This window comes from Balaenoptera physalus (genome assembly GCF_965194825.1).
Source record: "Balaenoptera physalus genome assembly, chromosome: 7".
Lineage (NCBI taxonomy): Eukaryota > Metazoa > Chordata > Mammalia > Artiodactyla > Balaenopteridae > Balaenoptera > Balaenoptera physalus.
The window spans coordinates 60,613,386-60,685,474 of NC_138886.1; the positions used below are offsets into that span (position 1 = coordinate 60,613,386).

Here is a 72,089-nt window from a genome sequence, read left to right on the forward strand (position 1 = left end):
ATGTTTCTCCGTGCAGACCAAGAAGAGGAGAGGTAGGATCTGGTATCAGTGGAATCTAAAAGGAATAAATCAGAATAAGGCAAGAAAGAAAAATCATCATCAATATGTAGATAATTCACTCTGTATCTGTGTGTGTGTGTGTGTGTGTGTGTATGTTTAGTTAAAGCATTCTATACTTTCACTTCATTTTATCTCAGATTTTTAGCAGTCTCTTCTCCCACACCCAGGAGACTGTGTGTTAGATTTAGTATGATTGTTTTAAATAAGGCTGCTACCACGGTACCTGTCATTTAACTGTTAATAAAAGTACAGTTATACAACTTTTCTCTTGGGCCTTTCGCCTCTCTTCATACTATACTGTCTTTCAAGTATGACAACAGTGGCCAGTATGAACAGGAAAAGTACTTTGAATGTCAGCTTCCTACTCATGGTGGTTTTATTGAGTTTACCAATTTTCATGGCATTTTACAGGTTTTGGAGAGATAGATGACCATTAAAGGTAATCAGAAAACAGTATCATGATTTTGTAAAATATGATATAAATGTAGAAACATCTATTAAGTGCAATAAGAGTAATTTTCATTTTATCTATAGAATATTGGTAATTGAACATCTTTACCAGATAGATGAAAATCAATAAATACAGAATAAGATAGAATGATATATATTTACTTCACATGTATTTGTTACATATAGCACTTGTAATAACAGGAACAATATATTTTAAAAGATGAGCAAAAATAGAAATAACCAACCATAACCATTTTATTAGATATAACTAGGATGATCACTTTCAGATATATTCTTCAAGACTTGTTTTCCACTAAACCCATACAAACAAAAATAATTTTAAAAACTTTAAGAAGAAATTAGGTGAATTTAGGGTCAATAAGGAAATACTCATTTTTATCAGGTGCTTTTCTTATTTTTATCACTTCCATACATCACTCATGTTGTGTTTATGTTAACATGCAAAAGTTCAAATGCTGGATAGCTCTGAAGTCAATCATGCCCACATAAGTTGCATTCAACAATTGTCTATTATCTCTTGGTCAATTATGATAAAACTCAAAGAGACCCCATGATTACCATCATTATTGATTTTACAATCAAAATTAAATCGAACAGATTTCTCTTATCAAAATGAATTAACAAAGATATATGAAACACAGGAAGAAAAACACTGACAGTCATATCCCATGTATTTCAATCTAACTTGAGAAGTATGTTAATACTATGACATTCTTTTATTTACTTTACAGAATGCAGTGGATTTTGTTGCTAAGGAGCTCAAAATGACAGTTGCCTTTCTAATCCATTAGCAAAATGTAAAATGCAATGCTGAATGTCACTATTGCCCTCTTAAACTGTACTAAGTATGGTTTTAATATTGATTCTTGCACATGTCATACATTCCCCAGCATTCAGTACTTTTGAAGGCAGGTTGTACTACAAATCACTCATATCTTTCATCCTGATCTTTAGATATACATTTTTATTATACTGCCGGTCTTCCTTTAGTCAGGATTATGAATGCATTTTACATGTTGGAAAAGATAGCTTTATTGGAGTAATGTGCCAGGAGAAATAAGAAGAATGAAAAGAGAAAAGGTTAGGAATAATGGCTATTTTATGGCCTATAGTGCAAGTATTTAAAAAAAAAAAAAAAAGATAATAATAGGAAGAGGAAATAGCCTAACCTGAAATATAATCCATTAAAACGATTTTAGAAACAATAATAATACCTTAAAGTTGTATAGCAATTTAGTTTCAAATTACTTTTTTGTAATTAATTAATTAATTTATTTATTTTTGGTTGCATTGGTCTTCGTTGCTGCGCACAGGCTTTCTCTAGTTGCAGCGAGTGGGGGCTACTCTTCGTTATGGTGTGCGGGCTTCTCATTGAGGTGGCTTCTCTTGATCGGAGCACGGGCTTCTCTTGTTTCGTGCGGGCTTCAGTAGTTGTGGCACGCAGGCTCTAGAGCGCAGGCTAAGTAGTTGTGGCACATGGGCTTAGTTGCTCTGCGGCATGTGAGATCTTCCCGGACCAGGGCTTGAACCTGTGTCCCCTGCATTGGCAGGCAGATTCTTAACCACTGCACCACCAGGGAAGTCCCACTTTCAAACTATTTTTACATACATTGTTTCATTTGATCTTCAGAACCACTCTGTGATATAGAAAGAGTAGTTATTATTTTCTCTATTACCCAAAACTAGTCACTGACCAATAATTATGAGAGATTATGTGGCTTGCCCAAGGTTGTAGGGCTAGTAAATAATAGGGGCAAGATATGGAAGAATGTTCTGATTCCTGGTCCAGTGATTTTACCTTACACTCCACGAAGGATATCTTCTGTCAGAATAAATACAAAAGTAAAATATATATATATATACACACACACACACACACACACACACACACATATATATATATATATATGAGCCAGGAAATTTATCCTGCCCCTCTTCTCTCATTTTTTTCTTCTCTGGTATTCTGTTGGAAATGTCCCAATATAAACTTGTGCCTGGAACAGTGCTTAGCATTCATGGGAACACATTCAATGTTTTCAAATAAATGGAAAAATAAAGGAATAAATAAATCTACACTTTTGAATATAGTACCTGAAAAACTTCTGATTCCTGGTCGTTCCCATGAATACTGTGAAACGAGTTTATTTTCACTTGTCACTCTAATTGTAGTGTTTTGTTTACATGTAAAGAGTGATTGGATCAATTACCACTTGACCTTGCATATTAACTGTTTACAATAAATAGTGAATAATGAATATTCAACCAAAATATAGTTACATCAAACTGATGGCTAGAACATTTTATTTTTCTTCTTGATTTTAATTTCTTCTACTATCTCAGAAATAATAGCCATAGGAGATTATACTTACTTAAGTTTAGATTAAAGGAGAATTTGATCAATTGTTCTTATAGTTCTGATTTGGAGACTACTAACGCCCATTAGAATGACCCATGAATCATATACTTTATATTAAATGTGACTACTTCTAGCCTCATTAAGATGTTTCAAAATTCAAATAACAGAGTTATATAGGTTATATAAGTGATCCACCTAATTTGTGTAAAAACTGGATTTATTGGGTATTTGCTAATATGTCTCAAATTATCAATTAATATGAAGTCATAAAAAGCCATATAAAATTGTTTGAATGTGTGCATTGTTTTACACTATATATTGATCATTTTTTGATCCTCGTGTTAGGCTCAAATCATGCTTTATCAGGGTTTTGAAGGGGTGTATGTGGGGGGGCAAAACTGGCAAGATGCTCAACAAACTCATTTCATCTTTCTGCATCTATAAAAAGACTACAATTCCCATCTTCACCTACAGTTATTTTGTTATGTAGGGCCATATAACTGGGTTCTGTCTAATGCAATGTGGGTAGAAGGGTGTCCTATGCCTAGAAGTGTGTCCTATGCTTAGGCATAAGGCTTGCTCTGTGAGCCTCCACAATCTCTTCTACTTCAATGATGATTAGGGCAATTATATTGAAAGTAGTGACATTATATGTAGAAATAGCCTAGTTTTTCATTCATTTTTAGAATAAAGCCTCCAAGAGAATCTCTGACACCAAATGGAATTTGAATGAAGGAGAAAAAATTTTGTTGAGTTACGCCATTAAGTTGTATGATGTACTTGTTAATACATCATAGCCTAGACTTCACTAACTAATAAGGATATGGGTAATGTGAATTGCTGCTATGAAGCTACAAAAAAAGGACATTTGTAGGTTTAGAAGTCAGAGAGAAGACAAAGAAGAAACTGAAATTGGAAGCTAGAAAGCTGATGAATTGTGTCACACGGTGGCAAAATACTTGATTACCAGGGATAACTGTGAAAGCAGACCATGGGCCTATAAAGCTTGTGGGTGTAGAGAAAGAGCTGAAAATCACGAGTTCAGCACAGTTTGTTGTTTATTATTGATTTAAATAGATAAGGAATTATAAGAAATAATGAGCTTAAGGAAGAATTGAAAAGATTATGAGCAAAACTGAATAGAAAAACTGTAGAGTTTGGGGACTTTGCATTTGTAGAAAAGCCAACTACTTCTAAATCCCAAACAGTAAGATATTAAGAAATAAAATTTTCAGCAAAACCCAAGAAAAAATTTTCATTTGAATAAAGTGACCCAAGGAAAATATCAGATTAAGTTATAGCCTTCCCATTCAAGTCTGAAAGGTTCCAGATAGGCACCATTAAATTGAATGACGCAGACATGGGAGTGAGAAAGTAAAAAAAAAAAAAAAAAGTGGATTTGAGAACTATGTCTATTAAAGAACTTTAAGTGTGGAACAGACAATAAGCAAGGGGATCTGAAGCCTACTAAGTTTTGAAGAAAACTAGGACCATAAAAAAGTTAAGACTTCTTAAGATTTAAAACAACTCTTAAGACTTCAATCTGCATGAGCAATAGACACATTTCAAAAGCTCTACAGGTCTGCAAGAGTAATTTCCTCCAAAACTATTTTATATATAATAAATAAACAATGAACTAGGAAGAACCTCCAGAGTGTGGAGCCAGGGGCCAGGGAAAACTATGGATAACACTGTTCCTCCCATAGAGCAGCTTCAGAAATAATAAAAAATCAAAGAACTCCTGGCACTTCTGGGGTTGAGGGATTACATGCAATCAGCTCAATGGTGTTTAGAATTGCCAGAGACTGATGCCTACAAGTTCTCCTTTTATTTGCTTTTTCAAATGGGAGTATTTATTCTGATTATCTGGTCTCTACACATAGTGCGTGAGTACATGGTCTGCTATCAGGTAACTTTGTGGTCAAGGCACATGACCACTGAGATTTGTAGGAGATCATACAGGTCATCAAGACCCCATGGATATGACTGTGTATGATTTAAAAATCATGGACTTTGAACTGGATACAATAACTGGGTGGGTCTCTGTCTTGTCCCTTTTAGGGAGAAAGAAAGTATGTTCTAAGTGTAGAAAGAAAAGTGACCCATTTGGTGAATAAAAAAGAGGATTATGTCATAGATTGCCTAGATGTTCAATAACTCCAACAGTTCTTTCTGGGTACTCATGTTTTCCAAACACTTGTAGTTAGTTTGGACCTTCTGACTAGATAATGGCCATGTGACCAGCTTCTTCAGTGTGGGAACAAGTGATGTGTGCAATTCCCAGGCCTGGACGTGAAACTCCTTGCACACACTTTCACTTTGTCTTTTGCTTTTGTTACAACCAGGAAGGCCACCTAAGAGATGGTGGCATAAGAGGCTGGTAGCCTGGTTCAGTTGATTACTGCTTGAGAGACAGTCACTAAGAAAATCTCCAACCTAAAACATACCCTGTGTATCTTAGAAGCAAAATTTTATTGTATGATTCTACTAACATTTGGGGGCCTATTTATTACCTGAGCTTAGCATAGCCTGCCCTACCTAATCAAATATGTCTCATTCAGCTAACAAATTTGGCAGTGTTTCATACATTTTTGAGTGTTGAGCACTTAGTAGAGTTCTTGGCATTTACAATAAGTATTTGTGTTCAATGGGTGTTTGCTTATGAAATGAATCATCAGTTCTATGAAGAAATAAGTTCTAGGGCAGATAATATTGTTTTACAGAGAAAACAAAGATCACATACATATGCGGTAAACTGAATTATTGCTCCCAATTCTTTACTTCCCTGTATAGCAGGATCACACATGGACAACCTCTGGCCTGTTATTTTTTAGTGTAGTGTCTCTTTGAGGTCAAAATATACTTGCCTACCCCACTGATACTGGGCTTTACCATATGACTTGCTTTAGCCAGTGGCATGCATGTGTAAGTCACAATATGTCATTTTCCAGCTGGGGAGTTAAGACGCATCCAGGTTTCCACTTGCCTCTTGGGCTTCTTTCAGGCCTTGAAGATAGTGCTGCCAGGGTGCTGCTTGTCTCAGAAGGAGACATGTAGGAGGATATGAACCCACCTTCAGTCTGGAGCCCAGCCCAGTTGAATCCTTGAAATCTAGCTAAGATTTATTAAATCTTAAGAAATCAAAGATCTGTGAGTTATTAGGAAAAAAAAGTTCTTGTAGGACAAAGAGATTCTGAGGTTGTTTTCTACATGGCAAAAACTGACATTATGGACTTCCCTGGTGGCGCAGTGGTTAAGAATCCACCTGCCTATGCAGGGGACATGGTTCGATCCCTCGTCCGGGAAGATCCCACATTCAGTGGAGCAACTAAGCCCGTGTGCCACAACTACTGAGCTTGCGCTCTAGAGCCACAACTACTGAGCCCATGTGCCACAACTATTGAAGCCTGCACACCTAGAGCCCGTGCTCCGCAGCAAGAGAAGTCATGGCAATGAGAAGCCCGTGCACCGCCACAAAGAGTAGCCCTTGTTCGCTGCAACTAGAGAAAGCCCGCGCACAGCAACGAAGACCCAACACGGCCAAAATAAATAAATAAATAAATAAAATTTTAAAAACCAACAACAAAAAACCCTGATGTTATAGTAAATTCCATAGGTGGAAATTGAATTCAGTCTTCAAACTTCAAATTCAATGCTCTACCTACTACACAGTGGGAAAGATTTATTTTGAACTTAAGCACAAATTCTTCCATTCAACCCCTACTAAATTTTTAACTTGGAATGCATCTGTAGCTTTTAAACTCTTATTTTTATGTGTTGATATTTATTTTGCTCTGTGTAATTTATTTTTAAAAAATAAAAAACTTTTATCTTTCTAATCTTCACTCAAAAGCAATTTGTTTCTGTAATTATAAAAACTGACAAGATAGAAAAATAATTACAAAAGGGTCATTTTCAAGGATGCTGTTTTTCTTCTCTTATGAAAATATGCAACTCTAATGAATTTTGTTAATGCCTCTCAGTTCCTCTATGGCATTTAAGAAATAATATTCACTGGAATTTATATGCTATAACTATGCAATTATTTTTACGTCTTTGATGTGTAGCATGAGGGAATGCTAATCTTTGTTTACATTTTTTTAGGTTTGCTTTTTATATTTAGAAACAAACTATTTAATAGCAAGGCCAATAAGAGTCCTAATTACTTGTATTTATTATTAGCACTTTCTTCATTAAATTAGACATTAGAAAAAAGACTTTTATAACTTAATCTCATTGAATATCATTATTAATGTGCTGTTGTCCCTTCAGTAACCCTCCTGTTTTGTGTGCCTCATTGTTTATTTTACTGTTAATCTTTTAAAATAGAAATCTCATTTCCTCTTCTACTCTGAGCTAGATTTAAGACCTCTTCCTTGAAGTGACCGTTAATTTCTTTTAATTCAGTCAAAAAATGATAAAAAACTCTTGGCAGGAGGAATGAATTGACTACTCAATTATAGTTACTAGAAAATTCAGGCAAAATAACTATACTGACTGTACATTTAGACACAACCTTTGTAGTGTTAAACTTTATTACTTCATACACTTCAGCTAAGATTAGGAGAGACTACACTCTAAATTACATATACAGCACATTTTGGTGTAGTATATATGATATATTGGTATAGAATAAGATACTATGATACAATAGCTAGTGGGAAGCAGCCGCATAGCACAGGGAGATCAGCTCAGTGCTTTGTGACCACCTACAGGGGTGGGATAGGGAGGGAGACGGAAGAGGGAAGAGATATGGGGATATATGTATATGTATAGCTGATTCACTTTGTTATAAAGCAGAAACTAACACACCATTGTAAAGCAATTATACTCTAATAAAGATGTTTAAAAAAAAAAAGATATCATGGTTGGAAGTTTTGGATACATTTTAAATATCTGCAAAATCACTTATCAAATTTTTTACCAGATGCATTTCTTACTATGTACTTATTAATTACTTAATAATAATTAAGAAAATAGGAAAATATTACGGAAGCAAATCATATACATTCAATAGTAGGATTTTGATATTTGTAAAGACATTTTTGATTATTGTTCCTGTGTTTTCCCAATTAGGTGTTTTTCCCTAGCAAACACAGGTGCAAATTGGTATTGACAACACATACAACATTTAAAAGAGAATATATGTCTTATGAGAAAAAATTTTTTTAATCTGTCTATCCTTGCCTTCATAATCCTATATAACTTATCTTAAAATTTGTCAGAGGAGAGTTTCATTGTTTGGAGTTGTGAAAATGAATGTCAGACAATGATTTTCAAGTTTATTCAGTAAGGGAAAGTTCTCTCATTTTGTAAGTTTCCCATTTAAAAACCCTCCTTTTCTTTTTCTTTTGAACTTGCACTAGTGAGGTAGCATGACAGATTTTATTCATTCTGAAATGGTAGAGGAAACTCTGATGTTATCTCCTGGAATATTGGAGGCTTCTCCCAAATTACTATATTTTAAGTTCAAGTTGAAATGAATAGTGTCAAAGCAGTTCAAACACAAGGGAAGGAACATTAAATAGAATAACATGATTCTGAATTTTTTACCCTGACCTGATTTTACCAATACCTGTTAGCCTATGCAACAAAGTTCTTGTGTCCTGGGACCTTGTATCACTTTTGTATCTTTAGTATAGGTTTCTCAATCTTGGCATTGTTGACATTTGGGGCTGAATAATTCTTTGTTTTAGAGTTTGTCCTGTCCATTATAGGATGTTTAACAGCATAACTGGCCTCCACCCGTATAAATGTCTCTGATTCAATGCACATAAAGCATGCTGGAGGATGGCACCTCATTCTTGCAGGATATTGCCTCAAAGCTGGTGCTTTAGATTTTCCTTCAGCAGGCTATTCTAACACTATCAGGGCAGCAGCATCTGGGTGATGCATTATGTATTACAACCAGTGAATTCTGTGGTCAGAAGCTGTCTGGGGATTACATGCCTGTGGACCAGGCATTCTGTAAGCACCTGGATAGCGGTACTGGCTGAGACCCAGCAGCAAGAAAAGGCAACCTTCAACTCAGACTAGGTATCTATTCCTGTGAAAACAAACCACACAGCCTTACCTGATAGAAGGACCCAATATAGTCAACTCGGAATCAAGTGGCCATTTAGTCTGCTCCAGGAATAATGCCGTATTGGTCTTTGCTGTAGGAATTTTGGAGGTTTGGAGGTAGTGGTAACAGTAGTTGGACAAGCCTAGGTAAGTAGGAATCCATGCTTTTGGGCACATGCATAGCTTGTGTCTTTGCCGTAATAGCCTTGTTTTTCATTTACCCGTTATGATAATACTATGGTAGCAGCTGATAGTTCTGCATCAGCTAACGTCAACTGGATGAACATTGCTTCCATCTGGAAGTTTACTGCCTTTATTCTAGTGCATCTTTTCTGGTAGGCATTCACTTGTTACCATTCTCATATATCCATCCATATGCCTTTATCCCAGACCTCCTTGTGGCCAATATTCCAATCCTTTTCCTCCCAGATCTCTGACCAGCTGACCCAGTAGTTTGTTACTGCCCATTAGTCTATTTATATTATGACCACAAGTTAATTCTCCTTCCACACAAAGTAAATATCCAAGTACTTATGTATTATGACTGTCTTTCAAGCTTAACCATGAGTCAGGCTCTAACAAAGCCACCATTCCTCTTCAGCTGGTTTCCATATAATCTAGCTCATATGTAAAACAAGCTTGGGAATTTGACTTCTTTTGGAGCTGTTTGGACATGATTTTTCCAATGGTCATAAGTATGAGCTGGAAGAGGGAAACTAATGCAACTGTAGTAGGAGAATAAGGGGCCTGGGCTACTTTCTCACACAGATTCCTTGTGCTCTCTGACCCTGCTCCTGACTGCTCCCCAATACACTCCTTCTATTTTAAAAATTATTTCTTCTGATTCCACTGAACCTTACGATTTGGTGCACCTGACAGTACCAAGTTCATGATGGACAGTTACAGATAATTAAGACCTTTTTTCTACCAGTGCTCAATAGCACTCCAGGAGCTATTATTTTTTTTAATGGCTTCCAATTTTTTTATTGCAGATAGCATACTCTTGCTCCAGAGCCTCATGATCCACTGGGGCTTGTCATACACGCCACACTGCATCTTTTACAACATCCAAACTTCAATTCCATATAGTCTATTGAATCAATTGGGTCACAGTGCAGCTGATCGCACTGCAGACTGGAACTGATGCAGATCTGTGCCCTACTCAAAGCTGGCAGCCTTCATCACGGTCTACACCTTAAATATATATCATTTCTATTTGTCAATTATACCTCAATAAAACTGGAAGAAAAAATAAAACAGATGTAAAAAAAACAAAAAATGGTGTGGCATCCTCATCTTCCGATATGTGGTCAGAGCTCTATTCATAGATGAAATACGTTTCCTCCAGAAAACACAGGAGACCTAGTAGGAGTTCAATTTCCTTCTTTCTAGGTGGGTATGCAAGATGAAGCAATTTATCTTTTACTTAGGAAGGGATGTCCTGGAATGTCTCTAACAATTCGACTCTTAAAAACTTTACTATAGTGACAGGGCCTTGAATCATTGTAGAGTTTATCTTCTAGCCTCTAGACTATGTGTATCCTACCGAGGCCTTCAGGGTAGGAGCCACTTCTTGCTTATCCTTCCTAATTAAAAGAATTCCATCAATGTAATGGATCAATGTGATATTCTGCAGGATGTCCAAACAGTCTAGCTCTTTTTTTTTCCTACATTATGACAGACTTAACATAGTCCTAGGGCAAACTATAAATGAATACTTTTGTTTAATCCATGGGAATGAGGACTGTTCCTGATCCTCTGTATTAACTGAATAGCAAAGAACATATTTACTAAGTCAGTGGATGCATACCATATACCTGAGATCTATTAATGTACTTCACCAAAGATACCATATCTGGCCTAGCGGCTGCCATTGAAAATGCTGCTTAATTAAGTCCACCCTGGGCTATAGGCATTTGCTGGGATTCAGGATCCATCTGGTGTCTGCAGGGGGCAGACTGGTGAATTAGTGGGAGATATGATAAAGACCACTATTTCTGTACCCTTTAAATTCTTCAGTGTGGTACTTATCTCTGTTCTCTCTGGTATGTGATACATATTTTCTTTGTTTGTTTTACTGTCCTAGCTGGAGGGGCAGTGGTATTTTCTGAGACTTCACAGACATCCCCACTATTATTGCCCTTATCTCCGCAGGTGAAAGACACAAATTCAACAATTATTCCAATGGCCAAATATGTCAATGCCAAATACACAGTCAGATGTCAGGGCGATTACAAGTGGGTGGGTCTGTGGTCTCAGTGGGCCATTTTAAGTTGGACTTTAGTCAGGAATTGATTACCTGAACCCATGTGACCCCACTTTATCAGAGGAGCCATAAGGCTACTTCAGCTCTGTAGGTATTAGTGTCAACGTAAACTCCGTGCCCAACTATCCTCAAAATGTCTGTGTAATCCCCTTTTTCCAGTGTATAGTAAATGACCAACAGGTAATGGCTCAAGTAAATGGCCAAAGGTCTCTGGGAAAGGCCTGGAGAAAACAATTCAGTGTATCTTTGCTAACAGTGCAGCATCTTTCACTACGGGGACCCAGTGGCCCCTTCAGATAATAGTTTCTATATCTGAAACAGCGTCACATAATACCTACTTCCCTGAGTCTTTTCATTCCATATTCTACCATTTGTCATGACAATTCAGGCATATCAACACCTAGATGAATGATGCTGTGACTTAATTTTGATTATAGCTCTGGAGGCCAGGAGAGGAGGTGGCTCTCTTGAGTTCTGAGTTGGCAACTGTTGTTTCGTGGGGTAAATCCCTTTTTATTATTTTCTGATACTGGAGGAGTGCTACATTTTAATGTGACAAGGTGAGCCACTTATGAAGGCTCAGAAGGTTAAGAGAAGTCTAGGAGTCAAAATCTTCCAAGCATCCTCTCAGATGTCCCAGTCCTGGGTCAGAGTACCAGGGTTTCCCAACTAGTGCCCCAACTTTTGTATAACAGATCTGTTATGGTTGAGCACTCAATGATCTTCAAATTTTAGCACCCTGTTTTTCAAACCCTGGGCTTAATGTTATCTTTATCTGTTTGCTCAGAGCAAGACAAGAGGGTTTATTTGTGAGCTGCCAAAGAGACTCTCTGGCTCCAAGTTTTAAAATGATTGTTAACAGCCCTCTGCTTTTCATTACTAGTCTGCTTCATTGCAATAGCCGTACAATTCTGTTCTCCTTATATTTGCACTCCTTCTTCCACTGATACTTTTCAAATGCCTAGATCATGATACTGTATTCACCTCTACCACACACCCATCCCATCTCATCATGGGTAATAATTACCTATGCCCAAGCACAGGGTCCATCATCAATCATCTAGCTAACTTCTTGGCTTCCTAAGAGGATGAGATCTCAGCTTGAATCCTGAGGGACCCTGAAGGTGCTAAAAACTAAACTCTGTTGGCTAACCATACTCATTATAATGGGGAAGCTAATCTTTCCTTGAGGGGGAATCTGAGTGGTACATCTCTATGTCTGCCAAACCATCAAAACATGAATCTTTAGACTGTCTAAATTAGTTGTCAAGTTGATTATGTGGAAGAGATAGGAATGAAGATGAACTGTTCTGTGTAATAAACTGGAAAACTTTTTCATTTAGTTTCTTGTGAATAGAAAGTGAGAGGAGATAAAGAAAAAAGAGAAAAGGGAAGGGTTGAGGAGCAGTGGAGAATGTGCAAGAGCCTAGAACTTATGAAGAAAAAGCCAAGAGTATCTGATTTTCAATTTTTAATCTTTTAACTGCTACAACATATATGCTGTTTGGTCTTTTGAAACCCTCAATGAAATTTGATATAAAATATAGATTAGTGCTTTATTTTGGTTGAAATCCAGTAAAATATTTTTGGTTCCACATCTGGGATAATACAATGTGGACCAAGAGAATCACAAGTGGATGCTGAGATAATCCATCCGTAATTGTACCCCCTTCCACAGATGATCCTGAAATATACCTATCTCTTAACAGAGCCAAGATTTGAATCTTAATCTGTGGATGGACTGTGCACCCATCTAGAGTCATAACATGATGAAGTTCCCTTTAATTTTTTTTTTCAGTTCCCAGAAGCACAATATTGGGATCATGTTTCACTCAGGTATATATAGATATATAATCCCCAAGCAGTTGATATGATATGAGGGGTTTTATTTACCGGAATTTTTCATAACTTTCCTTTCACCCTACTCGTATTTGCCATCACTGATATCCAGAGCCACAATCTACCAATCCCAAATCTCTGGCACGAGCCGCCTCCATTTCCTCTTAGAATTTCTTGCTTCTAAAATACAACTATTACCCTGTTATTTTAATATTCAAAAGCATTCAGAGGTTCCTCATGGCTTATTATTTTTTCAAATATTTTTGGTGATTACTAGATGTTATCAACTGTTCTAGGTGTTGGGGTACAATGATTAATAAAGGTACAGTCCTTAATATTGAGAGTGTCATATAGTTGCAAACATGGCAGAACACAGAGTTCAAGATAGAGATTTACATGGAGTGGCATTAGCCTTATGGAAAGGGAGATTTGTAATGATTACATCAATTCTGGACTCTTCTGCCTGGCTTTCAAGATTGAGATTATTTGTTATGCTCTACTTAACCAACTTTGTCCAGTCACTGCCCAACACAAATTCTGTTTCTCTTAGAAAAATACTTTAATTAGACCCCCATACATAAATCTCTTGCTCACCTCTTTATCTTTGTTCATCCCTCCTGCCTAAAATGGCTTTCAACAGCTCATGTCTGCTTGTCCACATCCTTTTGCTAGCTTTTAAAAGATAAGTACCAAAGCCAAGGTTTTGTTTCAATCACACAGTTTTACCAAAGTCCACATAGTTTGCTCTCTTCTCTAAACCTCTTCTGCACAAACTGATTGTATCTCCCTCTTGGAATTTATCTCTATTTGTTATTGAATTCAGCATGAGAATATCATCTTTAAAATTAGCTTTTTTATTCATGAAGGACTTATTCTATCCTAAGAAGCACAACTGAACAGGCCTGTATTCCTACTATTCACATTATAGAGGAGTAGAAACTGATGGATGGTGTAGCCTATCAATGAACAATTACTTTCAGGATTCCCATCGTTTGCCTCAGAAAATGTTTTATGTGTAGGAGATAGACTGGTGAATAAGGCAAAAAGGGTTTTTGTCTTCATTAAGCTTATGATATAAAAATATAGATATATTTAAACAAATAAATATTAAAATAATAAACCTATATTTACAGACTTTGTAATAATGGAAGTAATATGTTAAAGAAGAAGGATATGATAGAGAGTGCCGGGGAGTATGTAGCATCTTTAGGGTATTCGAAAAATGTTTTATCAGATGAGTTGATATTTGATATTTATTATGTCAGATCCTCCCTCAGATGGCATAGAGCTAGTCATATGACAAGTACAGGAAGGAGTATTTCAGGCAGAGGAGATGATTAACACAAAAGGCCTGAGAAGCCAATGTAACTAGACAACAGTGAACAAGCCAGGGATGGTGTAAGGGGAGGCCAGAAAGATAGGTTGTTCTTATTAGCAAATGGTGTAGTTGTTTGAACTTGTTTCTCATTGATTCTCTCATACCAAAATGCTTTGTTCTCACCGGTGGAGTACTGAACACTGTTAGTCCTTGGTGTTTTGTTGACACTTTTACACACATATAAATTGAAAATTAGGATCAGAATTTTTTATTGAATGATGTCTTATGAAGGTTATGTCCAATCTTCCCAAAATAGCTTTTCAGCTTAGTACTCCTTAAAGTTGCACATATCAAAAATAAGGTGCTAATACTGTGCTGGCAGTTTGCAAGAGCAAACCAATTCTTGAATTTAGTTGTTAGCGGTAGTGGGACTTATTTCAATCCTTGAACAATTGTGAAAAGTCAACCCATTGACTTCATACAGAGAAAAATACAGTGAATATGTTTGCTATAGCTCTGGCCCTGATGTGTTCAGGTGACATAGAACTGAAAGAGTCCATGCTCTGAGTAATTTCATTTTTTTTCAGGTTTAATTAAATTAATCTATTCCCTGCAGTTCTCCTTTCTTCTATTAGAGACAGCCCCTGAGGTAAGGTGGAAATCTGCCAATTGTGAGGGTAGTTTAATTAATGTAACAATTATAATAATATCTAATATTTATTGAGTATTTAGTATATGCCAGATATTTTGCTAAGTATCCTATATGCATTTTTCTCATTTAATTTTCTCAAAACTGTAGGAGAGAGGTATTATGATTATCCTTATTTATAAGATTCCTAAACAGAGGTCAAGAATGTGAAAGCAACTTGCCTCTGGTCACACAATTAGTAAATGGCAGAAATAGGATTTGAATCCAGGTGGCTTAATTCCTGAGTTTAGACTTAATCATTACTCTGTCAAAACAAAACAAAACAAATCATACCAAACCAGCAGATACACTTATTTGGAAATCTGAATTATGTGTGTTTTCAATCTCCAATAATCAAATTAGATAGACAATTATAAAGACACCACATCATCTCATGCTGTATTTTAACAACAGAAGACCTATTTAAAATGTAGAATCAAGTGTCTCAGAGTATTAAATAATAGATTATGTATTTCCCAAATGATGTACAGACATTGAATATAAATTGGTGATGTAAATATGGTTTTACAAATAGAGGGTATGGTACAAAAAATTTCCAATTCCATTTCTTTAAATAATTCCCTTTATTAAGTCAGGGCACCTTAATCAATCCTCTGTCTGAGTTTCTCTATGTATTATAAAGGCAAAAAATAACAGTTCCCCAAACATCGTAAAAATTAGTTAGTTAATTTTAGAGATCACCATGTATGTTTTCTGCATGCATAATTGTGGGGAACCCTTAACAAAGAGGATGCTTTACAATGAACTTGCTATTGTGGACAAGGAGATTTTTAGCCTTCAGAGTATTATGTATGTGCTTCCCCCATTAGACAATTATGTGCTAGTTATTCCAGGATGATTTTCTCAAATGGTGATCTAAAAAAAAATACGTTAATTTTAACTGCTGGAGGACGTTCCAATTAAGAAGAGTAATCAGAAAATAAAATATAACTTACATTATTTTTCACTTTGTGTATCAATCCAATAGATTCAGGACCTTTTTAAATCTTGTTTACTTTTTTGAGGTCTTTTTTTTCCTTCAGCCTTTCCTTGACTTCTTTTTTAAAGTCTTGATATATCATGTTTGTGTTTGTGAGTGTGTGATACCACGTGAATTATCTCACCTTTTTTCTTTTTCTTGCATGTTTTCTAGCCTCTTTTCTTTATAGCAGAAGTCTGCACCTCAGGGGCCAGAGGGTAATGTAAGATGTGAACTGATTCAGGAAGCTATAGGTAATATATAATACATATACTTACACCAGCAATGGGGAGCTGACTAACAGGAAGGACATTTTCCTTACTGCTACCTAGATTCTGCAGGTCTGTCCAGTATTGACAGATATTTGATTCTTAAAAAAAAAAAAAAAAGTTTAAACTCCTTATTTTTAAAATGTTGGTCACTAATTTGAAATTAAAAAAGAAATCTGTGCCAAACAAAATATGTGCACAGCCTATCATTTGTGATTACGAAGGATAATGGGATTGACTCTGATCTAACTTACGAAGTTTGCTAACAGAATGACTATGGCAAGTTACTTTTGTTAACTGAACCTCTAATTTTCTCACATTTAAAAGAGAGATAATACTATATTACATGGTTGTTTGAGTATTAAAAGATGGAATGTAGATGAAAATTTTTGGTACATTTCCTGACTCATAGAAAGATTTAACTAAATTATAATTAACTTCCCTTTCTTCTCACACTTTTGACTAAATATATGTTACTTACTTATCTACTCCATGAATCCTCCCCAACTCCCTTTTCTTCCTCAAAGTTGTCCATCTTTTACTAATTATTATTACTATTTTAGGATAGATTGTCATTAAATGCATCTCCTCTTTAAAAAAATAAAGTAGTTTTTTGTCCTTTTGCTTTGCTGAAATTTTCATTCCAGTGTTGAAAACGAATGGAGAAAACATTCTGAACTGACCAGCAACTGCATGTGATCCATAGCAGTTTGCTGAAAAATGGATCTTCTTAACTTGCACTTGAAGAAAGGAGCCAAATAAATTAAATGTATTATTAATAAAGACATAATTGTGTGTGTTTGGATGATCCCTTTGAAAGCCTGCCCTGCCAAGCCTTTCAGGGAATGAATGTGAGGGTGTACTGTTCAACAGTCATGGAAATTGTTCCTGATTTCCCTGTTTCATCTATTTGCATTTTTGCTGCATCTTTTATCATTCTCAACATCAACTCCCACTTCATCTAATTTCTGTCAAATCTCTCCAGACCCATTATTGCCTTTGTAGTTACCAAACTTTTTCTTTTCTTAGATTTTAATAATTGTCTTTTCCATCTGACTCAGTATTCCCACGAACTGTAAACTTAAATGTCCATGCTTGGCATGGCCTGGGAGTTCTTCAATATTTTTTACTGTCCTGTGGTTCTCCTATTAGGTACAGTCTTGCGGGCAATGGGATGTGGAAAAGGGAATGTTGCCCATCATCAAGCCGTCAGCCACTGCACAGTGCCCCACCCCCTCCACCACGCCAATGGTGCACTTTGTATACTAGCCTCAGATAGTTAAGATGCATATCTAAGGAATAATTTCAATGAGTCCAGATTCTTGCTTCTTCCCATACATAGAAAAGTGCTAAAATCATTAACTTTAGATGTCTGTTTTTCTGATTAGCAGTAATCTTTTGATGTTCAACTACATGTTTGCTTGTTTGTTTTTTTCTTCCCCAGCAAAATCTCCTATGTATCCTGGCTCCTCCCTTACCTCTTTGGAGCAGTTCTGCAGAGTTGTCTGGGAGGCTGTCTCCTGGGCCATAGTCTTCAGTAAGGTCCCCAAATAAAACTTAACTCGCAATTTTATGTTGTGTTATTTTCTTCAGTGGACAGGGAAATGAAATATAACCACATATCCTAAGGGAAATTTAAAAATTAACAAATAAATTCACTATTCACAATTTCCTCTATAATTGTTTTCATGATTGAGTACTAAAACATATGATTAATTTATAATGTTTCCATAAAAAAAGATTTTATAGTTTTCATGAATAAATTATCAAAAACGTCGTTGTGAAAAAGTTTAACTGAAATGTCTTGGATAGCTAGCTCATCATCACAAGGCCAGATGACATATACTCCATTTGATTTGTATGCACAAAAATGAATAAACTTTTACAACCCCTTATATCTGGAAATATATGTTCTTCTAAGTGTCCAATTAAGGTCCTTACATAGTTTATCCTAAAAGTGACATTGAGGAAAACATATGCTTCATTTTTTTCTTTTATTTTTACTTGTAAAGTTCCATTTTTATTCATACACTCATCTTTCTTTCTCTCAAATGGTAGTTAAAAGAATGATTTTACTTTTTCATTTTTATAAACAGAAGTAAACATAGAAAACATATTTTCAAATGAACTGTGTCACCTCACATTTCAGGTGAGACTGTTTCATAAAAAGTTTATATCACAAGAAAATTTTCCCATAAAGCAATGGTCTCTTTTCTGCTGGCAAATTTTTAGCAACATATTAAAACAATGAATTTTAGAGATTGTTCTTATTTTACAGTTTCACTTCTCTGATATCAGCTATAGAAATTGATATTAGAACCTGAAATATATAGTGCAAGAAAATTACAGACTAATTTCACATATAAAAATATAGTAAAAACTTAAAGTAGAAGCATATAATCTATTAATAAATTAAATATAATGGATAGTTTAATATTAGGAAATCCATTAATATAATGCATCACATCAGTGTACCAAGGGAGAAAAACTGTTATGGTCCAACTGATAAATGCCCACCAAACAATATTCAGCACGTATTCCTAATTTTAAAAATCTTAACAAGAAATAAAAGGGTAAAAAGTCAATATCACAAAGTAAAAGTTGCTGTTATACTTAATGATCGAGCACTACAAGCAAATTATATCAGAAATAAGGATGAAATAATATAAGGGAAACAACAAAAAGCAGTGGGATGATGAAATAGCTGTGTATTTCCTTAACATAATATGTTGTTATCTAGACTGAATAAGCTTTTTATCAAATGGCTAGGCATTGGAGACCTTTCCTTTAATCTCAGGGGAGGACAAAGTTGGCCAATATAAACAATATTTTTTTAACATCTTTCACAGAAGTTCTAAAATTATTATTCAGGAAAACAAAATTTTAAAAATATATAAATTTATAATCAAAAGTGGAAAAGTAAACATAAATTGTTGATGACATGATTTTCAACTTGGGAAATTCAAAATAATTAACTAAAAATCTATTAGAACTAATATACACAGTAGTATAGCCTGATTGAAAATAATAGAGAAATAAAAATTTCCTATATACAAATGATAAGCAGTTAAAATAAAATAAAAAATGAGTCATATATAGTAGCCAGGAAAAGTATGAAATATAAGCAATGAACTAAAATAAATTTCCCAGAACTTTATGAGATAAACTACGTATATTTTCTATGGAATTTGAAGGAAAGATGAAAATGAAGAAACATACTTTGTTCTTCAATAGAAAGACTAGGAAGAGAGTGACAGCAAGATTTCCTAAATTAATCACATATAAGACCATTCTAACCCAAAGTTTAACTTTGGGAAGGTACCATAAACTTGACTAAATAATTCTAAACATCATTTGGGTACACACACACTTTGAATAAAAAATAGTAAAGCATGGAAAGAGTTTTCTCTCACAATCATTAAAAAGTTTATAAACATATAATTAATAAGACAGTATAGTAACAGCAACAGAGCATATGGATAGGTCAATGCAATAATGATGAAAGGTCAGAAGTAAAGATAATTATACATAAATACTTAGTTAATGAATCTTAAGTAGCCATTTTAAATCAGTAAGATGGACAAATGGATTAATCAATAAAAGGCAGTAGAATAACTGGTTAACACTACAAATACACACGTGCACACACACACACACACACACACACACATCCTACATCATAGTTTATACCAAAATAAATCCCTGATATATTAAAGACTTATGGCTAGCCATTTCTCACCAGGAATTATGGTCTGAAGCGTCGGTGCAAGGCCTCTGCCCATGGCAACCTATGAGCAAGTGAAGCTAGATGGAGCACAAAGGAAAACAAAAGGTACTACAGACCGGCCTCTTTGTCCTGAAAGCACGCTTGTGGCCTGTTTCTAAAGGCCTTCAGACTTGGATCTTGGACTGGAACTACACCACCGGCTTTCCTGGACCTCCAGCTGGGAGAGGAAATTTTCAGCCTCCAAAATTGACTGTATGGCTGACAGGGTCTTGGTGCTCTGGCTGGGTGTCAGGCCTGAGCCTCAGAGGTGTGAGAGCTGAGTTCAGGACATTGGACCACCAGAGACCTCCCAGCACCACGTAATATCCATCAGTGAGAGCTCTCCCAGAGATCTCCGTCTCAACACTAAGACCCAGCTCACTCAAAAACCAGCAAAATCCAGTGCTGGACACCCCATGCCAAGCAACTAGCAAGACAGGAATACAACCGCACCCATTAGCAGAGAGGCTGCCTAAAATCATAATAAGTTCACAGACACCCCAAAACACACCACTGGATGCGGTCCTGCCTACCAGAAAGACAAGATCCAGCCTCATCCACTAGAACACAGGCACCCCTCCACCAGGAAGCCTACATAACTCACTGAACCAACCTTATCCACTGGGGGCAGACACCAAAAACAAAGGGAATTTCAAACCTGCAGCCTGCGAAAAGGAGACCCCAAACACAGTAAGTTAAGCAAAATGAGAAGACAGAGAAATATGCAGCAGATGAAGGAGAAAAGTAAAAACCCACCAGGCCAAACAAGTGAAGAGGAAATAGGCAGTCTACCTGAACAAGAATTCAGAGGAATGATAGTAAAGATGATGCAAAATCTTAGAAATAGAATGGAGAAAATACAAGAAACATTTAACAAGGACCTAGAAGAACTAAAGAGCAAACAAAGAATCATGAAAAACACAATAAATGAAATTAAAAATTCTCTAGAAGGAATAAGTAGCAGAATAACTGAGGCAGAAGAACGGATAAGTGACCTGGAAGATAAAATAGAGGAAATAACTACTGCAGAGCAGAATAAAGAAAAAATAATGAAAAGAATTGAGGACAGTCTCAGGGACCTCTGGGACAACATTAAACACACCAACATTCAAATTATAGGGGTCCCAAAAAAGAAGAACAAAAGAAAGGGACTTAGAAAATACTTGAAGAGATTATAGTTGGAAACTTCCCTAATATGGGAAAGGAAATAGTCAATCAAGTCCAGGAAGCACAGAGTCCCATACAGGATAAATCCAAGGAGAAACATGTCAAGACACATATTAATCAAACTATCAAAAATTAAATACAAAGAAAAAATATTAAAAGCAGCAAGGGAAAAACAACAAATAACATACAAGGGAATCCCCAATAAGGTTAACAGCGGAACTTTCAGCAGAAGCTCTGCAAGCCAGAAGGGAGTGGCAGGACATATTTAAAGTGAGGAAAGGGAAAAACCTACAACCAACATTACACAGCAAGGATCTCATTCAGATTTGATGGAGAAATTAAAACTTTAAAGACAAGCAAAAGCTAGGAGAATTCAGCACCACCAAAGCAGCTTTACAACAAATGCTAAAGGAACTTCTCTAGTCAGGAAACACAAGAGAAGGAAAAGACCTACAATAACAAACCCAAAACAATTAAGAAAATGGTAATAGGAACATACATATTGATAACTACCTTAAATGTAAATGGATTAAATGCTCCAACCAAAAGACACAGACTGGCGGAATGGATAAAAAAACAAGACCTGTATATACGCTGTCTACAAGAGACCCACTTCAGACCTAGGGACACATACAGAGTGAAAGTGAGGGGATGGAAAAAGTTATTCTATGCAAATGGAAATCAAAAGAAAGCTAGAGTAGCAATTCTCGTATCAGACAAAATAGACTTTAAAATAAAGACTATTACAAGAGACAAAGAAGCACACTACATAATGATCAAGGGATCAATCCAAGAAGAAGATATAACAATTGTAAATAGTTATGCATCCAACATAGGAGCACCTCAATACATAAGGCAAATGCTAACAGCCATAAAAGGGGAAATCGACAGTAACACAATAATAGTAGGGGACTTTAACACCCCACTTTCAGCAGTGGACAGATAATCCAAAATGAAAATAAATAAGAAACACAAGCTAAATGACACATTAAACAAGATGGACATAATTGATATTTATAGGGCATTCCATCCAAAAATAACAGATTACACTTTCTTCTCAGGTGCTCATGGAACATTCTCTAGGATAGATCATATCTTGGGTCACAAATCAAGCCTTGGTAAGTTTAAGAAAATTGAAATCATATCAAGTAACTTTTCTGATCACAACACTATGAGACTAGAAATAAATTACAGGAAAAAGTCTGTAAAAAATACAAACACATGGAGGCTAAACAATACACTACCAAATAACCAAGAGATCACTGAAGAAATCAAGAAGAAAAGCAAAAATACCTAGAAACAAATGACAATGAAAACACGACGACCCAAAACCTATGGGATGCAGCAAAAGTAGTTCTAAGAGGGAAGTTTATAGCAATACAATCCTACCTCAAGAAACAAGAAACATCTCAAATAAACAACCTAACCTTACACTTAAAGCCATTAGAGATAGAAGAACACAAAAAACCCAAAGTTAGCAGAAGGAAAGAAATCATAAAGATCAGATCAGAAATAAATGAAAAAGAAATGAAGGAAACAATAGCAAAGATCAATAAACTAAAAGCTGGTTGTTTGGGAAGATAAACAAAATTGATAAACCCTTAGCCAGACTCATCAAGAAAAAAAGAAAGAAGACTCAAATCAACAGAATTAGAAATGAAAAAGGAAAAGTAACAACTGACACTGCAGAAATACAAAGGATCATGAGAGATTACTACAAAAAACTATATGCCTATTAAATGGACAACCTGGAAGAAATGGACAAATTTTTAGAAAAGCACAACCTTCTGAGACTGAACCAGGAAACACGGAAAATATAAACAGGCCAATCACAAGCTCTGAAATTGAAACTGTTATTAAATCTTTCAAAAAACAAAAGCCCAGGACCAGATGGCTTCACAGGTGAATTCCATCAAACATTTAGAGATGAGCTAAGACCTATCTTTCTCAAACTCTTCCACAATATAGCAGAGGGAGGAACACTCCCAAACACATGTTACGAGGCCACCATCACCCTGATACCAAAACCAGACAAAGAGGTCAAAAAAAAAAGAAAACTACCGGCCAATATCACTGATAAACATAGATGCAAAAATTCTCCACAAAATACTAGCAAACAGAATCCAACAGCACATTAAAAGGATCATACGCCATGATCAATTGGGGTTTATCCCAGGAATGAAAGGATTCTTCAATATATGCAAATCAATCATTGTGATACACCATATTAATAAACTGAAGGAGGAAAATCATATGATCATCTCAATAGATGCAGAAAAAGCTTTCAACAAAATTCAACACCCACTTATCATAAAAACTCTCCAGAAAGTAGGCATAGAGGGAACCTACCTCAACATAATAAAGGCCATATATGACAAGCCCACAGCAAACATCGTTATCAATGGTGAAAAACTGAAACCACTTCCATTAAGATCAGGAAAAAGACAAGGTTGCCCACTCTCACTATTATTCAACATAGTTTTGGAAGTTTTGGCCACAGCAATCAGAAAAGAAAAAGAAATAAAAGGAATCCAAATCTTAAAAGAAGAAGTGAAACTGTCACTGTTTGCAGATGACATGACACTATACATAGAGAATCCTAAAGATGCCACCAGAAAACTACTAGAGCTAATCAATTAATTTGGTAAAGTTGCAGGATACAAAATTAATGCACAGAAATCTCTTGCATTCCTATACACTAATGATGAAAAATCTGAAAGAGAATTTAAGGAAACACTCCCATTTAACATTGCAACAAAAAGAAAAAATACCTAGGAATAAACCTACCTAAGGAGACAAAAGACCTGTAGGCAGAAAACTGTAAGACACTGATGAAAGAAATTAAAGATGATGCAAACAGATGGAGAGATATACCATGTTCTTGGATTGGAAGAATCAACATTGTGAAAATGACTCTACTACCCAAAGCAGTCTACAGATTCAATGCAATCCCTATCAAATGACCAATGGCATTTTTCACAGAACTAGAACAAAAAATTTCACAATTTGTATGGAAACACAAAAGACCCTGAATAGCCAAAGCAATCTTGAGAAAGAAAAATGGAGCTGGAGGAATCAGGCTCCCTGATTTCAGACTATACTACAAATCTACAGTAATCAAGACTATACTACAAATCTACAGTAATCAAGACAGTTTGGTACTGGTACAAAAACAGAAATATAGATCAATGGAACAGGATAGAAATCCCAGAGATCACACATATGGTCACCTTATGTTTGATAAAGGAGGCAAGAATATACAATGGAGAAAAGACAGCCTCTTCAATAAGTGGTGCTGGAAATACTGGACAGCTTCATGTAAAAGAATGAAATTAGAACACTCCCTAACACCATACACAGAAATAAACTCAAAATGGATTAAAGACCTACATGTAAGGCCAGACATTATAAAACTCTTAGAGGAAAACATAGGTAAAACACTCTATGACATAAATCACAGCAAGATCCTTTTTGACCCATCTCCTAGAGAAATGGAAATAAAAACAAAAATAAACAAATGGGACCTAATGTAACTTAAAAGCTTTTGCACAGCAAAGGAGATCATAAACAAGACAAAAAGACAAACCTCAGAATGGGAGAAAATATTTGCAAATGAAGCAACTGACAAAGGATTGATCTCCAAAATATACAAGTAGCTCATGCAACTCAATATCAAAAAAACAAACAACCCAATCCAAAAATGGGCAGAAGAGCTAGATAGACATTTCTCCAAAGAAGATATACAAATTGCCAACAAACACATGAAAGGATGCTCAACATCACTAATCATTAGAGAAATGCAAATCAAAACCTCAATGAGGTATCACCTCACACCAGTCAGAATGGCAATCATTAAAAAATCTACAAACAATTAATGCTGGAGAAAAGGGAACCCTCTTGCACCGTTTGTTGGAATGTAAATTGATACTGCCACTATGGAGAACAGTATGGAGGTTCCTTAAAAAACTAAAAATAGAACTACCATATGACCCAGCAATCCCATTACTGGGCATATACCCTGAGAAATCCATAATTTAAAAAGAGTCATGTACCAAAATGTTCATTGCAGCACTATTTACAATAGGCCAGATATGGAAGCAACACAAGTGTCCATCGACAGATGAATGGATAAAGAAGATGTGCCCCATATACACAATGGAATATTACTTAGCCATATAAATAAACGAAGTTGAGTTATTTGTAGTGAGGTGGATGGACCTAGAGTCTGTCATACAGAGTGAAGTAACTCAGAAAGAGAAAAACAAATACTGTATGCTAACACATATGTATGGAACCTAAAAAGAAAATGGTTCTGAAGAACCTAGGCACAGGACAGGAATAAAGACGCAGACGTAGAGAATGGACTTGAGGACACAGAGAGGGGGAAGGGTAAGATGGGACGAAGTGAGAGAGTGGCATTGACATATATACACTACGAAATATGAAATAGATAGCTAGTGGGAAGCAGCCACATAGCACCAGGAGATCAGCTTGGTGCTTTGTGACCATCTAGAGGGATGGGATAGGGAATGTGGGAGGGAGATGCAAGAGGGAGGGGATATGGGTATATATGTATACGTATATCTGATTCACTTTGTTATACAGCAGAAACTAACACAAAGTTGTAAAGCAATTATACTTCAATAAAGATGTTAAACAAATAAATAAATAAATAAAAATAAAAAAACCGTCCCCTCCCAAAAAAAAGGTACTACAAACAAAAATGAGCTTTTTGAAAATAGGGCTTATATCATATATTTACATTTGGATTTCTCTGACCTCTCTTCAAGATTTAAAGAGTCGTGAAGGACTAGAAAAAGTCGTCCACTTCTGTATTTTTCTGCTACTTCTTTGTATTTCCTACTATTATTTTTCATGTAAATGATGATAACTTATTGATGGAAAAACTTTCTTTACTATATACTCTTGTAATTCTTATATCCAATGGATATATAATGTATACATCCATTGTGATACAGTAACTTTGATTTAATGCCTTTGGGTCTGATTTTTATTACATTCATGCTTGTAAGGCAGAAATCACACCTTAAACAAATTACACTTGCAAACCCCCTGAATTGTTCATGTATTTCACATAGATAATAAAAAAAAAAAGAAAAAAAAGACATGGCTATTTTCATTATATTTAGTCTTTTATCCTCAGGAATTTATGTTTCTAATATCCAGTGTTAGTGAGTGAGGGCACTTCCATGTACTGCAAATTGAATGTGAATTATTATAAAATTTCTGGAAAGTAATTTGGCAATATGTGTCAAATGTCTCAAAAATATTCATAATATGTGACTCAGCAATATCACGGTTAAAAATATATTCTTAAATATTCAATAACATTTAAAAGTTCTTCATTATTATATGATAATAGCAAAACTTGCAAACACTGAAAGTATCAATATGAGATTGGTTAAATAAGTTAGGGAATATTCAAACAGATAATTGGTCTGTGGTCATTCAAATAAGAATATTTTATTTATGTATAGAGGATGTTCAAAATTCCTTTTCTCTCTCTTTATCTGTCTTTTCTGTCTGTTTCTCCATATATATATATATATATATATATACACACATATACATATTTACATATACAGACATACATATTACATAAACACACAAATTGAAAAAATACATAACAAAAGAGTAATAATTGTTTGCAATATCTATTAAAATTTGTTTCCTTTTTGTTTTACTTGCATTTTCTGATTTTTTCTTTTCTCTATGGATTATCCATAAAATAGCTATTCTTAAATTATATATATAAATATATAATGATGATTTTAGTTATAATTTATTTTGTGAATAATATTTTTGTTAATTCTACTTGCTTTGATTGCTAATTAATTTTTTATAAAGCTATCTGTGGCCCTTATCAGACTGTAAACAGAGTCTTAATGTCTTAAACATTTTTGTATCCCCAATGTGTCTATAATTCTCCTAAATGATTAATAAACTTTGGCTATATTACCATCATTTTAAAAGTATTCTCTTCATGCTGAAAATACAGACTTTAACAAACATGAACTTATGGTCTCTGCCTTTAAAAATCACATCAAATATAAAATAACAGACGCAGGATCAATGAATATGATGTGAGTAAGCAAATTGTCCTATGGCAGAAGGTCATGCAAAGTTTTCTGGAGAAACAAGTATCAGAACTACATTGTAAAGAAGACTTAGAACTTAGCCAGGTGAAGAAGCTTTCAGAAATGAGTCTGTTGCTGAAATGAGGCAGGATGTAAAGAGGCCTAGAGGGGGGCTCGGGAAGATGGCGGAAGAGTAAGACGCGGAGGTCACCTTCCTTCCCACAGATACAGTAGAAATACATCTACACGAGGAACTGCTCCTACAGAACACCCACTGAACGCTAGCAGAAAACGTCCGACCTCCAAAAAGGCAAGAAACTCCCCCCGTACTTGGGTAGGGCAAAAGAAAAAAGAAATAACAGAGACAAAAGAATAGGGACGGCACCTGCACCAGTGGGAGGGAGCCGTGAAGGAGGAACGATTTCCACGCACTAGGAAGCCCCTTCGCGGGCAGAGACTGCGGGTGGCAGAGGGGGGAAGCTTCGGAGCCACGGAGGACAGCGCAGCCACAGGGGTGCGGAGGGCAAAGCGGAGAGGTTCCCGCACGGAGGATCAGTGCCGACCAGCACTCTCCAGCCCGAGAGGCTTGTCTGCTCACCCGCCGGGGCGGGCAGGGCTGGGAGCTGAGGCTCGGGCTTCGGTCGGATCGCAGGGAGAGGACTGGGGTTGGCGGCGTGAAAACAGCCTGAAGGGGTTAGTGCACCACAGCTAGCCGAGAGGGAGTCCGGGAAAAAGTCTACAGCTGCCGAAGAGGCAAGAGACTTTTTCTTCCCTCTTTGTTTCCTGGTGCGTGAGGAGAGGGGATTCAGAGCGCCGCCTAAACGAACTTCAGAGACGGGCGCGAGCCGCAGCTACCAGCGCGGATCCCACAGCAACAGGGGCGCAGAGGGAAAAACGGAGAGATTCCCGCACAGAGGATCGGCGCCGAGCAGCACTCAGCAACCCGAGAGGCTTGTCTGCTCCCCCGCCGGGGCGGGCGGGGCTGGGAGTTGAGGCTTGGCTTCGGTCGGATCGCAGGGAGAGGACTGAGGCTGGTGGCGTGAACACAGCCTGAAGGGATTAGCGCACAACACCTGGCTGGGAGGGAGTCCGGGAAAAAGTCTGCAGCTGCCTAAGAGGCAAGAGACTTTTTCTTGCCTCTTTGTTTCGCTGAGTGCAAGGAGAGGGGATTCAGAGTGCCGCCTAAACGAACTCCAGAGAAAGGCGCGAGCCGCGGCGATCAGCACGGACCCCAGAGACGGGCGTGAGACGCTGGGGCTGCTGCTGCCGCCTCCAAAAAGCCTGTGTGTGAGCACAGGTCACTCTCCACATCGCCCCTCCCGGGAGCCTGTGCAGCCCGCCACTGCCAGGGTCCCGTGATCCGGGGACAACTTCCCCGGGAGAACGCACTGCCCGCCTCAGGCTGGTGCAACGTCACGCCGGCCTTGGCAGCCGCAGGCTCACCCCGCCTCCTCTGTACACCTCCCTCACCGCGGCCTGAGTGAGCCAGAGCCTCCGAAGCAGCTGCTCCTTTAACCCCGTCCTGTCTGGGCGGGGAATAGACGCCCTCAGGCGACCTACACGCAGAGGCGGGTCCAAATCCAAAGCTGAACCCCAGGAGCTGTGCGAACAGGGAAGATAAGGGGAAATCTCTCCCAGCAGCCTTAGAAGCAGCGGATTAAAACTCCACAAACAACTTGATGTGCCTGCATCTGGTGAATACCTGAATAGACAACGAATCATCCCAAATTCAGGAGGTGGACTTTGGGAGCAGGATATATTAATTTTTCCCCTTTTCCTTTTATTTGTGAGTGTATATGTATATGCTTCTGGGTGAGATTTTGTCTGTATAGCTTTGCTTTACAATAGCTTTATTTTACTTCACTATATTATAGCCTCTTTCTTTCTTTCTTTCTTTCTATTTTTTCTCCCTTTTACTCTGAGCCGTGTGGACGAAAGGCTCTTGGTGCTCCAGCCAGGCATCAGGGCCGTGCCTCTGAGGTGGGAGAGCCAACTTCAGGACACTGGTCCACAAGAGACCTCCCAGCTCCACGTAATACCAAACGGCAAAAATCTCTCAGAGATCTCCATCTCAACATCAAGACCCAGCTTCACTCAATGACCAGCAAGCTACAGTGCTGGACACCCTATGCCAAACAACTAGCAAGACAGGAACACAGCCCCATCCATTAGCAGAGAGGCTGCCTAAAATCATAATAAGGCCACAGACACCCCAAAATACACCACCAGACGTGGACGTGCCCACCAGAAAGACAAGATCCAACCTCATCCACCAGAGCTCAGGCACTAGTTCCCTCCACCAGGAAGCCTACACAACCCACTGAACCAACCTTAGCCACTGGGGACAGATACCAAAAGCAACAGGAACTACGAACCTGCAGCCTGTGAAAAGGAGACCCCAAACACAGTAAGATAAGCAAAATGAGACGACAGAAAAACACACAGCAGATGAAGGAGCAGGGTCAGAACATACCAGACTTAACAAATGAAGAGGAAGTAGGTAGTCTACCTGAAAAAGAATTCAGAATAATGATAGTAAGGATGATCCAAAATCTTGGAAATAGAATAGACAAAATGCAAGAAGCATTTAACAAGGACGTAGAAGAACTAAAGAGGAACCAAGCAATGATGAAAACCACAATAAATGAAATTAAAAATACTCTAGATGGGATCAATAGCAGAATAACTGAAGCAGAAGAAAGGATAAGTGACCTGGAAGATAAAATGGTGGAAATAACTACTGCAGAGCAGGATAAAGAAAAAAGAATGAAAAGAACTGAGGACAGTCTCAGAGACCTCTGGGACAACATTAAACGCACCAACATTCGAATTATAGGGGTCCCAGAAGAAGAAGAGAAAAAGAAAGGGACTGAGAAGATATTTGAAGAGATTATAGTTGAAAACTTCCCTAATATGGGAAAGGAAATAGTTAATCAAGTCCTGGAAGCACAGAGAGTCCCATACAGGATAAACCCAAGGAGAAACACACCAAGACACATATTAATCAAACTGTCAAAACTTAAATATAAGGAAAACATATTAAAGGCAGCAAGGGAAAAAAAACAAATAACACACAAGGGAATCCCCATAAGGTTAACATCTGATCTTTCAGCAGAAACTCTGCAAGCCAGAAGGGAGTGGCAGGATATACTTAAAGTGATGAAGGAGAAAAACCTACAACCAAGATTACACTACCCAGCAAGGATCTCATTCAGATTCGATGGAGAAATTAAAACCTTTACAGACAAGCAAAAGCTGAGAGAGTTCAGCACCACCAAACCAGCTTTACAACAAATGCTAAAGGAACTTCTCTAGGCAAGAAACACAAGAGAAGGAAAACACCTACAATAACAAACCCAAAACATTTACGAAAATGGGAATAGGAACATACATATCGATAATTACCTTGAATGTAAATGGATTAAATGCTCCCACCAAAAGACACAGGCTGGCTGAATGGATACAAAAACAAGACCCATATATATGCTGTCTACAAGAGACCCACTTCAGACCTAGAGACACATATAGACTGAAAGTGAGGGGATGGAAAAAGATATTCCATGCAAATGGAAATCAAAAGAAAGCTGGAGTAGCAATTCTCATATCAGACAAAATAGACTTTAAAATAAAGACTATTACAAGAGACAAAGAAGGACACTATATAATGATCAAGGGATCGATCCAAGAGGAAGGTATAACAATTGTAAATATTTATGCACCCAACATAGGAGCACCTCAATACATAAGGCAAATACTAACAGCCATAAAAGGGGAAATTGACAGCAACACAATCATAGTAGGGGACTTTAACACCCCACTTTCACCAATGGACAGATCATCCAAAATGAAAATAAATAAGGAAACACAAGCTTTAAATGATACATTAAACAAGATGGACTTAATTGATATTTATAGGACATTCCACCCAAAAACAACAGAATACACATTTTTCTCAAGTGCTCTTGGAAAATTCTCCAGGATAGATCATATCTTGGGTCACAAATCAAGCCTTGGTAAATTTAAGAAAATTGAAATCGTATCAAGTATCTTTTCCGACCACAACGCTATGAGACTAGATATCAATTACAGGAAAAGATCTGTAAAAAATACAAACACATGGAGGCTACACAATACATTACTTAATAACGAAGTGATCACTGAAGAAATCAAAGGGGAAATCAAAAAATACCTAGAAACAAATGACAATGGAGATACGACGACCCAAAACCTATGGGACGCAGCAAAAGCAGTGCTAAGAGGGAAGTTTATAGCAATACAAGCCTACCTCAAGAAACAGGAAACATCTCGAATAAACAACCTAACCTTGCACCTAAAGCAATTAGAGAAAGAAGAACAAAAAAACCCCAAAGCCAGCAGAAGGAAAGAAATTATAAAGATCAGGTCAGAAATAAATGAAAAAGAAATGAAGGAAACAATAGCAAAAATCAATGAAACTAAAAGCTGGTTCTTTGAGAAGATAAACAAAATTGATAAACCATTAGCCAGACTCATCAAGAGAAAAAGGGAGAAGACTCAGATCAATAGACTTAGAAATGAAAAAGGAGAAGTAACCACTGACACTGCAGAAATACAAAATATCATGAGAGATTACTACAAGCAACTCTATGCCAATAAAATGGACAACCTGGAAGAAATGGACAGATTCTTAGAAATGCACAAACTGCCGAGACTGAACCAGGAAGAAACAGAAAATATGAACAGACCAATCACAAGCACTGAAATTGAAACTGTGATTAAAAACCTTCCAACAAACAAAAGCCCAGGACCAGATGGCTTCACAGGTGAATTCTATCAAACATTTAGAGAAGAGCTAACACCTATCCTTCTCAAACTCTTCCAAAATATTGCAGAGGGAGGAACACTCCCAAACTCATTCTACGAGGCCACCATCACCCTGATACCAAAACCAGACAAAGATGTCACAAAGAAAGAAAACTACAGGCCAATATCACTGATGAACATAGATGCAAAAATCCTCAACAAAATACTAGCAAACAGAATCCAACAGCACATTAAAAGGATCATACACCATGATCAAGTGGGGTTTATCCCAGGAATGCAAGGATTCTTCAATATACGCAAATCAATCAATGTGATACATCATATTAACAAATTGAAGGAGAAAAACCATATGATCATCTCAATAGATGCAGAGAAAGCTTTCGACAAAATTCAACACCCATTTATGATAAAAGCCCTGCAGAAAGTAGGCATAGAGGGAACTTTCCTCAACATAATAAAGGCCATATATGACAAACCCACAGCCAACATTGTCCTCAATGGTGAAAAACTGAAACCATTTCCACTAAGATCAGGAACAAGACAAGGTTGCCCACTCTCACCACTATTATTCAACATAGTTTTGGAAGTGTTAGCCACAGCAATCAGAGAAGACAAAGAAATAAAAGGAATCCAAATCGGAAAAGAAGAAGTAAAGCTGTCACTATTTGCATATGACATGATACTATACATAGAGAATCCTAAAGATGCTACCAGAAAACTCCTAGAGCTAATCAATGAATTTGGTAAAGTAGCAGGATACAAAATTAATGCACAGAAATCTCTTGCATTTCTATACACTAATGACGAAAAATCTGAAAGTGAAATTAAGAAAACACTCCCATTTACCATTGCAACAAAAAGAATAAAATATCTAGGAATAAACCTACCTAAGGAGACAAAAGACCTGTATGCAGAAAATTATAAGACACTGATGAAAGAAATTAAAGATGATACAAATAGATGGAGAGATATACCATGTTCCTGGATTGGAAGAATCAACATTGTGAAAATGACTCTACTACCCAAAGCAATCTACAGATTCAATGCAATCCCTATCAAACTACCACTGGCATTTTTCACAGAACTAGAACAAAAAATTTCACAATTTGTATGGAAACACAAAAGACCCCGAATAGCCAAAGCAATCTTGAGAACGAAAAATGGAGCTGGGGGAATCAGGCTCCCTGACTTCAGACTATATTACAAAGCTTCAGTAATCAAGACAGTTTGGTACTGGCACAAAAACAGAAATATAGATCAATGGAATAGGATAGAAAGCCCAGAGATAAACCCACACACATATGGGCACCTTATTTTTGATAAAGGAGGCAAGCATATACAGTGGAGAAAAGACAGCCTCTTCAATAAGTGGTGCTGGGAAAATTGGACAGGTACATGTAAAAGTATGAAATTAGAACACTCCCTGACACCATGCACAAAAATAAACTCAAAATGGATTAAAGACCTAAGTGTAAGGGCAGACACTATCAGACTCTTAGAGGAAAACGTAGGCAGAACACTCTATGACATACATCACAGCAAGATTCTTTTTGACCCAGCTCCCAGAGAAATGGAAATAAGAACACAAATAAACAAATGGGACCTAATGAAACTTAAAAGCTTTTGCACAGCAAAGGAAACCATTAACAAGACCAAAAGACAACCATCAGAATGGGAGAAAATATTTGCAAATGAAGCAACTGACAAAGGATTAATCTCCAAGATTTACAAGCAGCTCATGCAGCTCAATAACAAAAAAACGAACAACCCAATCCAAAAATGGGCCGAAGACCTAAATAGACATTTCTCCAAAGAAGATATACAGATGGCCTACAGACACATGAAAGAATGCTCAACATCATTAATCATTAGAGAAATGCAAATCAAAACTACAATGAGGTATCATCTCACACCAGTCAGAATGGCCATCATCAAAAAATCTAGAAACAATAAATGCTGGAGAGGGTGTGGAGGAAAGGGAACACTCTTTCACTGTTGGTGGGAATGTAAATTGATACAGCCACTATGGAGAACAGTATGGAGGTTCCTTAAAAAACTACAAATAGAACTACCATACGACCCAGCAATCCCACTACTGGGCATATACCCTGAGAAAACCATAGGTCAAAAAGAGTCATGTACCAAAATGTTCATTGCAGCTCTATTTACAATAGCCAGGACATGGAAGCAATCTAAATGTCCATCGACAGATGAATGGATAAAGAAGATGTGGCACATATATACAATGGAATATTACTCAGCCATAAAAAGAAATGAAATGGAGGTATTTGTAATGAGGTGGATGGAGTTAGAGTCTGTCATACAGAGTGAAGTAAGTCAGAAAGAGAAAAACAAATACAGTATGCTAACACATATATACTGAATCTAAGGGAAAAAAAAAAAAAAAAGAAAAGGCCATGAAGAACCTAGTGGCAAGATGGGAATAAAGACACAGACCTACTAGAGAATGGACTTGAGGATATGGGGAGGGGGTGCGGTGAGATGTGACAGGGTAAGAGAGTGTCATGGACATATATACACTACCAAATGTAAAATAGATAACTAGTGGGAAGCAGCCGCATAGCACAGGGAGATCAGCTCGGTGCTTTGTGACCACCTAGAGGGATGGGATGGGGAGGGTGGGAGGGAGGGAGATGCAAGAGGGAAGAGAAATGGGAACATATTGTATATGTATAACTGATTCACTTTGTTATAAAGCAGAAGCTAACACACCACTGTAAGGCAATTATACTTCAATAAAGATGTTAAAAAAAAAAAAAAAAAGAGGCCTAGAAACAAGAAAAATCAGCTTAAAAAAAATTTTTTTGAAAAGTTGATTTATTGGATGCAAGTTGGAGTTGGGATTTCTAAGGGGTAAGCGTGGGTAGTAAAGGTGTCTAGATCTCAAAGAGCCTTTGATGTTGTGCTAACACATTTAAATTTTATCTTTAAAATAATGGAAGCCTTTGATGTACATTAACTGTGAAAAGAGGAAATGGCCCATAGTATTAGAGAGCATTTTGAGATATATTTCATGTGTATCACATGTCGTAGTTCCTTGGAAACTTTCGTAATATATTCTGGCCCGTGGCATACTTGAGTTTTGAAACTGACAAGATCTAATTCATCCACTTTAAGTAATGTATAGTAGTTCACATATAGTATATTAATATACTATAATGATTTTTTCAGAGAGACAGAGAGAGATAACAAATAAGGCTATTTTTCACAAAAATTCTCTCTGATACATGTTGGCTCTCTTTCATTTAATGTGTATTAGCCTTAAAGCATATTTTATACACACAAAGACAAAATTAAAAAGATGAATTAATAAGCATCAAATAATACAGTGAAATTGATAGTCATAAATACTCAATAATGGTATAGCATAAACACAATTCAGGTGTAGATTTCCTGGGTGAGATAACTTTGAAGACAAGACTTGAAAGGAGCTCTATATTTTACTTCACTGTGATGAACAAGTATACTAATGTAAGAAGATATGCACAGTTTGGATAACAGGAATTGACTCATGTATGGGTTCTTGATACATGATGGAGAGACCTTACAGATGAAGGAGGAAAGAGCTAAGACAATCACCTTTCCATATGGAAGTGGAAAAATATAAATATATTAAAGATATAAATGTAAAAAATCAAAACTTTACAAAAATGATCATATAAAATATAGATGAATGTCTTTCTTACATATGTAGAGGAAAAGTAAGAAAGACATAAAATAGAAATAATTAAAGAATGATGAGACTATCACAATTAAAAACTTTATTACAAAAGACATAAAAATCAGACTAGGAGAAGATAAATACAACCTACAAAAATTTTAGTTAGCAGAACACATACATAAATCCTTCATATAAAAAGAAAGCAAGCCAAAAAAAGAAATATGAATGGAAATAAACAGTTCAAAGAAGAAGAAACCTGAATGACCAAGAAACAAATCTCCTTAATGTCCCTAATAATCAGTACAACATAATTTAAAATAATAATCAGATATCATTGCACATTCATCAATTAGGAAATGCTCAAAAGTCTAACCATATCGATTGACATAGGAAGTAAGGAACCAGATACTCAAGATAAATCTGTTGGAAGTATAAATTAGAACAACTTTAAAGAGCAACTGAATATATATAAAAAAATCGACTGTACATATACCATGCCACCCAGAAATCTCACCTCTAAGAAAATCTCTTGCACAAGTAATATAGGAGATACATAAGAGATGTTATCTGAATAATTATTTATACTATATTGGACATGGAAAGATGGATAACATAGGGGAAGTTGAAAAAAGTACTATAGCATATTCATATACTATACATGAGATACTGTACACCACTTAAAATGAATGGATTAGATTTTACCAATCCTAAAAGACGCTGAATAAAGAAACAAGTTATAGATGCATGTGTATAATGTGCAAGCACATGATTTTTGTAAATGTAAAGCCATTTATATATAAGTAGTAAAAGTATATCAACAGGGATGAGCTACAGATCAAATTTGTGGTAACTGTGTTTGGGGATGGAGAGGTATGGAACTTGGTAGGTGAATATAGGGATTTCAACTTTAATTTCTATAAAAATAAATTAAAAATAAGTACATCAAAATGACAGCCATTTTCATTTGCTTACTTGAAGAGGTAAGTACATGGATGTTAGTCGTTGTAATTTTCTGCTTTATAAAAATATTATTATTTTTCCTCTTCATAGGAATGAATAGCAAAATGATACATCATTCTTGTGGATGTAGGATAAAATAGCATTCCTTCTTCTAGCTCATACAATACCAGGCGTAGGAAATGGTTTTACTAACTAGATTTCAGCCCTCATTGATATCTCTAGCCAGTAGCTTTTGTGCAGAGCACAAATTTCGTTTTTAGTCATGCTACTTAGGGGATTTTATAACACAAGAAAGGATAAATTCATGTTGTACTTTTTGGCTTGAGCCTACATTTTATGTCTTATGAAATGTATCCTCTAATCTAAGGATATATAAGTTTGGAGTTTATATTAATGAGTAATCCAAGTTTCAACCACTTTATTATAATCTCTGTCAGGCCCTAGCCATAGAGAAGGCAAAGCCTATACCAGAAAAATTGTCAGAATTAACCTAAAACTCTTGTTTCTATGAGTTTTGTCATATTATAGTCAATCTACCAAAGTTTACTTTCTGGGGTATGTCAGCCAACCAAAAAAAAAAAAAAAAAATAGCATGTTGGTAATGTGGACAAGATAAGCTTCAGGTACCATCTTTGAACTCACTAGTGAATGCCTTGTGATATCTTATATTCACTTATATTGTTCAAAGTTGCAACCTCCTAAGCCAACAACAAAAGATGTACTATAGTACCCCCATTGTCTGTAATGTACACAATTACACATTGCACAAAAACACACCCTTTGTGTATGAACACAATCAATACTTGAAATTAATAGACCCACAGCTTTTTCATAAGCCCTTTTTCTATGTCAACACAGTGTGACTGACTGTACATTTCCAAATACAACTGTAATGTTATTGTATATAATATATACATACACATAGATACATGCATACACATGAACTAGGCTATAGCAAATATTTGACGGTTAAATCCAGCAAGTTGGCCATAAATAATATAACTATTCCACAAGTACTTTGGGCCAAAATGTAGGGAAGGCAAACTAAGTCCTAGAAACCCATGAGGACAGATGTCAGGGAAGGGTGATAAATAGTTAAGTTTTAACACTTAAACCTCTGTGCCCAGGCAAGCTGAATTGTATACAGTGGAATAAAAGGGGAGCAAAAGGAATTGAGTGCAGATGGAAGAAAAAAATGAGAGGTGGGAAGCATAACACTGGAATGTGCCTGCCCTGAGGAATGCCTTTACCTTGGTCAGCAACCCAAAGTCAAGTATGGAAAGAACACTATTCTAGAAGTCAGGAGACAAGGATTCTAAACCTGGCTATACTACTACCAAGTTGTTGATCCTGGGCAAATTATCTCCCTTTTCTGGGCCTTGGTTTATTCGTCTCACTGCTGTTGAATCTCTATATTCCTCCAAGATACTGTAAGCCCTTTTAGCCCTTTTTCATGGTACTCAGGAATTACTGTTAATGAACTACAGCATCCTGTAACCTCACCTATGTTATATCAGCTCCACTTCTTGGTTTAAATCTTTTTCGCCATAGCATTACTAAAAGCTGGCCATTGAAAAAGTTTTTAATCTATCAATGGACGAGACTCCCAGGAACGCATGTTATGGGCCATATGCTCCAATGAAAAACTGCTTTTTAAGGCATCCTAAGGCCTTAGTCATCTACAACCCTGGTGTCAGCAGAACAACTTTGGCATTACAGAATCATCATCTTTCCCTTCACTCTCTTAGTACTTTCTCCACAGAATTTTACCATAATGGGTCTGATTCTTTATGTAAGTCCCACCCACTAGTAGAATATTGTTTTGATAAATGTTAAGAACAAGTTCAACATAGCAGAGAGATCAACATAGGTATCACTCAGGTAAAGGACAAAATTAATTGCAAAATAAAAAGACAAAAGAAGTGTTCAGATCAGTCACAACACCTGGAAGAGAGACTAGCAACATTTTTCAAAGTAGATGCACAGATGTACACCTGTGGACCTCTGAAACCCTCATCCTAGGGTTCACCATTGGGACTGTTAAAATCTGAATGAATGGGGACCATCTCAGATGTTCAGAAAGCTCAATTATCCCCTCCAAATCTCATCATACAGGAGCAGTTCTAGTGGGTTTGATGAATACTTGCTGGAAACCACCACACCAAGCACTTCATCAGTCTCAGGGTCGTATAACATGAAATATAACTGAAGTGAGATTCAGAACAGTTAGGCCTGAGTAGGGCCTCAGTTAACACTCTCAACCTTCACAAAGTGAAACAGCCTGGTCAGGATAATTTTCTGAATCCAGAGCTATAGCATTAGTGCCAGGGCCAGTTTCCCAAATATCCTTGGGAATCATACCAACAGTCCCTCAAACCTACTATGTAGCCTAACCTACCCAGGATCAAATTCAGGAAGGCTGGAGCCTGAAGCACATGGGGGACCCAGTACCCTACACTGGTACAGAGTAAGGCATGCTGGTCCTTTTATTTCAGGGCATCACGTAAGGATGATCAAAAACAAAAACATGATCAACAGCAAAACACATTGTTAGAATGGTAACAAAAAAGGAAGTCGGCTAGGCTGGGGAAGGGGGGGAGTGCTAGGGAGGGGACAGTTCCAAAGAAGACATCGATCCAAAGATGACCCCAAGAGCGTGATCTGAACTGCATAATTCAGGCAGGTGGTAAATGGATAAATGAACTGGAAAGCCATGGCTGGAAACCCGTGAAGGATTCTGAGTACACTGAAGAGAAGAGATATCTTGGAACGCCTAGCATATAGTTAGGTAAACCTCAGTTAGGCATTGCTCTATCTGCCAAGCCTTCTTTAAAAATGTGATTATAAAGCTCATGCATATATTTTCTCTAGCCAAGATAGATAGATGATAGGTAGATTAAATAGATGTTGGATATTCATGGAATTACACACAAAATACTTTTATGTGTATATCATGACTTGCTTTATTGTCTGAACTATATTTAAAAGCATTAACATGAAACACTTTCAGTCAGGAAGTTCTGCCAAATGTTTGCATTGTTAATGACGTGGCCAGCGAGGTGGTTAAAGGTTCAAGTTCTACGGAGTCAGAGAGAAATCCCAGAAGATTCGAAATTAACTGTGTGGTATATTTTAACATATGAATGCTTCTAAATAAGTTTTCAAAGTTCTTATGGATTGACTGTCCCTCTAAACTTCTTAGAGTAATTCTTAGTGTTGCAGTAGGAAGTGTTGACTTTGGATTTAGATGGATCTGGCTTTAAATTCTTGTACTGACATTTTCTAGGTGTTTGACCTTGGGCTATTATCCTAACCTCTTCCATCAGAAGTTTACTTCATCTACAAAATGGAAGCACTAATGTCTTGGTCACAGAGTTTTTATAGAAATTAGTGAGATGATTCACGTAATGCATCTAATGTGTGCTTGCCACATAAAAGATGCTATATAAATGAATTTTTATGACTTAATTTATGAACTTCCAGAAAAAGGTAGATGGCATTTATAAATGAACAATGAGATGGGGATTACAGAATCAGAGCACTAATATTATGAGCCAAATTAATAGAAAATGTAATTTGATATATCAAGATATGAGGGACACATTCAAAACAGAGAAAGTATTTTACCAATATATTCTATGACACTGCTATAATTTTAACACAAATGACGTCATAAGGTCTAAAGGACCATGGCTCTCTAAATACTGTGAATCACTAAGTTAAACAATTTTTTAAAATTGTATTTAAACATAGCCTTGTTATAAATATTCTCTGCTCTTCATTATTTCTTTATTATACAAGTAACATGTGTAATTACAAAAAATGTGATGAGTGAAAGTATATCTTCATAACTCACCTGTTATTCTACTTCTCAGCAATAACTACTGCTAACATATTGTGAATAAATTTCTACACCATAGGTACATGCATTTATGTATATGCATACACACACAGGTATAATTTCTTTAAAAAAATAGAACCATATAATCATGCTATAAATACTCTTTTGTATCCTTACTATTCAACTACACATCCATTTTCTTAATATCCTTAATAACTTTAAAATAAAATATGCTACAATATTCTGTTCAATATGGTGACTGAACAAAACTGTAGCTATTCTAAAATGCAGTTATAAAGAAGCTGCTCTAGAGACCAAAGGCTTCTGGAAGCTGCGTTATAATTTTATAGAATAGAACACCTCATTCTATTTAAGTTTTTCGTCTAATCCTGAATCCATATTTTTATTCCATTTTGAGACCATGACATACTGGTTTGTAAAATACCTTGTGATCTTTTGTTGAAAGTGCTGAATATTATTATAACCATTTATCTTCACATAGTACAAACCCTTGACTGGAAAAGGTATTGTTTTATTTTCCTAATGCACTAGGGGAAGTTGTTACATTTTTGGCTCTAGCTATTGCTATTAATTCCTCAACTTTTATGACCATGAACCACGGCCCTCAAATTCTTTTCTTCCCATTTTCATCAATATAGCTATATATAATCTTGCTTTTGCAATGAGAAAACAGACCAACAGTGCATTACAACTGGTTGGCTTATGCAAAATTAAATATTACCTGTTGACTTGAGGAGACCTTTACACCAGCCCTGAATTTATAATTATTTTTCATATGGACCCCATCCATTGATTTAGGTACTTGAAGACAATCAGTAAAACAATATTAGCATCATGCATTTTCTTTATTAATAAGTAATAGGAAGAATGAAATTCCCCATGCTTTAGCATTCCAAGTCACCAAAGCCTTTATAAACCTGGGATGGATGACAAATAGTTTCTTGTATCTTAGTAATATAAAAATTACCTTCTAAAATTTTTTTTAGTATTTCATAAACGCAGTCTGAGAATTAACTCTAAGAGGATCACTATATAAAGAGAAAAATTGGCATTTAAGTCATGTAAATATAAACTAAAGAATTTGTATCATATCATCTGTCTCTACTTTGTCCTATCCCCATCTATAGCAAGTTTTCTATATCATTACCATTATTCCGATTATTTTCTTTGTTCCAACATGGGTTTTGCTGTTTCCTATGGCCGCTTCTTCATCAGGTACCTATTAGTTGTTAAGATTTTAGACTTGTTGCCTAAATCTTAGAGTCTTAAAAAGAAAAACAAAACAGAGAACTAAGTACTCCCTGTGCTGGGAAGGTACAAGAGAAAAACACCTATAAGGAGATGACATTTTATATTGGGTCTGAAGAGATCATAATTTCTTTTACATCATGGTGGCTAATCTCGTCCTTAAGTTTTCTGAATGTCAGTGCCATTGATCATTGTGTTGCAGTAGAAAAGACACTCCATGGTAATGTAACACAGGACATTCAAATTCTCCTCCTGCCACTGCTGTGTGGATTGAAACCACTGGCAGAGGCAGTAAGACCTTAATTTAGAGCCTGAGTCTCATTTATTCGTCATGTGCCCTGGAAAAGCTACTTTCCCTTTTTGTGCATTAGTCTCCTCATTTCTAATAAGGGAAAAACAAGACTTTTCTTGCTAAGTTGTTGGGAAGATTACAACTGCGGCATATACTGTCTAGACTAACACCCAGTACACCTAATAGCTACTCAAGGAAGGGTGTCTGTAATTATAATAGTTGTCATTAATCACGATCCTCAGATTTTCTGAGAAACAGGCTAGAGAAACTTTTGTTTCTTTCGCACCCACCCCTTTACAGATCCCATCTGCATTTTAAGACAGAAGAATTTATAATACTTGTTAAGGCAATTGAATGCTATAGAAGAAAACAGTACAATAAAATATTTCCTGTAGAAAGTACTTGATTGGACATTTTTAATAAGAACTTATTCTCTCTCTCTCTCCCCACCCTTTCTCATTTTTTACTTTTTTCTCTCTCACTTTTACTTCCCTCTATACACACATGCACACATACATGTATACTCTCACCATTTACTCCAAACCCACTTTTTCTCATTCTCCTTTTTGCCTTTATAGATATTCTGAAAGTTCTTTAGGATTTTTGTGCTCAGAAGAAAGAATATCAGTGTCTCACTTAAATATTTGAAGAATTAGTAATTTATGCTTGTTAGAAATTTGTGTATATAAAATCTCATATAATAGTCTCAGATAAGTGAAAGTATAAGATTTTCATATAAAATATGTAGAAGAATGTCTTCAGTTAACTCCTGATAAATTCTGAGACTAATTTATTACATATATTCCTTAGGAAACATTTTTTAAACTACTATAGTAATGTGGATAGCATACTTTTAAATCAATGTATATATGGTTAAATAGTTAGGGTCTGTTTACATATTTTTTCTAAAGGCCCTCTTACCCATATGAAAGGATCTACTTTTATTTCTCTCTCTCTATTCTGTCCCTTCTTAATGGAAGGAATGGTATTTCTGAGCTACACACATCCTATTTTTGCATTAAGGAAGAGTTGTCAGTCTATTTATGGAATCCAAGTGTTTTTGTTTTTGTTTTTGCTATGTTCCCTTCTCTAGTGATACAAAACTCCCAAAATAGTTAGGTTAAAAATCTGGTGCTTAGATTCCAAACACTATGATGATTAAATAATCAGTTGTGATGATTAAGCCCTTTTCTGCCTTCGACTCTCCTATCTGACATCAGCTTTGACATTTGTTTTGAAGCCTCTGAGTTTTGGGTGAAGTCTCCGTCAAGGGTGTTAGGTATTTAGATTTTCCATGAAATGAAAGGAAATGCGAAGAATGAAATCTTCCAACTAATATGCTTCCCAAAGTTGGAACATCAGGATTCACACAATAATATACTGGAAGAATGTGGCAGTATCACATTGTTCTGCAGCATCTCAAACAATCTGAATTGTAAGTGATATACAGTGACCTCAGCTTGTCCTTGAGGCTCTAGCAAAAAGATAGTGTTGCAGTTAGAGCCCTGGCAGCAACCAGAGCCAAGTTTAAAATAAAGAATGCTGCTGTCTTCTATCTCTACAAAACCAAGCTTGTAGAGCTAATGTATTAAAATGATTTTTGGTAGTATTCTGCCCTTTTATGAAACTTAATGAATTATTTTCTCACAATTAGATAGCAACTAAATAACACTGTGTGCTTTTAGATATTCAAATAGACTTAAAAACCCTTTAACCTTTTTTGGATGCAGTTTTCTGTTGAGGAAAGTAGATAAAGTAAAAGATCATTAAAAAGATTGACAACTCCCAATGTACTACTAAAAAAAAATAAATGGTTTGAAACTACTTTTTATCCTTGATTTACCAGAAGTTGTTCTAGCTTTTTCAAGGGAGCAAAATAGAAAAATCTATTTGCATCCTTTAGAGATTAACGTGAGTTGAAGGTTTGTTTTTTTTTTTTTCCTTTTTAAACTTCAAGTAAAACTGAGTTGTTATGAAGGATAAAGTGTGTTGAAATAAACAGACTTGCTATAGTTGTAGGAGTTGAGGTTCCACAATTCTGTTAACATAAATTTATTATAATTCCTACTTAGGAATGTGCTCTTTAATGATGTTAAAGATAAAATTTGTTTGTTCTTATTAAATTTATATTATTTATATTATGTGTGATACTCATGCATGAGAAATATCCTTTGAACATGAAGACATAATTCTTTTCTCATTATTAACTTTCAGTGATAGAATAGATCAAGATATTTTAACCAGTCGTTCAAAAAAACTCTCAGGTTAAACTTTGCATGCAAATTAGATGCAAAGCCTTTGTAAAACAGAACTCTGCAATTAAATACATTGGAAATATTCATTAATAAATTCAAGGTAGCTCTTTTACACTTACCCTGAAGTTACTCCCAGTTTAGCAGAGACTTGAAAAGACTAAGTTAGCTACGGAAATAGATCAGGAAATGTATATGTGTTTTTAGTTGCAAGGTAATAACTCAGTGAGATACATGTTACTGACTGAGCTTCTCTAAACTATTGTTTCTTAGTTTTGTTTATGGATTCAAATGTTATTGTTCAATATATGCAAGAGCCACATAAATTATTGTAGTGCAGAGGCAGTATGAAACCACCAATTTACTTCACCTCGCCATAGCATTAAATGTCAAGGTGTCAAGTTGTCCCTTCAGGTTTCATTGGAAAACATAAATTATTGCTAATAGAATGCACCAGTGAAATTTCTGAATAACAAATGACTTCGCAAAGCATCACTTCAAGAAGGAACTATACGACACTTGAGATAATTTATGATACAAATAGTTTCAAAAGCTGGTCTGCCTGGAAGGTTAATTTCTAAATGTAAAATAAATAGCTGACTGAGTTTTCTGTGTTCAACTCATCCTCCTGCAATTTCCGTCAAATACATTCTTAAAGAAGTCGTAGCTCTGACTGCAAACCTGAAGTGCCCTTAGGGCATCAGTGGTACAAAGTAGAAGATTCAGCTTCAAATTAATAGCTTGAGTTCTTCCAAACTAACTTGCCCTTTTTTACGGATTCAAATGTTATTGTTTCATAGAACATATAGTGTCTGTTTTACCCCCCCCTCAAATACTCTTAGCTCAAATAGGATAGAATTTCTGAAACTCTAATATCCTGAGTTTATTCATTTTGCTGTACTGCTTCCTTCCCATTTTTATGAGGAACATATAGAGGGGCAAAAAATGTATCTTTACATATTTTTTAAAAATTTATTAGAGTTTCTGGCAAAATCATTAACATTTGTAGAAGATTCTGAAGGTAGTTTCTACCAAAAAATCTTATAAAGAAAATAATCAGTAAAAAAATCTATGATGGAAAAAAACAACAGATCTCCACCATTTGCAATAGAAACTTGTGTATTCTTTCATATGGGCTCAGACAAGGCAAGACTTGGGTAGGTTAAGTATAGATACAGCTAAGAGAATCACATAGGCCTGCACATTTCCTCTGTAAGTTGACTTTTCCTTCTCAGGAGCTTGTATCATGAAAAAGTAACCCTAACATGTATCTAACATGTGAAAGTTGATATAATTATCAATACTTTAAAGTGTTATATTTAGGAAAATATCATAACGGTCACATCTATATACCTACATGGGATATTAGAAGTAAATTGTTTAGGAAATATTTTGAATATCTCAATATCTATTTATACTTTATTATTCTCTGTTTTTGCAATGTTTCTCATCCATTTAGCTCACGGATATTCATGCACTAACAAACTCAGCATTTATTAGTGATTTTCAGAATACCTGTCTTTAAAGAAAAAAATAAACTATATCAAATAGATTACCTGTAATAAGAAGCAAAATTATTCCTAGGCTTCAATGTAGAAAACATTTCAGTTCTTTTCAGTGCAGAAACACACATTCTAAAAACAACACAAGTTAACCTTGGAAGAAGACCTTTGGAAAAAATATTTTAATCCTCAAAATTTAATTTGCTATCATTTAATTTATTTTAATATCTTACATTTTTTCCTATCAACCCCTTTATACAGAAAAGTTAGATTCCTCACACTTGTATTATGTGACCCTAAGTTTGCTTTCATAACTTTATTGTTTAATAGCATGTTAAAATTTTTATGCCTATTCTCTTTCTTCTTTACAAACAGATAAATTTGGCTGAATACATAATTCTAGATCTTATGACAGGGTTTCTCAACACTGGTGGACCACAAAAATTATTTGGAGGCTTTATTAGAATGGAGATTGTCCCCTCCGTCTCCAGATATTCTAAATCATGCCCTAAGTGTAGCATGAGGCCCACAAAACTACATTTTAATAAAAGCCCATATGACTCAGTTGTTGGTGTTGTATGGACCACACTTGGATTAAAAATACCCTGAGCGTCACTTGGCAAGAGATTTTTAGCAGTTAAAAATTACCTAATATTCTTAATATTATTCAACTTTTGAATCTGAAATTAAGAATGAGGGGATGCAAGGAGATGTAAGGAATTTTGTGAACTTTGGAATCAGATATGCCTGGATTGAAGTCCCAGCTCTGTCACTTACTAGCTGTGCAACCTCAGGCAGTATTCTTTTCACATGACAAAACTGTATAAATTTATTTATTTATTTATTTAATTTTTGGCTGTGTTGGGTCTTTGTGGCTGCGCATGGGCTTTCTCTAGTTGTGGCGAGCTTGTTGTGGTGCAGGGGCTTCTTATTGCAGTGGCTTCTCTTGTTGCGGAGCATGGGCTCTAGGCGAGGGGGCTTCTGTAGTTGTGGCTCATGGGCTCTAGAGCGCAGGCTCAGTAGTTGTGTGGCACACGGGCTTAGTTGCTCCGTGGCATGTGGGATCTTCCCGGACCAGGGCTCGAACCCATGTCCCCTGCATTTGCAGGCAGATTCCTAACCACTGTGCCACCAGGAAAGTCCGAAATGACAAAACTAATAATAACTACATCGAAGGGTAATTATGAAGGATAAATTAAATTTTTGTATATGCATGTAACCAGTAGTAGAGCATCTATAAATGCTTCATAAAAATCTGTAATTATATTACTTTATCCTGTTGTAGGAAAATATACAATGGTTGTTTGGTTTTCCTAGCAAATAAGCATACCCTTCTACTGGCTAATTTATTAAATTAGCTGTCAGATCCACTTGCTCCTTTCTAAGGTCAGGCCACCATTATTTCTTACTAGGATTACTAGAAAACCTTCCTAATTATTTTCCTTGACTCCAATCTTACCCCCTTTTCAATCTGTTTTCTGCAGTGTATCCAGGCTTATTTTACTAACATCCAAATCTGGTCAGCCTGCTGAGTCTTCCACGATATGGACATTGCTTATTTCTCCTGTATTACTTCTAGTCATTCCTACTTGACTCTACACTCTAGACATACAGAAATTAAATATTCCATTAAGAAACTAAGCTCTCTCTTACTAATCCCTATCCACCTTACTCGATCCTTCACCTGGTTCAACTATACATGCATTTTAGGTCTCACATTAGACATTATTTTCTTCTTAGATGCTTTTTGCTTTCCTAGACTCTCAGGTTACACTTCTCCAGAAGTCTTTCTATAACATTTATAACAAGTATCATGCTGTATTGTAGTTGTTACGCTTGCCACTCTCTTCCAATATATCATGAGCCCCTTGAGAATAGTTAATACATTTCTTCAGTTATCAGATTCCAGTGCCTAACACAGTGCTTGGCTCATAATACTTCCCCACAAAAATATTTATTGGGAGAATGAAAGCATATATTCAATGATCTTATTGAATTCTACAGTGTCAGAGGAGTAGTTCCTAGCTCTGGACTTATCTAAAATTGACAGACATGGTAAAGAAGGGGATGTGGTAAGGTTAAAGGCCAATAGGAAACCGTAAGACAATCAAGCGTCTAGATAAAGTGAAGGGGTGCTCCAGATGAACACAGGCAGTGAAAGCTTTGCAGCAATCCTTGTATGACTGCAGCTGGAGCATATCAACATATTCTCTGTAATACAATATATTTCACAGTGTCGTTCTAGCTCTGAAGTAACAGGGGCTAGTATCTTCATTATTCTTCATTTCACTCCATCTTGTATACGTTAACATTAAAGGAGAAAAATGCCCCAAATTCAGAAAATAGAGGACTCTAATAATTGGGGTCATATTTGCACCCCTTTTAAAAATAAAAGTCATTTTCGTTTAAACCAAAGTTTTCTCTAATGTATTAAAGACATTATTGAACACGGTAAGAAATGTTTCACACATATGTGTAATATGTACCTAAAGATTTTATTTTACCAAAACAAAATACAGCCCTAATTATTTTATTAATTTTTGTCATTATAGATATTAATTTCAATATTAGCAATGAAGACAAAGTCAAAACTCTTCTAGGCACGTGTGATCATGACACAAATTTACATTCAGTACAAGTTGTATTTTCAGCAATTATTCTGAAGCATTCTTTATAACTTTCGTTAAGTTTTTCTTTAAGGCAATTTTTCAGGTTGTTGTAAATTGGCTCTGATAAAAGACAGTATATACACTTTTTTGTAAGGAATTTTAAGTATAAAATTTACCAAGTCTTTATATTTGGAGGTATTCTATGCCTAGTTAAAATACTAAATAAATAGGTAAAGTTTGAATTGTTCAAACTCTTCATGTCAGAATTAGTGTTAAGTCATGTATCTGATTACTACTGTAATGCAAACCAGTAAGTGTATTATTATTATTATTTAAATTCAGTTGGCAATACAGCAGGCAGATTGACAAAATGCCTGAATACTGAGAATAGATTTTTCTATAATTATAGTATAAAGATAAGGGGAGAAGCCGTAAACATATATTAAATACCTGTTGTGTGTCAGACAGAGTGCGAAGACTTTGACATATGCTATTTAAGCCACACAGATGTTGTGGATATTAAATTAATATTAAAAAAATACACAAATTACCTACTACAGTGTTTGGAATACAACAAGCGAATAATAAATTAAAATATGATTATTTTACTCTTTACAAGCAGGCTGAAAGAAAAAAATTTCCCCCATTTTACAGATGAGGAAAATGAACTTCAGAACATTGCTTCTTGCTCAAAGTTCCTTCATTTGTAAGTGGCAAGCCAGGATAACCCATTTCTACTTGCCTTTGTTTTATGCCAAAATCACGTCACTAAATCTGACCTTTTGGACTAAGGGGCCTTGAATGTAGTGAAGGGTATATATTTCCTTATGTAACACTCTTTTTTTTTTTTTTTCTGAAGCATTGTTTAGTTATTTTTCTTGCATAATGATAGTACCCTGATTTTCAAGGCCATTTACTCAAAGTAAAGACCTGAGGACACATTGCAAACGTCTCAGTGATGGGTGCTCTATAATACAAGAAATCAGGAAGACGATGCAGAGAGTACAGTGTCAGTCATTAAGGAAGACATCTTCTCATAGACAGGGAGAAAGAATAGGTAAGTTAGTCATGGTAAAGCTGCTTTGTAGACTAAAGTAAGAATTTGGATCTTGGAAGAGAATAGTTAGTTTGAAAGACTACACAGATATATGTATGCATAAACATTTTCCAAATGTAAGACAATAGAAAATATTTCTTACCATACTCAACAACAAAAAAAGTTAAAAGTACAAAGTTCAATTTCTTTTTTTTTTTAAATTACATTAGGCACTGGATAAGGGGCATGGTTCAATAGCAGTTAATTTGAAAAAGGTTTGGAAAGTATGTATGTGTCTATATAAGTATACATATATATATATATATGCACACACACAAATAGCAAAAACAATTGCTAACGCTTTAGTGTTACGCTTAGCTGATCAGCTAATAGCAGTATAGCAAGGAAGCTAAAAACATAAATGCACCCATAATCTGTCTTAATCAAGACAAGGAAAGCAAGAATTTCCCTGAACCTCATCAGGGATATTATGTTCACTTTTGTTCAACATTAAGGTGAATATTGGTTAAAGAGTTGAAAGACTGAGAAATTCTTGGCTTTGGAAAGATGAACTTGGGAAGACTAGCATAACAGATTGGAAGAGTTACCTAAGGATTTGACTTCCCTGTACCATGTGATTGTCCAGAATTGGCACTAAATAGGAGGAGAGTGGGGAAGTATATTTTTGCTCAACATATGAAAAAGTGTTTTAGCCATTAATACTAGGTAATAATATATGAACTATACACTTCTATTTCTGCATATTTTCAAGGAAAGGCTAGATGCTTTTCTGTCAGGTACCTATAAAAGACACTGCTGTAACTGGCTAGATTAGATGGCCTTAAGTTCCTTTGTAACTCTGAGATGTGTGTTCAAATGTAGATTTTGCCTTTAATTGCCTTTATACTGCAGAACATGAAATAATCTTTCACCAATAGTTTAGGATGTAGCAGGGGCTTTTTTTTTTTTTTTTTTAACCTTGGAAAAAAAATGTCTAGTCTTTACCTTACTATTTCCTTGTAAGTAACAAAACATTATCCAGGGACAACATTTCTTTCCAGGGACATTATCTTTTAAATAGTTATTTGAGAGGAAGTCTTTTAAAAATATTTCTGGAACAATTTTGTTCCCAGTGTTCTACTTATTTATATGTCTTTCCTCTTAAATCCATTCATGAAACAAATTCCCTTTTCTATTGATAGGAATATATACATTTTATTTGGCTAGTTTAATGATGAGGTGGACCATTGATTATAAAAGATGCTTTGATCAAACAATCTTCACTAACAGCTTAGAAAAGAAAAGTCTTCAGTACCAAGAGTTAAAAGATGTTGAGGTTCTTCAGGGAAAATATCCTATCTGGAGAAAGAAGATTGTGGCCATTTATTGTAGTAATAAGTACAGTAAAGACTTGGAAAAAAGTTATCTTTCAGTTTTAATCAGGTTACTCAAGTAGAACAGCTTCAAGCAGAGATTGCTGTTTAAGCTGAAAATGGGAAAGACTCTGTCTTATAAAGTATAATGCTGTAGGGTCATATATGAAAAGTGGGACCCTTCTCTGCTCTTTACATAACAAAGCATAAAAGCATGTTTTAACTGGCTTGGGTTCTAACTGGGTATTGATTAATATCACCAAATAATTGCCCAGATACACTTTCAAGGACAAAGGTGGATAAAATAATCAATGCCATCACAAAATTCATTCTTTTTCATACATCTTATTTTCTTTGGATTATGATTTCCAAATTATTAAAAATCATGAAAATTAGAAGTTTGAAAGATTCTTTAAATCTCTAAAATACCGTCTTTGAGTGAGGTTCTAAGTTGCAACAAACAACAAAAGCTGTTTCTAAAGTGAATCTTGCCTAAACACTGAAGTTTTTAATATTCATTTTTTTATTTGGGGTAAGTGGAGATGCATTAATTGACTCATGATGTTCTTTTTTTTCTTCTTTTAAAGGAGGAATCAAAAAAAATCAGAAGCATGAAATATTTCCATCATGATTTAATTAACATCGATCTAATGAAGTGATATGTAAAATGTCAATTTTCTTTAGCAACATCAAAGCGATGCCTAGGTTTAATCCTGCAAGTGTTTAAAACTATATAAGCTGTGATGAGCTAAGATTTCTTTTTAAGAAATTGAAATAAAAGACACTTCCTTCATCTACTCATCCTTTGAAGCATGAGAGGAATCAAATTAACTGTTCTGGGGCCATAACTGACATTCATAAATAACCTGCTGTCTACAGACACTGCCCTTCTTGTTTAGCTGATTCTCCCTGTCTTCCTAGAGGCAAAAAAGAGAAACTTCTTGTAGAAGGAATATTTTCAGTGCATAATGATCTTCATCCCAAGAGCTCTGCTTTTCACTCCAGAAGTTATTGTCTGGCTGTATTTGCCACTCTTTGCTGGACAGCCTGATCACAACTCTGCTTGAGGGATGTTCAGTAGTGGCAGACCATTTCTCCTCCATCGGTACAACCCTGGCACATCATCTGTCATTTTAGTAACAACTCTTGGAGCTTTTGAAGCTTATATAACAAAAATTCTAATAAATTTTAATGTATTTTAATAGGCTGTAATGGACTAGAATAACCCAGTTTATTTTATTTCAAGATCGTTCTACTGACGAAGGGAAATGTGTTGTACAACAGAGAACACGCAGAAAGAAAAGAATTTAGGTCAATTAGAAATGTGTGTGCACTGCTGTTTAAGATTTAAAATATGTGTTTTCAAGGATATGGAGCAACAGGCATGCTCAAGCAATGTTGGTGCTAGTATAAGTGTGTGTAAATACCTGTCTTTGGGACATATTTTCAACTAAGGAAAAACATAACTCTTCCCGTCTTAATACCTTACACACTGGCTTCAATGACTGGCTCAGTATCATCCCCCGTCCTTAAGAGTTAGTCCTTTTTAAAAATTTTTCAAAGAACTAAAACAAATAATCCTAAAATTTATATGAAATCATAAAAGACCCAGAATTGCCAAAGCAATCCTGAGGAAAAAGAACAAAGCAGGAGGAATAACCCTCCCAGACTTCAGACAATACTACAAAGCTACAGTTCTCAAAACAGCATGGTATTGGCACAAAAACAGGCATATGGATCAATGGAACAGAATCGAGAGCCAAGAAATAAACCTACACCTACACACCTCTGGTCAATTAATCTTCGGGAAAGGAGACAAGAATACACAATGGAGAAAAGACAGTCTCTTCAGCAAGTGGTGGTTGGGAAGGTTGGACAGCTACATGTAAAGCAATGAAGTTAGAACACACCCTCACAACATACACAAAAATAAATTCAAAATGACTTAAAGACTTAAATATAAGACATGACACCATAAAACTCCTAGAAGAGAACATAGGCAAAACATTCTCTGATATAAATTGTACCAATATTTTCTTAGGTCAGTCTCCCAAAGCAATAGAAATAAAAGCAAAAGTGAACAAATGGGACCTAACTAAACTTACAAGCTTTTGCATAGCAAAGGAAATCATAAACAAAACGAAAAGACAACCTATGGACTGGGAGAAAATATTTGCAAATGATGCGACAGGCAAGGGATTAATTTCCAAAATATACAAAGAGCTCGTACAACTCAATAGCAAAAGAACGAACAACCCAATCGAAAAATGGGCAGAAGACCTAAATAGACATTTCTCCAAAGAAGACATACAGATGGCCAACAAGCACATGAAAAGATGTTCAACATCACTAATTGTTAGAGAAATACAAATCAAAACTACAATGAGGTACCACCTCACACCAGTCAGAATGGCCATCATTAAAAAGTCTACAAATGATAAATGCTGGAGAGGGTGTGGAGAAAAGGGAACCCTCCTACACTGTGTGGGAATGTAAATTGGTGCAGCCCCTATGGAAAACAGTATGGAGAGTCCTCAAAAAACTAAAAATAGAGTTTCCATAAGATCCAGCAATCCCACTCCTGGGCATATATCCGGACAAAACTATAATTCAAAAAGATACATGCACCCCTATGTTCATAGCAGCACTATTCACAATAGCCAACACATGGAAACAACCTAATGTCCACCGACAGATGAATGGATAAAGAAGATGTGGTATATTAGACAATGTAATACTACTCAGCCATGAAAAAGAATGAAATAATGCCATTTGCAGCAATATGGATGGACCTAGAGATTATCATACTAAGTGAAGTAAGTCAGAAATAGAAAGACAAATACCATATGATATCACTTATATGTGGAATCTAAAATATGACACAAATGAACTTATCTACGAAATAGAGACAGACATAGAGCACAGACTTGTGGTTGCCAAGGGGGAGGGAGAGTGGGGGAGGGATGGATTGGGAGTTTGGGGTTAGCAAATGTAAACTATTATACATAGAATGGGTAGACAAAAAGGTCTTACTGTATAGCACAGGGAACTATACTCAATATCTTGCAATGAACCATAATAGAAAAGAATATGAAAAATAATATATATGTATAACTGAATCATTTTGCTATACAGCAGAAATTAATACAACACTGTAAATCAACTAGACTTTAAAAAATTTAAAAAAGAATCCTTTTTATTTTACAAGAATAATATATTAACTAGCACATCATTAACAAACTATGAATGTATCATTGTCATACAATAATAAGAGAGTGTTGCACAGCAAGACTCTAAGGAAGTGATGCAAGAGAAGGACACCTGATATCACAAATATTTGATAGACACAGTATTTAAGCACTTGAAGTTTTTTCTGACTGGTGAGTCAATTCACTTGTCAGCACAAAAATGAGACACATCTGCCAGACAGTAGCAGAACTAGGAAAAGATGGGAGAAAAGGCCCAAAGACCAATTTAGCCCTACATAATATATGGATATTTGTAACTCTAATTTGGCCATTGGATTTGTGAATTGAAAAAAAATATGAAATAGAAAAAGGATTTTTGACATTTATTAACCATAATTTTCTTCATTTAAATGATATGTGAGCCTATATACACTACCAAATGTAAAATAGCTAGTGGGAAGCAGCTGCATAGCACGCAGAGATCAGCTCGGTGCTTTGTGACCACCTAGAGGGGTGGGATAGGGAGTGTGGGAGGGAGACGCAATTGGGAGGGGATATGGGGATATATGTATACATACAGCTGATTCACCTTGTTATACAGCAGAAACTAACACAACATTGTAAAACAATTATACTCCAATAAAGATGTTAAAAAGAAAACAAAGTTTCCCTTAAAAAAAAATATGTCAGTCAAAAGTATAAAACACACAACGGGGAAAGGCTCTAGTTGATGCTAGAACATTGCAATGGGTCGTGATAGGTCCTGTTTACGGGAGCTTGTAAGTGCACAGGATTAGAAACTTCTTGGGTCCCCTCACCCAAGAGCACATAAGAAAAGCTGCCTAAATATGGAGCAGCAAGAATTCAGAACCCTGAATTCAGACACCAGGTCCTGACTTGTTTTACATGGTAAAAATTTATTCCTGGGTATTTTAAGATCTTCAGGGCAGGAGGAGATAACAAAACCAGGGAAGTCTTGTTTGGGATGCCTAAGATACAGTTTCAGTGCTTCTTGTTGATGTTATTTTGCTTACTTCTCCCTGAGGAACAGAAGATGAATTGTGGGACTTGCAATTGTTGCCTTTGTCTATGCTGTGCTTGTATGCTTTTGATGCAAAATAAAGCTTGTCAGCTGAACAGATTTATTCTGTCAAGTATTGCAGTTAGTGTTATTCTTTCACACTTGGACTCAAGAACGGCACCATAAAACTACTAGACTTCCAAAATACATTGGTAGGAAGTCATTGTTATATGAAAAGGCATACATTGTTTAGGGTTTTAGTGACTTTATAGAACTAGGACACTTTCTCTAAGTTGTATTCATATTTTAGTAGGCAGAGTGCCTGATATAAATTTTATTGTGTAAATGCTTGGATTTAAAATTCTTCAGAATTATGTAACAAATTTGTTAAGTAAATGGTGTGGGGCAAACAATAGCAGCAGCACTTGGCGGGGTCTGGAACTCATGAGAAGAACAGTCAACAAGCTCATCCATCCCCAGATCACTCAGCACCATACACAGAGTGATGCTGATGTCCATTTGCAACTGTTGTATCCCAAGGCTCTGCCTCTTATTTCTCTTCCTCTGTGTACGTATCCAAGAGGAAGATCTCCTGAGCTGGAGAACAAAGGACCTGATCTTGGTATTGGGGATCCTGGAGAGGAAGGACAGGAGACTCAGTCCCAACCTTAGTCTTCTTTTGACTGAAAAAGTTTCACATTTGGGAATTAGTCTCCTATGTTACTTTTTATTCAGTGGTGAAAGCATCTACAGTATATTATAAGTGACTATCTCCCCTTTTCTCCTCCCCTAAATCTCTAGGACCTCTGGAGACTGTTGCGACTTGCTGGATGGAAAGCAATTGAAAATCATCTCTGGAAGGGAATCTAGCCTAGGAGTCCTTCCACACTCACTGCTCTAGATGCTCCCCAATTTTTTTCCTTTTCAACCAACCATCTGGATGATTTTTCCCTCCTTGCACAGTCTTCTAGATAATGCTTTCCTTTTCTAATAATGGTTCCTAGCTTCTTACCTATTACTTCCACCCAGATTTTTAAAATAACTTTTTAACTTAACTCCTCATAGATACCATCCCAAGCATCAGCATCCAGCAGACTAATAAGTGTCACCTACAGTAGGCACAGCCTCCTACTGACAATTCATCATATAACTTTCTTAAGACTCTGCCCTGGCTATGTGACAGACTGCCAGTTCCTGAAGCTGTGTTCTACTAGGCCCTCCAGACTATAGACTTGGTTTTCCTGTCTTTGCTCCTCTCCCCTGCTTTCCCTGACTTGCTTGCAGTCAATGCACCCACCTATTTATAGGATATCCAGAGAACTACCCTTGTCCCCTGGGTGAATGTGTCCCACCTCTGGGAATTACAACTGAACACCCTCCATGCCCTGAAACACTGTGTGCTCCATGTTGGGTGTATCATTTAAGCAAAATCTTGAAATTAGCACTAGCATTATAACTTGGTTAAGGTCAGAACTCATACTTCACAGCAAGATACTTGGGCCAAGGTACAGCTGTACAGGCCATGTGGTAGGATTCCAGAAAAGATTCCCTCCTGTTTTGCTTAACAATGAAAATCAGAATTAGTGTGGCCTTGTCATTGAGGGATGGATATTTAGGGCTTGGCCACTGTGATAGATGTGAAGATACACAGCCCAGATTCCCCATTAAGGAAGAAATTACAGCCCAGGTATAGGGGATGTGGTCCAGGAACAACATCTAGCTGTCAGCTCCTTCAGGGTCTGCTTCAGCTGAAGACAGCCTCCTCAAATTAGGTTACACCCTTCCCACAACTACCTGCCTCCTACAATTTAAGACTAAGCCGGGGCTAGGGAGAGAAAACCAGAGTAGGACCAGGGATCTAATCTCATCCCATTGCCATTTAGCTACTTGGAATGTAAGGAATTTTAGAAAATTCTAAATTCAAACCTTTCATTCCATGTCATTATACAAGTATATCTGTCAAAATAAAAGTGTAGAATATATTCTATTTGAAATTTTTAGCCAGATTTAAAATTTTTAAATATTTATACATATTATGCTTTTAATCTTGCCCCAGGCCCAAGCAACTGCACACTTGGACACTTGGTGTGCAAATGAAATACTGAAATGATCTAATGATGACCAGAGGACTTCTTCTAGAGCATAAAGCAGTCATACATTCATGTTTAGTATTTGAGAGAACGATTTGTTTTTTACTGTGTATATACACTTCTGGACTTTCATTTGAATGTTTCATGAATGACTTGAAAGAGTCTGAACTCAGATTATCAACTATTATCACTGTTGAGCAAAGGTCTTTGGCAAACATGAGGAGCATCACTTGATATAGACTGGAATTCACAGGCAGAAGCGTTAATGGGTACACGTGTCTTTCTTTCTTTGTCATCCAGTGGAGACATTGTGGGCTGTGCACGATCAGAGGTACCTCCATCTCCCTGCTCTCCCTTTGTATGGCTCTAAAATGAAAGTGGTCTTGCATGGGGGGGCTATGCATTTTGGGCTCAGGCACCAAGCTGTCTGAGATTATACGTCAGATAATTCAGGAGGACCTTAGGAAAAAAAACCTAACTTCCCCAAACCTAGAAACCTTGGGGGATCCCAGTTCCTGTGGAGACATGAGCCGCCTGTGTGCAGTCTCTATGGTGGAGAGATAGGTGCTGAGTCTTTGGTTCCAGCTGGCTTGTTACAGGCGAGACAATGACTTGGATCTTATTTTTCTCTACAGTCTACAGAATGAGTAAATAGGTAAGAATGGAACCCATGTTTCCAAAAGTAAGAAGTTAATAGGTAAAATATTTACAGAAAAGGAAGGGTTTGTATTCTAGCAGCCAGTCTAAATTAGAGTTGCTTTTCTCTTTAGTTTAGCAGTATACTCATTTGAATAAGGAACATAATTCCTCTAAATTACAATGTGATTTCCTGGTTACCTATAAACCCTACATAAGTCCAAGAAAAAAAAATTTTATATTAATTAAGTATTTAAACTTCACATTTTATAATTAGAGAAATTCAATTTTAGACCTGAGGTTTCTCTAGTGTTCATCTAGTGTAAATATGTGACTTTTAAATATTAACTGCTTTAAGTATTATGTATATTTCTTGAGCTAAGGCATTTCTATAACGTAAGTGTTTTTATATGATTAAAGTAAGTGGTAAAATTTAGTTCACACATGTTCATTGCTTAATAGGGGTGTAAAATATTCATAATTGAAAAAGTGAAACAAAATATAATATTTAAAAGGAAACATCTCTTGTTGATAGCATTTTTTTTTTTTAAATAACAAAACTGCTTGATACAATTATAAGAAAAAAATAAACTCTCATTGTTCAGACTGGTCTCTAAAGGTCCAACTTACTTTTACAAAATAGGCATTTAATCTTCTAATAATCCCAGACAACCGATCAAGAAATAACTTACTGGATTTTTAGAAATCATGTTTCTTATTATTCTTCATACACTGTGTTCTCTGGCTTTTCTTCTGGGAAACATTAGTGGAACACCCTAGTATCTACCCTTGCAAATTCTTGAGGCTATCTTTATAGAGGCAAATATGATAGCACCTAACATTCAGGAAAGCTTAGAACACTCCTTTAAATTGGAATGTAGCGGCCTAAACTCCAATGCCTGGCTCTCACATGTTTTCTCAATTTTCTTGATGCAAATCAGAAGGGGTTTAAAGTCGGCTAGGGTCATTTTGCTATCATTAATGCCTGCTTCAAGACAGTATAGTACAGGGGTTAAAAGTGAGGACTCTGGGGAATAGTTGCCTCAATTCATGAATGGGTTCTAGGATTTACTGTTAGACCCCTACCCCAACGATTCATAGCACAGTGCCTGACACACGGTAAGCACTAAAGTACTTTGAGTCCACAAATTAATATTATATCTTAGACTAGATTTTAGTTCACTGGGCTTACATTTTAAAGCAATTAGTTCCTCCTCATCTTTTGCAAGGTCCTATGGTTTAATGAAAATAAATGAACTTTGGAGTCAGATACCCATGGGTTGTTTACTATGTTCCCCAAACAAGTTGTTTTATATCCTTTCAGAGTCTCAGTCCTCAATCTTCTGAAACAAAGATAATATGAAATTATATTGTGCCAATTAAGATAGATTATCTATATAAGATAATGTCCATCCATGTTAGTACTCAGCCAGGGTTATAGGATCCAGCCTAGCCCAGCTCACTGTTCCCTTGACCCATCCACGCAGCTAAAGCATGCTGAGTTGCCACTGTCTTGTTATTAATCCTGACAGTTTCAAAAATCAAAAAAAATTATCTTTTATCTTTCTAATTAAATTGGAAAGCCATGTTTGAACTCTGAAACCTATAAATTGTAAACCTCAACATTTAGTTAATAACAATTATTCTAATTTTTAGTTTTGTCTCACTACAGAAAATCAAACCTTTTCATCACAATAATAAATATTTGTTTCGCTTCTTCATTCATTTACAAATTTCTTGAAGACATTTAAAGGATTTTGTTTATGTTTTTTTCCCCAGGCCATAAACACTGTTTCATGATACTGAAGTCAAATCTTTAACTTACTAGTAAGATGTGAAAAGCATATTTAATGAGGTGCTAAATACTGGTCTAGTTCAAAAAATGCTGCTAGTCACCATTAACATTAGAGATCTACAGTAGCTTAATATGTTACATATAATTAGTACTAATCTTCAATCATTTGGCATTTAAAGGCATTAAAAGCTACTCAAACTATCTAGCTAAGAAACAGCTGGTAATTGATAATATCTACCTCTAGCTTTAGAAAACTGTAATCTCAGCTGGAAGTCTCCAGATGGGGTGAGTAAAAACAAAACAAAACAAAACAAAACAAAATGTTCCTCAATGCTCTCAGTATAGTCTGAACTTCAGATCGAACACAGAGAAAGAATATGGAATGCTAAGAATTAAAAAATGAATTTGTCCATCACTTTGTTATCCTGATATTTTCATTAAATTGGCTGAAAAAAAATGAATCATACTACGTCTAGAGGAGAAAGAAATAAACCAACAGATCTATTTAATTTTTATAGACAAATGTTAGCTCTTCTAGTTCCATAACTAGTAATTTAACCCTACAATGGTCTTCTTAACAACAAACAACACTCAGGTTATAGGAGTACAGATTTAGAGGAGACAGAAAAATTCCTTGTAAATACAGATGGGATCAATGAAACTCAAAGATTATCAAGATGTCACACTTTCAGCAAGTCATAAAAAAAGACTGGCTTAAACTCAGATTTTTAAATTCCTGGTAGAGCTATCCTTTCACCAAACTATAATATGTCAATGAAACTTAAATAGCGAAAACCCAAATTTCTCTATCATAAAGCAAATAATAATCAGTATGTTAAGTTTGATGAACTAAAAGTTGGAAATTCTCTAATTTTTACTTCTAGGCAAGATAAAGCAGCTTTGAAAGCCTAAGGTGAATACTAAGACTTTAAAGACAAAACCAAATCCATCATTCAATTGTGTCATTAAAGCCTAGATGTGCACTCAGGAAACAATTTCTAAAATGATTCAGATAATTATTTGATGGTAATCTGAAACACTTTAACTGGAGATTAGTTATGAAACAAAAAAACTGTTCTCCTGTGTATTTTTTTTCCTTACTCCAGGAAATACATAAAAATACTTAGTAAGTGGGGGAAGGGAAGAAAAAGAGAAACAGCAGGATGTTTCAGAATATTTTTTCCTCCCATGCTTAAAAAGCAGAGTAAAATAAAAACTAAAGTCCTCTAAAGAATGGGACTGTCCTGTCCCTCCTGCCCCCAAGCTCCAGTTTTTCTTAAGCCCTTCATCTGAGAAGCCTGGAGATGAAAAGAATTGGTTATCTTAGTAGATAAAGGATGTCATTGGAAAGATTTTGAGATGGTCAAAACTGTGTGGATGGCAAAAGACAGCTGGACAGAATGAAGTCTTTTAAAAAGTGTCAATGAATTTAGTGAAAAAAAAATGTAAAAAAAGAGGCTTACAGACGATTTACTTACACAAAGCTCTAAGATTTCCTTCTCAGGAGAAAGTTTTCATAGTCGCTATTGTAAACCCTCTCACTTACAAATTGGCTCTTTTGTAATGTGTCACTGGAAACATTTTACATGGGAAATGTAAAATTCAAATATAAACAAATATTAGCTGTGTTGCCAAAGTTCTCCCATGACATAACTTAATATATTTCCTGTAATCATTTATTGTGTTTCCCTTCAAAGATTGCCAAGCTGAATCAGTCAATGAACTAAAAAATATTTGAAAAGTATGAAATATTACTCTAATTCTGTGCTAGGCAACAACTCCTCACTTATCTGTAGCGCACTGATTATGAGAACATAGCTTAAAACCAGGATAAAGAGAAAAAGGACTGCATAAACAACCAAATCAGATCACACACCTTCTAAGTATTTCATTCTAAAGACAGCTTTCCAGAATCTTAGGCACTTTTACATTATACGCAATTCAAATATACATGATTGTCTTGTTCCTCAATTTGTAGAAAATAGGAGGTAACAACATTTAAATTACAAAGTAGGATTCCCATTTGGAAGCTCCTAGCCCTTGACCCAGCAATACCATATCTAGAAACTCATTATGCAGATATATCTTTTTGCAGTTGTGTAAGTATAAGGATATTTACCACTCCTCTACTTTTTTTAAGTAGCAAAAATGTTGTAAACAAAACAATTCCCATTCTGAGGTTAAAAAAAGGATGGTTCATTCACACAATGGAGTAGCATGTGCCTGTTTTAAAAAAAAATGATTGTGTTCTGTCATACTAATATGGAAGAATCAAAAAAATATATTAGTAAGCGAATCAGTAATTTTTAAATGTTTAAATCCATAAATATTTCTGAAAGTTTATATGAGAAAATGTTTAATTGATTACATCTGGAAAACGAGAGTAGGGGTGAGGAGTAGTATGCCAAATCACACCCACTTTACAGAAGACACCGAAGCCAGGAGAAGTTAAAGAACTTGCAAAAGTTCTCCTGTTTGAATTCTGTATTCAAACCCAGGAAGTCTAGTTCCAGAGTAGGTGCTTTTAACCATTTCACAATGCTGCTTTTCATGAGAATAAAAGTAAGCCTGTATATCATATATTAAAATGCCAATTTGATAGCTAATGCATTTTATCCATCTAGTCACTTATTTAATTTTATTCAAGATTCACTTTAAAACAAACAAAATAAAAACACGAAACAACAAAAAATAATTCTCTTCTCTCAGATGCTCATCTCTATGTCATGTAGTGTGTATTTGTGTGTTTCACAAAATAGTCCAAGGTTGTAGAGTCTTTCACAGAATAACTTTCCCCTCTAGAATTCCCAGGCACACAGTGTCTCCAACTGCCACTGGTGGAAAAAGCAGTGATCTATGAGTAGAAACAGGTTTAGAGGCCGTTCACCAGAGCTCTGCAATCAGTACTAACTACTATAGGCTTCAGAGTAAAATTCACATATTGATTTTAATTTATAAATCCCCGCATTGCCTTACAGATTACCTCTGCACCTGTAAATCATCCCACAGCTGGGATTGGTTGTACCACTCATAAACCTAATTTTTTGACTTAAATGTTAGGGGACTGGAGGCAGATATTTTCATTAATCTTTTATGTATTTTTTCTTACACATTTTTCTTCAAGATAATATGAAGATAATTATATAGTTTTAACCCTCCTTGATTTATAATTTAAGATATTTGGCTTATAGATAGTACAGTGTAAGAAAGGTTAGCCCGGGGCAAATTTGTGAAATACGTATTTTTAGAAATCTCAACTTCCTTATTTGACTTCTTTTTTTCACCCTTTAAGACTTCTCTCCCACTCCCTCAGGCACCTACTGCTTTGACTGTTTTCTCCTCTTAAACATTTTAATATCAATTTACATTGCTATAAATTGCATGCAACTATTGCAAGTTTTTAAATGCTACTTCCACCCTAATGTTTAAACATTGACAAGGATCAGCCCCTTTAAGGGAAGCTTTAAGGTTACCTTGAATTGGAGGTGCTTCATGTGAGGTAGCCAGTTTTTGGAACATCCACCAAGTTCATAATAATGTCTTTAACTATCCTTCTGGTAGTCACTGGTAGAGCTATGGTAGCCATATTTATTCTATCCAACCTTGCCCAGCTACAGCCAGTTGGATGAGGCGTGACCATTTGACACTGGTTGGTCCAATCAAATCCTTTCAGCTAAGACGCTTCACTTGAGAATATGAGTTTCTAATTGAGATTTGAATAGTGATATAAAATCTTGGGAGTTGTGACTCTGCATTCAACTGCCCAGGGACTGAGTATGAGAGAAATCAGGGCTGCAAAAACAGAGTGAAGATTTTAACTAAGAATCAGAAACCAGAGATGGAGAGACACAAACTGTTCAAAAGTCACTCTTCCATTCTTACCCTTGAATTCGAGACATTTTTATTTTCTTGTGAAAATTAGCCCATTTCAGTTAAGTTAAACTAAACTGGTTTTTGTTACTTGCGACAACACCTGCCATCCCCTTCCCTTTTAGGATAAGATTATTCAATATTCTCTGAGGAAATAAACATATTTCACCCACAGTCCTTTGGCTCAGATAAAACTGCTTCCACTTCAAGCTCCAGGGTTTAACTTTTAATCTAAGTTAACCAGAGCATCATTTTTTCAGTGAGTGTGATTGTTTACAGATTGGAACATGGTACATTGAGAGTCAATGGAATGAAGGGAAACTTTGATGGAATTTCTGAGACAGCCTCATTTTCCTTTAAAATTTGAACCTGCAAGTTCATAGTCTAGAACAACTTGAACTCCCTTGCTCTGAACAAGAGTTGGTTTATATGAAATCGAGTCAATCTAAAGATGTGGCACCTAACAAAAGAAAGAAAAAACAGGATTTTAGTGGCTTCAGCTGAGCCCCAGGTTCAAACCCTATCATACGTTATATACTTTGGTTGTACTTTTCAACCAAAAGCCTCTTAACTGATATAAACCACCCCCCACCCAAATACCACTGTGCCATTGTTGCCTTCTTTATCTAAATTATGTCTTACTCTTTCAAATAAAGGAAAAATTTCCATTGGTAAGATCATTACATTTAAATTTCTGTTTTCTATATGCAAAAAAGACAGCATTTATTTAGTTTTACATTAATTTTTATAACAAAGGCAATTTATTAATTTTATATTCCATCTTTCAAATTACAATATTTTGGTAAATGTTCTGTATCACACAGAGAAAAAGCAACAGATGGGAGATCAGAAGACCTTAGCTTGCCCCTGATCTTACTATATACTAGTTATTTAAAGACTAGGAAATCTCTTTCTCTTGCTTTCAAGAAATAGATAACATGTCTGCCCAGGTAATCCATAAGATTCCCGTGCAGCTAAAAGTGACAAGTTGTAAATTCAAAGCTCTTTGGAAATATCTGCAGTGGTATACATATGTGCCTGTGTATTCTTTGGAAATTAAAATATAAATCCTTAGATTTGTAGACTGTGATTTTCTCCCAAAATTAACACCTAGCATATAATATCAAGTTTCATGTAGTCTCAAATTTCCATCCCAATTACTAGAGTTCAGGTAGGGCTTCTCTTCTACTTGAGTATTGTCCTAGTTCAATATTATGAAGAGTCAGATTGTTTGAAGAAGTATAACAAAATACTGGCCCTAGGAAATGTGCAGTACTTACAGGCAAGGGATATTCCAGCTTTAGCAGGTTCTAATTGTGACAAAATTTTTAATTGTGAGAAAACGAAGATGCATAAAGTCAAGGAAATTACCTTTTAACCTCCAATCAATAGCATGGTTCTTTGAATTATTGAGACCATTCCTACTCATTTGTTAAAAATTAGATAATGCTAACTTTTGTTGCCATAGTGTGTATTTTCAGAATATTTGCTATTTTAACAATTGAGTATAAATTTAGAGTATATTGAAAAATCAAAAATAGTTTGGTTTGATAATTCATAGAGTAACAGTTTGTACTACTAAGTTTCTTAAAACTCTGCTAGGTACAAAATAATAAAATCTGATCACTGAAGGATAGATAAGAATTCATTTAGCATTACAGCCCTTTCTGGGGTTACATTGTACTTGGTTATGCTATGATACTCATTAATTAGAGCACTGCAGGAGTAGTATTCCGCTCGGTGTTTTATCTATTTGTTTCCGCTATAAATTTTGATTCTCCTATGTGGCAAAGCCTATATTTTAATTATTTTATGATCCCCGTGTCTAGCCTTTAACAGGTCCAATAATTGTTTGTTGAATGAATGAATAAATGTCAAAGATTGCTTATGGAGTATCAATACCTTCCTGGTTATGAAGAAGAACATCAAGCTAATTATTTGGTTTATCAAATATTAGTGCCACTAATAGTCTTTGAAAATTTCAAATAAACTTATTCATACATTAAGGAGCAAGTTGCATTGGACTTTTAATGGAATACAGCAGAGAGAATTTTAAAGGGTTTTCTGTTTATTAATATTAACAGGGAAATGGAATGAGACTGATACTTAAATTTACTTTAAAAACTAATACTTTTTCTCCTGAATTAAGTATGATCATATGTTCAAACTTTAGCAAATAAAGAAACTGTTAAGATAATATTAAAAGGATCCCTTATGTAACCATCCCAACAATAGTTGATGGTATTTGTTGAGCTGTTCACAATACTTTTCACGCACACACACACACACACACACACAGAAATGCACATATGTAGTAAGATGCTCATTGATAAAAACTGAACAACCCATGACTTGGGAAATATTTCAGTCACATTTATTTTTGCTGTTTTCTCTTAGATTCTGGTGGCTAGATATATTTAATGCCAAACATGCAGAGAAATGGCTAGATATATTTAATGCCAAACATGCAGAGAAACAGTTAACACTGAGGAAAGAATATTATGATATTAATTCCAGGTAAGGGAGAGACTCCTCAGCCTCTCCTCAAATCCAGTCTTCTGGCACAGGTAGGATTTGGAGGGGAGGGTAGTATTCAAGGTAAGTGGTCAAGTTGCTTGGCCTGCCCAGGAAAGGGTGGGACTCCCAAAACTACCTTTTCCAGTGATAAAAGTGTTCGTAAATCCTCTGGCCTCCAGCTACCTTGGTTCAATTCTGGTCTCATTAGACTAGTAGAAAGAGGTCTGCAGGCAACTGAGTATAGAAGAGGGATCATTAGTACACCAGGAAGTCCTATATCTGATTCCAGAGTATTTGTTCTCCTGACAGATGGCAAGAAATGAGCTAGTGGTAAACTGATCAATGGGCCAGTGTGAGTAAATAATAGATTTCCTTGGGTATATTTGGAGATGAGAAGCCCCTAAGAGGGGGAAGAGGTACTCCTGTTAAATTCTATAAATGGAACATTACAGCTAATGTAACTTTAGTTTGACCTCAAGTTGTAAAGCTCTTTATACAGTGACACATTTAATATTTTGTCTGGAAAAGTACATGTTGAACATGATTTCTCCAATTTTTCAATTGTTAGCATTATAGGATTTTATATAAGTTTTGTTCTTTGGAATTAGTCCTATCTACCATTATTTTCTCTTATGGTTTCTTATTTTTCTTTTATGCATTGAGAGATATTTCCATCCCAAGTTTTTCTTTCCTTTTGTTTCCTTTTAAGAGACTCTTTTTTTATTACTGAGTTTTCTATTAAATAAGTGATAAAAAATAGATATGTTATTTGATTTTCTCCATAAGTATAATGGAAGCAAACATCTGTTTTTATCAAACCTCTGAAGATCTACCCATTTATGGTTACTGACCAATAGAGTAAAATTATAGAAAATAGTTTAAATATGCAATTTTTCCTAAAATTTTAAAATATTTTACTGGTAAATCTTGATTTCTTTAAATGGTCTCTTACAAATCTGAGGTATTTCTATCTGTCTACATTCCAGAGTAAATTTAGGACACACTATAAGTTTTTACCTCATTTTTCAAGTAGATAAGAATCATCATTAGAACAGATATGAATGAGATCATGACATGACAAATAAAATCACTGGTGAAGCTTAAAATGCGAGCTTAAAGATAATAAGCAAATATTGGATTTCTTGGAAAGAAATAAAAATGCATTGACTAAAGAGCTAAATATCAAGAATTTTATTCCAATGAAAAAATTATTATACTAACTATATGAAATCAAGCCCTATATAATAGAGTAAGGAGGAAGAAAAGCAAACTCTTATTGGTAAACAATAATTTTACCAAGAATTTTTGAAACAAAAGCACAACTAATTCTTACACATAAGTAAATATTCACTAACAAGAATATAATGTAAGTATCAATATGTAAAAGAACACATTTGGAGCTATACTGATATAACCAGGCATGAATTATAAGTAAAGTGGTAATCTTGTTAATTTAAAATGAACAAATTTTAAAGAAAAGTGACCATTTATGGGCTTAAAGGCATTTAAATAAGACTACATATCATCATGACAAGTGAAAATATTAATACAAAGTATCTTTATTTAATACAAATGGAAGAGACATGACCAATTCTGATATAAAAGTTATCTTTAAACACAGATAAACCAGCTGAAATGATTAGAGCTAACAATATAAAGGTATGCATATGTAAATTAGCTTCCTTCTATAAACACTAAACTTTATTGTATATTATTTATAATATGTATATTGTGATGGAAGTTGTGTTAATATTATGATGGAAATATTGACAGTCATTAATGTTTTATTATTTAATTCCCTGGTACAACTCCTCAAAACTCTTTATAATCTCTGTCTCTTCAAAAATACAACTGTCCCCTGTTTTCTCTCACCCTCTGTACATGATTGTGCTTCCAAAAATATCGATTCATCATGGCAAAATGTCTGAAAATCCCTGAATTAATTTTGTGTCTATTTCAAATTGTCTTCCTGTTTTTCACTCTCCCTAAATGTAAAAACCTTTCACTCATGTCCCTTTGCTGTATTCCATCTTACTCCTGCTTTTCAGGCTCTATCCTCGTATGCATAGTCAGCTTTTCTCTCTTCATGTCCTTTAGAAAAATACCTATGTATCTGCTCCATTGTACGCAAGGGACTGCCCTCCCATATCGTATCAAGATTGGCCTGGGTAAGCAATAACATTCAGTGGAAGTACTAGTGTGTCACTTCTGATATTAAGCTGTGATAGAATGTGCCTTACATTTTGAGCTCTTTCTCATTTCCCCTCTTTCTCTCAGAGCACTTGCTGGAGGAAGCCAGCTGCCATGCAAGGCTATGGAGGCACTCATGTGATGAGGATCTGCAGCCTCTCACCTAAAAGCCACTGAGTGAGCTTGGAAGCCAATACTGCAACCCTGTAGCTGACAGCTTGACTGTAACCTCATGATAGACCCTGAGCCAGAAGCACCCAGCTAAACTGCTCCAGAATTCCTGACACAGAGAAAGTATATGAGATAATAAATGTTTGTTGTTTTAAGCTGCTAAGTTTGGGGATAATTTGATAAGCAGAATATATAACAAATGAAGTCACCAAATGACTCTATATGTTAGCTTATTTATGGACTCTCCTCTGTTTCACTGGCTTATTTTTCTTTCTTTGCACTACTACTACACTGAATAATTACCATAGTTTTAAAATAAATCTTTCTATCTGGTAGTGTAAGTACTCAAATGCTGCAGTTATTCTTTAAGACTGCCTTTGGTATTTCTGGTTTTTTAAATTTTCATGTAAATTTTAGAATCATCTTGTCAACTCCCATACACTCATAGGAGCACATGAGCGCGCTCACGCTCGCGCACACACACAATACCCACAGTGATTTTGATTGGGATTTAATTGAATCTATATATCAACTGGGCAGAATGGACATCTTCAAAATACTAAACACTCCAAAACCATTAACATTCTTCAGTATCTATCAGTATTACTCAGTACTATACGTTGTAGAGATCTTACACATTTTCATTTAACTTAAAGTTTTTGATGCTATTGAAATAAAAATACACCAGATTTTTTTTCTATTTATGGGAAATACAAGTGTATTCTGTTACCTTACAATATCATGATTAATTCTAACAGTTTTTCTTGTAAGTTCCCTTGGGTTTCCTCTAGCACAATCACATTAACTGCAAAAAGTGACACCTTTATTTCTTCCTTTCAAATTTTTATCCCTTTTATTTCTTTTTATTTCTTTATGGCACTGGCCAGGACCTTGGTTCAACGTGGAATAGAGGTAGTTATATTACATATCAATTTATTTCCCTTTATCACTATTATATGTTCAAACTCAGAGGGGAGTCTTTCAACCCATCCATATATAGGATGTTTGACATGGTTTCCACCCCCCCCCCCTCAATCCCTTGGTACATTTTCTTTATCAAATTAAAGACATTGCCTTTTATTCTACTTTTATGAGAGTTTTTAATCATGACTGGATATTCAGTTTTGTTAAATAATTTTTCTAAATCTATTGAAATCTTCATATAAGTTTTTCTTCTCTTTCCTTTCCCTATATATAGTGATGAATTTCAGTGGTTGATGTTTAAAATTGTATATTTTTTCAAATAGTTTCATAAAAAATTCCAAACATACAGATAAGATGAAATAATTTTACAGGGAACACCTATATTACCACCACTTACACTTTATAATTGTTAAGATTTTGCTATAATTGCTTCATCACATAATTATCCATCTCTCCATGCATCAATCCATCATTTAAAAAATATTATTATTGACTGTTCAACCAATCCTGAACTAAATTCCCCTTGGTTTCATATGTCATCTTTTCTTTTTTAATATTTCTGGGAAGATTTATCACTATTTTGTTAGGTATTTGCATCTGTCTGTGGAAATTGTACATTTTCTTTTTTTTGCAATGTCCTTTGTCAGGTTTTGGAACTCAAGATATATTAACCTCATAAAATGAATCACCAAGAGTTGCCCTTTCTCCTTGCTGAGGGAAGTTTATATAAGATTCTAGATATATCCTTTTTAAATTTGGGGGGCAGTTCAGTAATATAGTTAGCTGGGACTAGAATTTTCTTTTGGGGAAGGTTTTCTATAATGGATTCAATTTATTTAATAAATATAACTATCTTGGGTTTCTATTCTTTTTTTAGTTTTAGTAGGTCATGTTTTTCAAAATATTTGCCCTTTTCTAAATTTTCAGCTTTAATGGAGAGAAGTTATTCATCATATATTTCTACTGAGTTTTTAATGTCTATAATACCTATAGTGATACTACCTTTTTCTTTCTTGTTATTTATAATTTGTGTTTTCTTGATTTGTTCATGACTGGTCCTACTATAATTTTATCAATTGTTTTAAAGAACAAGGTCTAGGCTTTGTTGTTTTACTACCCTTTTCTTTTCTATGTTTTTGATTTCTGTTCTTATCTTTATTTCCTTCTTCTAGTTAGTTAGGTTTGAGTCACCATTTTTAAATTCACTTCTTAAGAAGCTTCCTTTCTAATAAGTGTATTTAAAACAATAATTTTTCCTCCTAGCACTGCTTTAAATGCATTCTACATGTTTTGACATGTTCCGTTATGACTATCCAGTACAAAACAGTTCTTACTTTGTGATTTCTTCCTTAAACAATGGGCTATTTTGAACTATATTGTTTCATTCCCAAACTGTTGGGTATGATTTAGTTTGTTGTTGTCATTATTGTTGTTTATTTCTAGTGATTCATAAAATATTCTGAATCATTTTATATTTATTAGGCTTGTATTATTACCCATCCTATTGGCAGTTTTGGTAAATATCTCATGTGTACTTCAAAAGAATGTATATTCTGTTATGTTGGGGTAAAATATTCTTTAAAATAACTAAGTATAGTTTGTCAATTATCTAATTGCTTGTTTTTTTTTACACCTTCTCTAATCTCACTATTTTTCTTGCTTGCCCCAGAAGCAGTGTTTAAATACACTTCTCAGATTCATCTCGTCTTCCTTTTATTTCTATGCATTTTTGCTTCATATATTTTGAAGCTATAGCATTTGATAGAGCTAGATTTAGAAATGTTTAACTTTTCTAGTAGAATGATCTTCTTACCATTTCAAAATATTTCCCTTAGTCTCTATTAATACTTCTTTCCTTGAAGTCAATTTTAATATTAGCATAGCTTCAACCAATTTTTTTGTTGGTTAATGTTTGTGAAGTGTATCTTTCTCCAGCCTTTTACTTTCAGTATTTTCGTGCCTTATATTTAAGGGGTGTCTCATTAAGTAGAAAATAGCCAACTATCATTTTTTAGTCAAACTGATTTTTTTTCTTTTAATTAGACTATTTTTAATGTAATTAATGATAGTGTTGGTTTATATCTACCATCTGACTATTTGTATTCTATTTGACCCAGTTTAAGTTCCATTTTTATTCCATTTCTTATGTACTAATCAATATATTTCATATTTTTTCAATTAGATTATAAATTACATTTTTTATTATTTTATATGTTGACCGAAGGGGTCACAATATGCATCCTCAATTTATTACAATCTAATACAAATCATTCATATTCTACTTGCCTAATACATTAGAACCATAGAACCCTTTGTTTCCACTTATCTTTCACCTGTCTTTGTATTATTGTTGTCAAGTCTACACTTACATTTTAGTTAGCACAGCATATTACACTTATTGTTTTGTATTGCTATTTCTTATTTAAATTTGTCCATGTATTTCCTTTTTCCATTAATCTTCATTCCTTTATGAATTTGAGTTTCCTGCTGAGAGCATTTTGCCTCTGCTTTTAGTAAAGCTATGCTGAAAACAAATGTTCTCAGTTTTTGTTGTTGTTGTTTGTTTTTTGGTTTGAAAACACTTTATTTTGCCACCTTTATTGAAAGTGTATTTTCACTACGGATGGTCTGTTGATTGGATTTTTCAGCTCCCTTAATATATCATTCGATTTGGTCTACTGCAAGCAAAAAATATAAAACAAAACAACAAACAAGAAAAGAGAACAAA

At 35.4% G+C, this 72,089-nt stretch overlaps 1 long non-coding RNA gene across 1 annotated transcript; it reads left to right on the top strand.

Annotated features, from left to right (window-relative positions):
* The first annotated feature begins 15,228 nt into the window (after window positions 1–15,228).
* On the top strand, window positions 15,229–59,976 carry LOC309665020. Its single transcript, XR_014266162.1, has 2 exons — window positions 15,229–27,500; window positions 34,931–59,976. It is a non-coding gene; the product is annotated as an uncharacterized lncRNA (long non-coding RNA).
* The last annotated feature ends 12,113 nt before the right edge of the window (window positions 59,977–72,089 follow it).